This window comes from Nelumbo lutea, chromosome 5 (assembly GCF_056320005.1).
Source record: "Nelumbo lutea isolate HS-2025 chromosome 5, American lotus-T2T, whole genome shotgun sequence".
NCBI classification, from domain to species: domain Eukaryota; kingdom Viridiplantae; phylum Streptophyta; class Magnoliopsida; order Proteales; family Nelumbonaceae; genus Nelumbo; species Nelumbo lutea.
The window spans coordinates 40498152-40567188 of record NC_142688.1 but is presented as its reverse complement, the minus strand read 5'-3'; the positions used below and the strand labels follow the sequence as shown (position 1 = coordinate 40567188).

Below are 69037 nucleotides of genomic sequence, written 5' to 3'. Positions count from 1 at the left end.
TATTGGACAGAAATAATACATCATCTTATGGAGATTCTTGATCTTTCCTATGGTTAGGACAAATGGTAAGCTTCCATAAAGCAGCTATCTATTTTAGTAACAATACCCATAGAAGACTATAGTTGAGAGTGACCTCATTTCTAGGGGTGAGACAGATGAACAAAAATGAACACTATTTAGGTGGGCCGCTATTTTTCAGCAATTCTAAAGTTAAACATTGGAACCTTATTGTGGAGAAAATCCAAAAGAAATTGAGTGGGTGGAAAAGTAAAACAATTTCCCAAGTTGGTTGTACAGTGCTTACAAAATCAACCATAGAAGTCGTTCCAAATTATCATATGCAAACTCTTTCATTACCAAAAACTATCTGCTCATCAATCAATAGTCTTTGCAGAGACTTTTGGTGGGGTTCAGCTGAAAGGAAAAACAAAGTTCACTAAAAGAGTGGAGATTGTTGTTGAAACCCAAGGATGAGGGTGGAATTGGTATTCATGATATTGAAATGAGGAATGAGGCATTAAGATTGAAATTATGTTGGAGACTCCTAAAGGAAAAAAATGCACTTTGGGTAAAAATTCTCAAGGCCAAATATTTAGAAAATCAAAATTTTTGGTTAGCAAAATCAAAAGCCAGCACTTCTACCACTTGACAGAGCTTAATGACTTGAAAATATTTCTTACATTAAGGAAGCAAATGGTTAATAGGGTCAGGATGGGTTGTAAATGCTTTTGTGGATAACTGAATTCCAGGCATCCAAGTTGATTAGACCAAAGTAAGTGAAGACCTCTCCAAGATCAAAGTAGCTGAATTCATCAATCATGAGAGGGAAACATGGGATCACGACAAATTGGCCCATTACTTTGACCACAATACATTCCAATCAATTCTCTCAATTCAGTTGCCTGCTCCGGAAGCTCATTTTGATGATAAATTAATTTGGCTCCCTACACCAAAAGGTAATTAATTAGTGCACCTTATCTAGCTTGAAATCCTTACTAAATGAACTTCCTTCATCTTCTAACAGTGACTTGTTGTCTCAAAACATAAGTTGGAATTCATTTTGGAGGACCAAGTTACTGTCACCAAATATTCTACTCTTCATTTGGAAGAGTGTTTCTAATCTCCTATCATCTAAAGTTAATATCTTTAGGCTCCACAGAATATCAGATAAATTATGTCCCATATGCAATGCACAAGAGATAGTTCAACACTTATTTTTTGGTTGTGAGATGGTCCACTGTATCTAGTTTGATTCCAGCTTGAATATTTGTATGAATAATGAAGTCGGCCACCTTATTAATTGGATAGAACAATGGATAGAGTTGGACAAGGAACAAAATGGTGAAAATTATATTTTCTTGAGAAGTGCAAGCTTGTTATGGTTCATCTGGACAACACATAATGATTTGGTTTTCAAGGGTTCAATTTTCCACCCACCTTCAATTATCAACCAGGCTCAGATATTTGCAAATATGATTATCCAAAATACACTCAATGAATCCAATGTTCACAACTTTCCTCTCTCCCCTTTGATTGCCAACTCAAAGGTGGTCAAAACCACTAGCAAGAGTGGTGAAACTCAACATGGATTGTGCTTTAAGAACCATTTCTTCTGGTTGCGGTATGATTCTTCAAAATAGTGCTGGAGAACTTCTTGCTAGAGCAACTCCCTTTCAAAAAGAAAGCCCATTGGTCATTGAAACACTGGCTTTGATGGAGGGTTTGAAACTGGCTTTAGAGGTGGGTATTTCTCGCATTCTGGTTAAGAGCAATGCTCTCACTTTAATTACATGTTTGTTAGTGGATTTGTTGGATCCACCATGGTTTATTAGCATCTTAGTTGTTGACTGCAAACAACTTCTGCGTTTTACTCAGTTTATCACATTCCTAGAAGAGCTAACATGGTTGTACATAAATTGGCTAAATTTGCTATTACTTGTGCAAGAGTTAAAACTTGGTCTCAAGTTCCTGAATTCCTCTTCAAGACTATTGTACAAGAGATGTAAACCAAGTATGTTGATGAATAAATTTGCCCTAAGGGGCCTTCTAAAAAAAAATCAAGCCAAGTTGAAAATAACTGTTTTGGCTCAAACGCAGCCTACTATGATGATTTTTTATATAGAGAAGTGCTTTTTATCCACCATTGACCTGACTGGTTCGTCATCATCTTCTAATTCATCTTTCTGAAAATACCGTTGTTGCTCGGGTCAATAATTTATAGAAATAAATGATCAATTTGCTGATTCACTAGATTTTTTTTTTGAAGGCTTAAATCATATTTCATTCATTCAAGAGATTGATACAAAGAGATGCCAACAAAGCCAATTATTTTTTCACATTACTATAAGATGTTACGATTGTTTAGACTATTTTATTTTTTTCATTACTGTAGAAAAGACAATTAATCAAAGCATAATGTATTGAAGAAATTATTACATGTTTTTCAAGTTAAAGACCTAGCTTTAAATCTCCCTACTTATATTTATTCATCTCGCAAATTAATCAGATAGTTGGATTGATTGACCTATCTCCACGACAAATTTCTAAATCTATTTCAACCCAAGTTACTTTGTTACAGAAAAATATGTCGATTTTCTTTTTTCTTGATATTTTGTGTTGTATATCCATTAGCAATAAAACTAGTTCTTATTTATAACACGTATTTTCACTTTATATAAAAACTAGTAAGTGTGCATTTACATTGTGCACGGTAATTTCAAATAACATTAATAATTTCAATATCCTTAATAGAAACATTTAAAAATGATAAGTAATAAAGATATGGTGTGATGGTGTATTTATATTTTATATTTCATTTTCATTGTTAACAAGAATACTTTGTACCTATCATATTTATTTTTGTTTCATATGATAAATATATGATATTAGAGATGTGCACAAATTTTATAGGCAAATTTTTATACTTTTCTCTATTTTTTATTTCTATCTATTTTTTGAATTTTTATTTTATAATTATGACATCATGTGCTGACCTATTTGACATGAAAAAAAGCAATCTCATTTTTGGGCAAATTAATTTTTTTTATTCCATTTATATAATTAATTGTAAAAATGATTCTTGTTTATCACACTTATTTTTGTTTGATATAATAAGTATAATATCTTAGATATCTTTTGTTTGTGTTATTTATATCAAGTTTTAAAATTTTTAATTTGTTTTAATTGTGACATCATATTTTCACCCGTTTGAGTTAGACAAATCGGGTCACTTCCATGTTACCCTTTTTACTCACTTCCATGCCTCTACCAGTTCGGGCATCATTACCTCTGCCAGATCGGGTCACTTCCTCTACCAGATCGGGTCACTTCCTCTGCCAGATCGGGTGTCATAACCTCCACTGCCAGTTGCCAGGGCTGCCTCTGTCCGTCTGGGATGGCGGTGGCAGGTGGCCGTTGGATGGCGACTGTCATGTGTCGGTCCCTTAATTAGTCAAGTGCACTGCCTCCGTGTACGGTTTCCTGGGTGTTAGGTACGGTTGTTTAGTCGAGAGACTTGGAGCCGAAGTGGTGTACGAGGTGAAGTCTTGAGTTCGGATAGAAGTATGGCCTGAACTGCCCCTGGGTGGGCAGTTCGGGTTTTTTGCCTTTGGTGCTCCTTGAAAGGCTCAGGACCTCAAAGGGAGAGCTCGGCACTCTTTAGTTTGGAGCTCGGTTTGTAGGTTCCTTCGAGGGAGCTCGGCTCTCTTTAGTTCGGAGCTCGGGTTGCAAGTTCCTTCGGGGGAGCTCGACTCTTTAGTTCAAAGCTCGGGTTGTGGGCCTGCTGCCATGCCGAGTTGGCGTTTCTACCAGGTCACTCTCGGTTGCTTCCACGTGTCGCATGGCCAAGGGGTCGGGTCAAATTTTCCTCAATCAATTGCCCCCCACTCCCCATGCTCGGGGTCTTGACCCGGCATGGGGAGTTCAAGGGATGACAGGTGGATTTGCCTCGGGATACTTTGGCCTTGATCAATAACTTTTCTGGTCTGGTCTGCTTGTGTTCTCGGCTCAACCGGGTTGGCTTGGCTCGACCAGGGGTCAGTCCCAGGCTGCGTGTGGCTCACGCGCGCCAATGATTTTTCAAATTTTCAAATTTTTGAACGTGTGCGCCAAAGTGTCTTTTTTTCGGGGAGTGCACAGCTGACTTTGCGGGGAGCCGTTGGATGGTTTCGATCTTGGCCGTTGATGCGCAGGTACAGTGGCTTTAAATAGTGGGGGGATGCCCAGTCACTTTCCTCTATTATCCTTCAGCGTTTGTTCCTTGAGCTCGCGTCCAAGTCTGCCAGCTCGCGCCCAAGTCTGCCAGCTCGCGCCACTCGTCCGTAGTTCGGTAGCTTTTCCTGGTGAGTCCTCAGCCTTCTTTGTTTTTGATGTCTAGTTTTAGTAGCACGGATAGTCCTCTGGGGGGGTCAGACGCCGGTTCTACGAACCGAGCTGCTGCCCCCAACATCCTTAGTGAGTCCGAGGCGGGGCCCGAGGTAGAGCTCGAGTTTGAGCCCGTATGCCGAGTCACCTCGGGTAGTTTGGCATCCACCTCTCGTCGAGGTCGGGTGCCAGATAAGTTTGGACCCTCTATTATGACGTCCAAAAGTCTTTGGTCCCTTATTGCTCAGTACAACTTACCCGGGGAGTATACTTACTTTTTACCCTCGGACGACTTTCCTTGGGAGCACAGTCCGGATGAGATCGTTACATTCCGGGAGCAGCTTGTTGCTAGGCTGTGCCTTCCCTTCCATCCCCTAATCGTCGAGGTTATGAACCACTTCAGCGTCACTATAGGTCGGCTTCACCCGAACTCGATCCGTAACCTTGTCGGGACCATCTCCCTTTGCTGTGAGCATTGCCTTCCTTCGGACTTAGAAATTTTTTTCCGCTATTCTCATGCTTAAGAAACAAGCCGGTCCCCTGCCCGGGCATACTACTTGTCACCTCGCCCGAGCTTCAAGCTCTTACACGATCTCCCAAACAAGGTCCCGGCGTGGAAGCAGGACTACTTCGTGGTCCAAAGTGCTACGGGGTGGCCGTTTCCTACTGAGTGGGATTGGCCGCTCCTGACCCCGGTGTTGTTTTAGATGAAGATATAGTGAAGGGCCTCCGGGACTGGGCCCGACTTGGGCTAAAATGCGAAGCCTATCTGAGAAAGATTGACCTTCGGGTGTTGTTGAAGACGAAGACGAAGCGGGTCCTTCGGGTGTTGTCGAAATCCCTTTTGAGAAAGATTGACCTCTGGGCTTGCGAGCCCGTTTGTGTTTTTTGTTTGTTTTTGCTCTCTCTTTTTTTTTTTGTTTTAAACACTGTAAAGCAAACATTTAGCAATGAAGTACTTTTTCTGTTCAAAAGTGTTGTGCAAATATTCTCCTCTTGCCGAAGTGAGTATATACCCGAGCTGCTAGACTTAAGCCCCGAGGCAAGTTAACTGTAAGGCTATGTGCCCGATCTGTTCTCCGCCCGGGTTAGTTAACATAGGCTGAATTGGGCCCTGGGCTATGTGCCCGGGTTAGTTAACATAGGTGCCGAGATCATCTTTAGCTCGGTATTCTGCCCCTTTTGGTGCCAAGGTCTTTGTTAGCTCGGTAGTGGCTCATGGCCTGCTTAGTTTGATAACTTATAAGTAAAATCGTCTTAAGTTGACGATGTTCCATGCCCGGGGTATCTGCTTACCTTTCAGGGTCTCGAGCTCGTATGCTCTCCCAAGTACTCTCTTCACTCAGTAGGGTCGTTCCCAGTTCGGCTCGAGTTTGCCAACGCTGGGCTCAGGTACCATGATTTTGCAGAGGACCAGGTCGTCGATGCAAAAGTTTCGTTTCTTAACTCTGGCGTTGTAGTACCGAGCTACCCTTTGCTGGGCATGGGGACTACAAGGAGTTTTGATGAGAGGGGGGAAGGGACTAAGAGGGCCTGGTATTGGCGCTGCTGGCTTTGGTAGTGCCAAGCTCGATGGGCCCGGACTGTTGGTAGTCTGCCGACTTGAGCGGTAGCTCAAACTTGGAGTGCCGAGGTGCTGACTTGGCTGGCAAGGAGGTTCCCGATCCACCGATGAGCTGCGAGGCAGGGGTGATTGGTCTTTCCCTCCTGCCCGGGGATGAGGCTTGGCTCTTGGAGGGGTTCTGAAGTTAGGAGGCTTCTCCTCGGTGGAGGCATCCGCCCTGAGGGGAGGGCTTGACCAGCTTCGGAGCGGGGTGCCAAGGTGGAAGCTGTGGTTGGTTCAGAGGAAGTTGGGGGAACTGCTGTTGATAGTGATACTGAGAGATGTGGTGTAGTACTTGATGCTAATGGAGCTAATGCTGCTAGAACTACTGCATTTGGGCTTGCATTGCCCGCATGCACTACATCAAGTTATCAAACTGGTTTTGGCTAGTCGCCAGGGGGACAGTAGTTGGTTCGGCAAAGGTTGTCTCGACAGGGAGATGAAGGGGAACATTCATAGGTGCCACCATGTTTGGTGCGTTGAGGCTAGGGATTTTGTCCATCGATAGGGGAACGGTGAACTGTCCTATGCACACAGTGGTGGGCTGGGGGTGTTCCCCAACAGCATTCAAGTCGGCGTTGTGCCTGCTGTTGCTGGGAGAAGCCATGGAAGCTAAGGTTTCTTTGAGAGAGAGAAAGAGAGAGAGTGTTAAAGGTTAGGGGAGGCTTTTTGAAGTCTTCCCACAGACGGCACCAAATGATGATGCATAATCCGGTTTGTCCTAGCTGCCGGTTACCTCGCTTTTGACGAGATTGGAGGGGCTTGAAACAAGGAAGAAAATGGAGACTTCCGGGGAGGAACCTGGTTGGAACACTCCGAAGCTCAAGTTAGTGTTCTTCAGAAGGCAAGGGAAATGATGAATTCTAAGACCAAAAAATGCAAGAATCACCTACCCTCTTCTTTGTGAGATGGGGGCCTTTTATAATTACCCTGTTTACTCACTTCCATGCCTCTGCCAGTTCGGGCATCATTACCTCTACCAGGTCGGGTCACTTCCTCTACCAGATCGGGTGTCATAACCTCCACTGCCAATTGCCAGGGTCACCTCTGTTCGTCTGGGATGGCGATGGCAGGTGGTTGTTGGATGGCAGCTGTCATGTGTCGGTCCCTTAATCAGTCAGGTGCGCCGCCTCCTTGTATGGTCTCCTGGGATGGTGGTGGCAGGTGGCTATTGGAGCCGAAGTGGTGTGCGAGGTGAAGTCTTGAGTTCGGATAGAAGTATGGCCCGAACTGCCCCTGGGTGGGCAGTTTAGGTTTTTTGCCTTTGGTGCTCCTTGTAAGGCTCGGGACCTCGAAGGGAGAGCTCGAGACTCTTTAGTTCGGAGCTCAGTTTGTAGGTTCCTTCGAGGGAGCTCGGCTCTCTTTAGTTTGGAGCTCGGGTTGCAGGTTCCTACGGGGGAGCTCGGCTCTTTAGATCGGAGCTCGGGTTGTGGACCTACTGCTGTTCGAGCTAGCATTTCTGCCAGGTCACTCTCGGTTGCTTCCATGTGTCGCATGGCCAAGGGGTCGGGTCAAATCTTCCTCTATCAGGATTTATGTCTTCACTTCATGTGTGAATGATGACATTTGGCCTTTTGCCTCTTGTCGTTCTGTTTGTCAGTGGTTGGACCATTATTTGCATATCAAATGGTTAGCATTAGGATATAGGTTAATCCTAATTCATTTATATAGAGATTCGAATTGAACTTTCATTCGATTTATATAGAAGAATCTGGATCTCTTGCCAACAAAATGCATTTCAAACCTCTATGGTCCTACCAAGTATAATCCATGCAATATTATGCTGGTAGAGTTTTAGATTAATGGATTGACCCGATGATCATCGAGAAAAAACACCGAAAATGAATCAATATAATGAACCTAAGAGCATTTCCTGATCCAATACAAATTATTACGTTAATAGAGACAATTGAAAAAAAAAAGGGAGAAAAAGCAACTTCATTTAATCATCTAATTGTTCCTTGATGAAAAGAGAGAGGTTGAAAAAATTCATTATTTCCATCAATTCAAATTCATGATTTGGGCAAACCATCTGATACTTCACATGTGTTGGCTTTAATCAATGAAGAGGTTTGTTAAGTAGGTCCTTCAGGACAAGATTAAATAAATTTGAGAAAATAACAAAACATAACAAAGGGTAAAAGTGGAAAGTGAAAATTAATCTTTAAAATAAAAATGATAAAGGGTAAAAATGGAAAATGAAAATTAGGCTTTTTCAACACGTGTTAGCTCTAATCAATGAAGAGGTTCATTAAGTAGGTGTTTCGGGAGAAGATTAGATAAGGCAAGGAATAGGTTCCACAGTAGTCTTATTGTTATTTTATTTGTTTTATCGAATTACAAGTGTTAACTGTTAACTAAATAAAATTGAAAAAAAATAAAAAACATAACAAAGGGTAAAAATGGAAAGTGAAAATCAAGCTTTAAAATAAAAAACACGATAAAGGGTAAAAATGGAACATGAAAATTAGGCTTTTTGATGAAACATTGTCACCATCCTCATTTTTATAAATGAAAATGATGAGATACAGAGATTATCCAATTAGAAGTGGTAATTGTTAACTAAATAAAATTGGAAAAATAGACAACATAATAAAGGGTAAAAATGGAAAGTATCATTTTTATAAATGGTACAAATATAAATATATTATATCATATCATATATATATATATATGATTGATGGAATATGATTCGAAATATAAAATCTAGGAGGGATAGGATTAGAAATATAAAATCAGCATTTTAAGAGGGGATAGGATTGGAAATATGAAATTAGGGAGGGGGTAGTATTGGACATATAAATCAGGGTGTTGGACAATGGATGCTCATCCATTTCTCTTTTCTATAAATGGGTAAGACTTTACTTTATCTTTTTCAAAAAAAAAACAGCTAAACCATTTGACTTTAGTAAGTTCTTGTTTGTGTATTTTTAGCTATTTTTGTCATCAACATCAATAATTCTCATTTATTATATTTATTTTTGTTTAATACAATAAATATATAATAATTAATACATGTCCAAGTTTTCTACAAATTTTCAGTTTTTTCTAATTTTCAATTTTTTATAAAATCACAGATTGACTCATTTGACTGGAGCAGTGAAACAGCGGATCCTCTATCTGAAGGGAAAAAATAAAGAAAAACAGTTTTTGTTTTGTGACCAATCCTAAAAACAATGTTATAAAGTAGCTAGTAACCATTAATATTACAAATTAAGATATATTTATCGTTGAAAGCGTCTTCGGTCTCCCTACTAGTAATAGTTCTGTATGTGGGTTTCAGTGTGACATGTTTCAACTTTCAAAAGCTGAAATAGGGGTAGTGCCTCGAGGGTTGAGCAATGCAACAAGACACTAAAGGGGGACTCAGAGTCTAGAGTTTTAAGAAATTATGGCAAAATTTGGGAATGATTAAAAATAAATGTTATTCGAACAAGTACTTATTTTCAGTTTTTCTACGTGTTTGTTTTATTTCACTTTTAATAAGTACATTTTTTATAAGTACTTGACAAAAGTGTTGAGACTACACACTAAGTCGAAAATAAGCACTTGTGGGTGTTTGATAAAAAAGTATAAAAAAGTACATATTTGATACAGAAGTATTTATTAAAAAAGCCACTTGAGAGTTGTTTTCTTTTTAAGTACTTGTTAATAAGTGGACATGTGAAAATTTTGGGACTAAAATGTCCCTATTTATTTTTTTAAATACCCAAAATACCCTCATCTCTCCTTAAACCCCCTTCTTTCTCAATTGAACAGGGTCGAGCATGCTAGCGGCAGCAGCTTCCTTGGGAGCATCATTGAACGAGCTACAAACTCGTTGGCGACTAGGTCGGTTTCACGTTCGAACTTGTTTTCTACATATATTTTTGAATATTTTGGGTTTCTTTTTTGAGAATTTAAATGCCTAAAACCCTCTTTACTAGATATGGTTTTTTGTGGTGATTACAAGCATTCTCATTGTGCTCTCGCCAGCAACACTCAGGTCAGCCATCCTCATCCCTCGTCTTTGTTTTGAAACTATTTTAGTGTAATATTTTGATTAAAACCAATGTATGAGTGAGGACTAAAGTTGTTATTTGTGTCAATATAAAAATTATGAGGAAAGTAGTTTACCAAACATCCCCATCCCAATAAGTACTTAAAAATATAATAAGTGATTTGGCAAGTGGATCACCAAACAACATTAAGTGATTGTTAAAATAAGTACTTCTAAAAAGTACTTATGCAATAAGTATTTCTTTTAACAACTACTTAATCATAAAACAGGGCCTAATTACTTAAACAATAAACACTTATTTTATTTTTTTCCACCAAAAACTGTCTCCAATAATTTTTTTATAATTCTATTAATGCCCTTCAAATATAAAAAACCTAGGGTTTGGCTCATCCATTATTTCTTCTCCGTTACCCTCTACAACCAGCGACAACTACGGATTAGAGCAGTATCAGTTGATAATCATTCTCAAACCGTTATAGACTTTCAAGAAAACCTCAGACGACTCTCCAACTCCCCAAAGCCAAAGGACATCCTAGACCATCACAATCCCTCTGAAGATAGTAGCGCCTCTGCAATCACCGTCTCTCTGGGAATTAACCACTTATGTGGCGCCTCTACAAGTGCCTATCATTACTCAGCATGCACGCAAGGCACACTTGCTTGCCTCTACACTGGTTCGTAGGATGATTTACCCACAAGGCCACAAGTAGTGTTCTTTTGATTCCTCAATGCAATGCTCCTCTCTCTTTCTTTCTTTTTCTTAGTTTTGTTTCGAGATGAGTTTGAGTCTACAATTTTATTTTCATTCCTAGAATCCTAGAGATCCGGATGCTTCAGCTCGTCCTAGAGAATATTACAGTGGAGAATTTTTTTATTCCTTTCTTTCGTTCTGTTAAGTCTGCAAATTACACTTGGCCAAGCAATACTTTTTTTACTCTTTTTTATTTTGAATTTACATTTCCATTATTGTAGTCTCTGTGTTCTTTGAACCACATAATTTTCAAAAAAACATGATATATTTTGAAATTTGAAAGAAAATAAAGACCAAAAGAGTTATAAGTACTTATTAAAGTGTTGAGAAAAAGACCACTAAACGTCCATTTTAAAATAAACATTTTAAAAAGATGAATATTAAATGCAAATAAGTGTTTATTTGGATAACTATTTGTTTTTAAGCACTTATTTTTAACATAAGCACTTTCAAACATGTCCTAAATCATCATTTGAATCAGCTGCCAAAAATGAATAGAATTTCATCCTCATAAATTTGGGGCCCGTTTAGTAAGTCTTTTTGCGAAAATGTCCTGGTAACTCTAACCGTCAAAAGACGCATTGAGCTTTTACATGAAGATCTGAGCAGCCCGAAGCTAAGTTGGTAGGCGCACGTCTTTCCGTGTCTTTTTGCATAAGAATAAAACGTGAAAAATGTGAAAAGCTTCATTTGAAACTTCCCAAAATCAGCCCAAATTGGGCTTCTCGCATCTTTTTGGTGCTCTATTTTTGACAGCTAATCTTCCGCGAACAAAACAGACATGCCAAATAGGCTTTTCCATTATCCTCACAACACCTGCATTGGAAACATCTCCCTATTTTTATATTTTCATTCATCATAAGATATTATCTTCCCTATATATGGCTGAAAAGGTTGTAAAGATGATGTGAGAAAGAAATCGGATTCACTCAAAGTTCATTCATCAGAAGATATTATCTTCCCTACGTGGAGCTTCTTGACCTCCTCATCATTTATCCTCCACCTCTCCTGGGCAAAGTTCATTTTCCTTTGTTTGACTGGTCTAACTAGGGGTTTACATTTAGCCTATGGATTATTATAGAGGAGTCTATGTTACGCATATCAACAGTTGACTAGGAAAAAACATTAATATTTAATTTTAAAAAAATTATTAGTTCGAAGCATAGGGGTTCTTTGAGTTTTGAGCTGATTTAGACCATCTTCTCAGGGTTGGTATCAGAGACCAACACTAGGACGGTTTCCTTTACTAGGCAAACTCTCTTGTCACTGTTTTCTAGGAGCAGCTCTAGGTCTACCTCCTCCAGATTTGCTTTTCCCTTCAATTCCTCCATGTGGCATTTTCGCGACTTGAGTTGGTCACTGTGCATTACTCCTACTCCATGGTCGGTGGGGAACTTTATTGCGAGGTGGTATGTGGAAACCACCACTTTGAGGGCATGCAGAACTGGGCAGCCTAGGATTGTGTTGTAAGGTGGCGTTGTTGCCACCACTAGGAAGTTGTGGAGAAACGTCATCCTGTTTGGCATGCTCCTCGCTATCACAAACCACCTCTCTATTGAAACTAACTAGAGGTACGTCCTCTTAGACTAGGTCTTTCTTCTATAGTTCCATTTGCCTAAAGGCTCTAAGGAATATGATATTTGTCAAGCTACCAGAGCTGACCAAGATCCTTATCACATCATAGTCATGGATGATGAGCTTAACTATTTGGGCAAGGTTTTAAAAACCAACCGGGAAATGGAATCGTTGTAGCTATCAGTTTTTGGGTCAATAGTTCAACCGTCTGGGTTAAACGGTTTCGACGGTTTGTATATTAGGGTTAGGGAAAATATTTTATATGAGATTTGAGGAAGGAGAACTGAGAAATAAAAAAAGAAAGAAGAAAAGAAAGAAAGAAATAAAGAAAGAAAGGAGAAAGGAAAAAAAGAAAAGAGAAAGGAAAGGAAGATGGGAAGACGTAGGAGGGAAAAAGAAAAAAGAGGAGGATGGTTCGACATCACCTACGACGATAATGGCTATGGCGAAGTGGTAGCAACACACATATCTGAGTTCTTAGATCTGAGACTTGAGACTAGAGACCTGAGTTCTCGGATCTCAGATCTGAGATTCTCTACAACCTCTTCTTCTTCTTCTTCTTCTTCTTCTTCTTCTTCTTCTTCTCTCTCTCTCTCTCTCTCTCTCTCTCTCTCTTCTTCTTCTTCTTCTTCTTCCACAGATATAAGACATAAAACTCAGATCTAGCGTGTGTTTCTCTGCATCTTTATATAGTGAACCAGTGTCTGGGTCAAACGAGTCGACAATTCAGCTGCCCAAGTCAGTGGTTTTCTAACTAGTTGCTTGGACGGTTTTCGGGCTGAACGATCTAACCACCCGATGACAGTTCAAAAACATTGTACGAGGGCATCATTATGGAGGTAGTAGAAACCCATTGTGTTGTCTTCAGTGAGGTAATCACCTCTTCAACTCTTTGTCGCTTTAGTGGGTTCTCCTCATGGTCCAACCCTCTGGGTCAATGACACTTCAAAAACATTGTACGAGGGCATCATTGTGTGGGTAGTAGACCCTGAGTGTGTCATCTTTGGTGAAGTAGATTGCCTCTTCAACTCTCTGTTGCTTTAGTGGGTTCTCCTCATGGTTCAACTCACAAACTAGGATTCAACTAGTTGAAGTATTGCAGCCTACTTCTATTGACTTTCCGGTGATCATATTGACCATTCTGTGAACTACTAGCTTTAGGTCGATGCCACAAATGTATTGCACTAGCTCTGGGAACTACTGGCCATCAACTCCCACGGAAGCCATGGAGGCCTTGACTTACAATAGCGGCTCTATAGTCTGTTGGCCATCAACTCCCATAGTAACCATGGAGGGCTCGACCTGTGGGGGCGGTCTGACAATCTGTTGACCATCAACTCATATAGAAAGCATGAAGGACTCAACCTGTGGGGGAGGCCTCATAGTCGGGGATGGGAGATTCTGTCCAAGCAAGACCACTAGAACTTGTCTGTGCTGGTCATTTTTATTCTGCCCCCTTACGGGGGTTCCTTCAATCTAGGCATTGTTGTTGGTAGAGAAAGCCATTAGTTATTTCATAGAAAGACAGTGAGGAATTACTTTTTCGTAGTGATTCCCGTAGATGACGCTAATTAATGTTGTACAAGAGAATAGTATCAGAGTACCTGAGTTGCTTTACTTAGGGTGGACACTCCGATGCATAAGTTGGCAAAGAGTTGTTGTAGCAGGAATGCTAAAGTGCTTGAGAACTAAATCGCCTGTACCTGTTCTAATTGAAGGGGATGCCTTTATATAGGTGGAGGTAGCTATGACCTTCATGTAACGTGTCTGAGGTCTCTAGAGGATGTGGCTGTAGCATGTACGAGATCCTTAGGAATTTGTCCACCATGCTCAAGAGAAATTTCACAGTCGGAAATGGAATCCGTGTAGATTAACTCTGAAGTGGGCGACGCAAATGTAGGTCGCCAACTGGTTCTCCGTCAGGCCGGTGGAGATAGGTTGCCTCTTTTGCCGTCAAGTTGGAAAAGGTGTAGGTAGGTCGATCATCACGTCATGTAGGTTGCTACGTGAACCTCAGTCAGGTAGGTGACACCTCAATGAGAGGTTGCCCTTCATACCGAGGTCTCTAACTCAGCCCTAAGGTGGCCGCCCGATCCTGATGAGGTGTCTACAAGTCGGCCATAGTGAAGTGGTGATGAAGTGCCCTCAGGGCGTGCGAGGTGCATTCGATATGGTTCCGAGATGGTCTCCATCATTTTGGCTGAGACAAATCATCGTCTACATGGTTCCAAGGTATCATGTGACAATTCTGGGATTCCAAGTGGCATGAACCAAATTTCCCTTCATCAATGCTTATCGAAAGATTTTGATAAAATAAATCATGGGAGTTAATGAGTTCAATTTCAAGTTAGTAAAGCAATGCTTATTGCAGGAATCTTATAGAATATCCCAATTGGATGGCTCTTCTAATGCGTTGGCTCATTGAACTGCAAAGTAATTTTTTACAACCCATGATTGACAGGTTGGAGCTCAAACTTTTCATTTCCAAAAAAAAAAATATCGACTATGTCAGCAATTTAGTGATTCAGTCAGTTGAACAGCTGAACCGTTGACTTGGTCAGCGAGTCATAGGTTAGATATCAAATTTGTTTCTATTTCTTATGTATTTTTAGCTACTTCTAATCTATCATCAATAGCAATAATTCTCATTTATTATTTTGTTTAATACAATAAATACATGTTAAAGTTTTCTGCAATTTTTTTTTTCAATTTTTAATTTTTAATTTTATTATTTAATTTATGAAATCACGGATTGACTCATTTGACTGGCACAGTGAAACAGCTGATCTTCTATCAGACATAAAGAAAAAAAGTTTTTGTTTCATGATCAATCCTGAAAACAATGTTATAAAGTAGCTAGTAACCATTAATATTACAAATTAAGATATATTTATCGTTGGAAGCACAGTATGGGTGGACATACAAGGCTGATCAATTAAAATCAAATATGAACAAAGACATGGATATATAAATAGAACTTAACACTGAATCTTAATAGAAAAGAAAAAAAGTTTTTGTTTCATGATCAATCCTGAAAACAATGTTATAAAGTAGCTAGTAACCATTAATATTACAAATTAAAATATATTTATCGTTGGAAGCACAGTATGGGTGGACATACAGGGCTGATCAATTAAAATCAAATATGAACAAAGACATGGATATATAAATAGAACTTAACACTGATTCTTAATAGAAAAGAAAAGAAAAAAAAAAACACAAGGTAACATAATTAACTTGATCCTATTTAACAGTCCAGAGCTTAAACTAATGCAGAGGCGGAGCCCATTTCGGTCTAGCCGCAAAAAGATGTGGCATTGAAAAGATGCGAGAAATTTATTTTGGGTTAATTTTGGGAAGCTTTCAATGAAGTTTCTTCGTCTTTAGTATTTTAATCTCGCATGAAAAGATCCGAAAAGGCACATGGAAAGATGTGTACTTGTCAAACGATCTTCGAACTGCTCAGATCTTATGTCAAAAACTCAATGCATCTATTGACTGTCAGAACTACAAGATCTTCTCAAAAAAACTTGTCAAATAGATAATAAGTCTTTAGACCATCAAACCATTGACCTGAAATATAAATCCTTAAGCCATTAAATTAATTGAATCAAATTAAAATGGAATTAACCAAATTTGATGCTTATCTAGCATATCAATTACAATGATTCAATGATTTTATTGTGAATAAAAGACTATTTATTATTAATGCTGGTATATGTGTTATTGAACTTTCTAATTGTATTATTTTAACGCGATAGAATTTCCAAACTGCACAAAACTGAAATGAAAAATATCCTCTGAGAAAGTTCATGTAGTTTGTATGACTTTGACTTTGTTTGGAACGTGAAATACGGTCTGAGAAATTTCAATGTAAATTGGACTTGTTTCAAGGAAATTACTGGAGCCAAGTATTGTATCACTTGTCACTAAGGCCCACCACGAGAACTTGCCGGGTCCATTGACTAGTTATTGGCCCATCGTTAGGACGATCAACTACATTATAATTATAGCGATTTTGGCCCTTCTTGTGAAAATTCAAGATTTGTTATCTGCGGAATCCACTGTAGTCCACACGTTTTTCTTTAGAAAAAATGATACTTTTGTCTTACGTGGCCAAAGCCCAACTTATGGGGTACAAAACTGCAGCATGCATAACACACGTAAAAACAAAAGGAAAAAAAAAAAAAGAAAAATAGGAGACTTTAATTTTCTATGTGGTATAGAAAAGTGGAAAGCTTTTTAATAAAAATTGCATATTAGTATGCTATCATATACTTTGCTTAGTCTCGCTTTAGTCCTCCAACTTCAAAATATGTTAATACAATACTTCGGGTAAATTACAGAGATACCCCCAACTAGTATCTTGGGGGGTGACACTTAATCCCCTGAACAATTTCTACCACATTTAGCCCTCTGAGATACTACTTTGATGCCCCTGATTTTGGGCTGATTTGGTACATTAGTTGGATAGTTTACAATGGTATAAATTGATTAGGATGGTCTAGAACTTATTTTGATTTTGAATGATCTTAGCCATCCAAGCAATGTACCAAGACTTGAACCAATCTTGGATAATCAATTAAAGTATCAAGATTTCTAAGAAGTCCATGTCAAAGAATATGATGTACAAAATATGCCAAAGATCTAAACGACCATTCAAAATCATATATTGATAAGTCGATTAATCTCAACCACTCAAAATCATATATTGATATTTCAACTAATTTAGCCCAATATTATGGAGAGTGATATTAGATGATCCAGACTTGGATTAAAATATTAAAATTTTATTATTAATAACTAAAATAAATAAATTATAATTACAACAATTTAGTATAAAAATTAGCTGGAGAGCCCCTCCATTTACACGGTACAAAACTGCAGCATGCATGATACAAACACAAAAACAAAAGGAAAAAAAAAGAGCAATAATAGATTTCTAGGTCGTATAGAAAAGTAGGACAATTCTTATTTTTATTATTATTTTTTTGGGAGGAGGGGCAAGAGAGGAAAAACTTGACTTTTACTATTGTGTTAATGGTCCAACCGTCCAACTCATTCATGCCTGAATGGTCGGACCGATGAGTCGGTGACCCATCACCCGAAAGAAAATTGGGTTGGTCTTCAATTCAGTCTAATTATAATTTAAAAATTGGCATCGACCAATGAAACCTAGCTAGAGCTAATCCATCACCATCGCAGGTGGCGTTTAGCAATGCTTGACATTATTTGTGGGGTTCGAGGAGCAGAAAAATCAAAATAATGGGCTCCACAAAGTTACAAAATGCCACATTTTATTTGAATGCAAGATTTAACAGATACTCCCCTATGTGACTTCAGGTTTGAAAGCGTCTCTCTATCGAGACCACGTCTACCCCCCCCCCCACCCCCCCACCCACACCACAATGCCCCACAGTATATTCCCGTAGTGTATTGAAAACATTTTCCGATATTGGCATCATCAAAACTGGTATTATCATTGATAGATGTTTCTAATATACGACCGGAATGTATTATGGGGTGTGGTGGGGCAGATTCTTGTGGGGCAGAGATGTGAACTCCTCCATACCAACTATTGCATCAAAGTGTGAACCTGCATATTCAATGTGACATATTTCAAAAGTTGAAATATGATTTTGTTTTCAATTGACCAAGAATCCCATATTCTTTTTTCATATTTATGTGGGGATTAGGGAAAGTTTATTTTCCTGGTTTTTTAGGTGGGTAAATAACTTTCCCACCTAAGGGGAAAGTTGCCAACACTTGAATGGGACAAAAATACCCTTTTTAATAATAAATTTTTATGGCTAAAATGGTCTTGCCTTATTTATATAAGAAATAAAGGAACATGGGTAAATGCACTTATCCAGGTAAGTGTTTCTAAGGAAATATTTACCTAAGTAACTGAATTTACCTGGGTAAATAACTTACCAAAAAGCGAACGGGGCCTTAGTATCCCATATTGGCCAAACAATCTGCAGCAAAATTTGCTTAGCTGAGAACATGTACGTACCAGATGTTGAGGTTGAACTGAGAGCAAATATCATGACATTCTTGGATAAAATTGCTAAGGTTCTAAGGTTGTTCCATAAGTTTCTTTAGGCTGTCTATAATTAACTTTGAATAATTACCTTCAACTATGAACCCCAGATGAGGGAATTTTCAAGATACATTGTGAACTTCCACCTCAGCCCATGCTTCAGCTTCATTGATTGAGCATTCATCTATATCCCTACAATGGATCCACATAATCCTATCATCTTCTTTTTCTTAGAATAACTCCAGTTGACATGCACACCTACCATCCACTCTTCTTGAAGCATCAAAGTTGATTTTAAATATTCCATCGTCCGGTTTTTTCCACCCTATAAAATTTATCTAATTTTCCATTTGGTTGTTTAAGGGGGATGGAGCAAGGATTTTAATATAACCCCCACACTCTTTTCAAAATTTCAACACTAATTGGTGAGGAGGAATGTTTTTGTTATTATAGAATTTTTCATTTCTTTTTTTTTTTTTTTTCTATATGTTCTTGTTCATTTGCATCTTTGTCAGTTACCCGGGTAAGTGCACTTACCTAAGTGTACTTACCCATGATCTTTTGATTTCTAGGATTCCTAATAAGTAACAGAATTACATTTTAACCCATAAAAAGTTAATATAAAAATGGGTAAAGTTATCCCATTATGCTTTATAAAATTTTCCTTCATGTAAGAAAGTTACTTATCCACCTATGAGATGATGCATAAGTTTTATTTAGAGAAGTAGAGCTTATTTTACCATAGGGCCCATTTGTAAATGCAAAAAGAACATTATAAAGTTGGTCAATCCATTGACCAACTTTGCCGAGCTTATTAACCAGTAAACGAATGGAGCCTATGTTCTATAGAGTAAAACTAATGATCTCTAGAATGAAATAGCATTTATCATTATGATCGATGCGAGTTATTTGATCCCACCAATCCAAGATAAAATCTTGGGGGTTAGGTGTGGAGGAAGAGGTGATTTGTATCTTCCTCCAAACCATGTGGGCAATCTGCACCCATTCTAATCCCCCAATTTCTAAGTCTATTTCGAGTTAAAATTTTGCCTAATAGGACTAGGTACATTGAGAGTATGATTTTAGGAGGGCAAAATGGTTTCCATATCCCTTTGATCCTCGTTTTCCTGCTTTGTGGATGTTAATGTGGTAGTTCTATCAAAAATAAAACCATACACATTGACAAATACTTCATAAACTACCATAAATATTTGGAGTATGTTTAATTCATGATCAGATCCGAATCAGAGTTGGAATGGGAATCCTTTGAAATCAGAATCGGAATGGTATATTCCACTTACCTCTTTGGTTCAGATAGGAATCGAAATCAGATTTCAATTGATGCTGTTTGGTTGATTAAGAGGCTAGAATGCGTTTGTGTGTCATATACAATGCATACACATTAGGTTGTGAGCAATCTTGATTTTTGAGGAATTTATAGGTGGGACCCCCCCAATAAAAGAACCAAAACCGCATTGACCTAAGCAAAAATAGCAGCAAAAATAGCAATCACAGTCCCAATTCCATGGCATCATCATCACATTCCCAAAAATAGCATTGTGGTTTCCGTCAACTGCATTCGAACTTCCCAAACCTACCCTAGAATCACATTCCCAAACCGTGTTGACATAAGTTCGAACTTCAAACTCCTGGGATCTTAGCCTCTACTATGTAATCACAGGAATGTGATTCCCATTCTGAGGGAGGGGGTTGAGAATGGCCATTCCTCCATATGGGGGAATGGCATTTCGCCTATTCATTCCCATTCTGGTTGGCCAAACATCTAAAATTGGAATGACCCATTCCGGTTCCGATTCTAGGGTTCTATTCTCTCGAACCAAATATATACTTAGATCTTGAGGTTTTTTGATATTTTTTAAATGTCGAATCTCTACAAAACATCTATTTTTTAATTATACACCTTAGAATATAATTAATATATTAATTTTATTGTATCGTATAATACTAGTGCAAAAGTAGATGCATATGCTATACACATGTGCAAGATAAAAGGGAAAAAAAGTAATTAATTAATACTGTCGAATAGACATGAAATTGGAAGAGAAAAATTCTGTACTCCAATTAATCGAAGGAAAATAAAACTGGGCAAATACTTCCTAAATTGTTAGAAATAACTATAGATCTTGAGGTTGTTCAATATTTTAAATGTCAAATATCTACAATATGTCTATTTTTTTATCACACACCTTACAATATAGTTACTATATTAATGTCATTATATCATATAATACTAGTGCAAAAGTAGGTGCATAAGCTATACACGTGCAAGATAAAAGGCTAAAGAGATAAGTATGATTTTTATATAGGAAAAATTAATACTGTTAGAAATACAATAAATTAGAAGAGAATTGATCAATCAATTGTTAGGCAATGTATGCTCTCATCTCCAATAGGTTGATGTATAATGACATTTATGAATGAAAAAAATTATTTTACATATTATTTCATGTGTCATGTTCTTTAAATTACTCTTTAATTGTACATTTATGAGGTTCATGTAATGATGTAAGCTTAAATATTCTCAGGCATTGGATAAATTTGGAAAGCTTATCATGCTAAGGTTAATACTCCTGTATTGCCGAATTTGTGGAATAGTTTGTCTCAATTGTTTGGGTTGGAACTAATGTACAATGAGTGGTTGTTTGAGAAACACTAAGCAATACTAATTATAGTTTAATTCTAGACCATGGATACTGATGGATTAGTTGGGATTGTTGTAATTAATCTCCAAACATGGTAATGATATTTCATTAAGTATCAAATCGGTCTCCTTTTGATATGCCAATCAGTAAGATCCTTATGTGATCAAATAATTGGGATGCTAGAACAGATTGAGATGTTATTGAGTGGACGATCATTGTGATAGGATCAACCATTTTATCAGACAAATATAATATCTAAGTTTACACTCTCAGATGGAAATGCAGGGAATTTGGGGTGAAATTTGGTAGATGTGTCTTAAGAGTTTTTGAGTCTTGTGATAATATTTGATGCACCCAAGGTTAGGCCAAAGGTGAAGAATTGAAGATTTAGATTCACAAGGTTTTGCCCCATGAGATTGGTTGAAACAGAAGATGAATTCGAAGTGAAATTTGGGGGATGAATACTTAAAGATAATTGGGACTTAACAAAGAAGATGGACCTTAAATCGGGTATGTGAGATGGGACATTGAATTGCTCAAAGGATTCTAAAGTTGAGAGGTTGACCAATATATAAGTTGCTTTAAAATGGAATCAAGGTTGGTTTAGGGGTCAAATGAAGGAGTTTTTGTGTGAAATTTATCATGATGAAAAGGATTGAGTTTAGGTCATTGGTAGGTCTTCATTGGGTTTCTAATGTATAAACATGTACTTTTCAGTTTTGGGGGATTAGTTAATTAGGGAGGTCAAAAAGGAATTAATCTTTCGTTGATGGGCAATGGAATCTTGGAATTTAAGTATGAAAATTCAACAAGGTTGGGCATTTTAGGGGTCTGAACTTGATGGTTGGATCTGGTTAAGTGGTAAAGGTGGAAATGCGGGCTGATTGAGGCCATTGAATCGAAATCTTAAAAGATTAACGGTGAGCCTAGAGGATTTGGAGTTGAGGTGTAGTGTCCTAGAGTTTTAGGTGTTCTGAAGTGATCTAAGTGGTTTGATTGGGAACTTGGGGTGTAAAAGGCAGTGTCTAGGTGCATTTTTTCGTTGGGAAGATCAGGCTCAACCCTAAATTTTATGCTTAAGGCTCGAGTCTGATCTTCCCAACCCGCATTGTAATTTGATGCACTCGAATTAGGCTCAGGCACGGGTTAGGCTTGGGTTGGTCAATGACCCCACTCTAAAATTATATATATTTTTATGTATATATGCAAAATATGTATGTATATTGGTAAATATGTATACAAATGTATATTTATACAAATATATACATATATATATATATAGGCCCAGGCCCAACCTAAAAAGTAAAAAACCCAACTTCTTTGGATCAAGCCTATCCCAAGGACTAAAAATCCAAGCTTAACCCGTGTAAAACATTGGGCTGGGCAAGTTCATGCAAAGGCTAGGCCCACCCAAGTTGCACACCTAGTTTCATAGTTTTTTGGGTTTTTGGTGAGGTGTGGGAGACATGGCTGAGCAAAAAATCAGATGTTGACAATAACTATATGGATTTGAATTGTGGAATGTTTTTGATAAATTGTTATCTAAGACCAAGGACAAATCTTCTAAAGGGGAAGAATAAAAAACAAAACATTATTATTTTCTTAAGGATTAAGTTCCATTGGTAGACTCTTTAGCCAACCTTGAAATTGATCTTTCTAGGGTATATATTTGTATTTATATACATTTGTATACATGTTTACCTATATAAATACATATTTTGCATATATAGATAAATATATTATTAATTTTAGAGTGGGTTCATTGACCAACCCAAGCCCAGCCCAAGTCCAATCCGAGTGCATCAAATTGAAGTGCAAGCTAGGCTTGAGTTTGGAAGATTGGGCTTGACTCGGGCTTGAGCCTTAAGCCCAAATTTTAGGGTCAAGTCAAATGACCATAAACCCGGCCCAACCCACCCAACTTGCACCCCTATATGAAGCATGCTAAATTCCCCAAAATAGTTGAGATTCAACACAAAAATGCAATTGGGCACTGCCTTTTTCACCCCAAGCTCCAAATCAGACCACTTAGATAACTTCAGAGCACCTAAAACCCTAGGACAATACACCTTATCTACAAACCTTCAGGCTCACCATTAATCTTTTAGGATTTTGATTCAATGTTCCCAATCATCCCTCGTTTCCACCTTTACCACTTAACCAGACCCAACCATCAAGTTCAAACCCCTAATAGGCCCAACCATGTTGAATTTTCATGCTTAGATTCCATTGCCCATCAACCGCAGATTAATTCCATTTATACATTAGAAACCAAATCAAGACCTACATTGACATAAACTCAATCTCTTTTATCTTGCTAAATTTCACACAAAAACTCCTTCATTTGAGCCCAAAACCATTCTTGATTCTATTTTTAAGCAACTTATAATTGGTCAACCTGTCAACATTAGAGTCCTTTGAGCAATTTGATGTTACATCTCACATACTCGATTTAAGGGCCATCTTCTTTCTTAAGTCCCAATTATCATTAAGTATTCATCCCCCAAATTTCACTTTGAATCCCCACTGTTCAACCCTTTATCACATGTAGGTTTTATTTCAACCAGTCTCATAGGACAAAACCTTGCAACTCTAAATCTTCATCTTTGGCCTGCCTTTGGGCCCATTAAATATTATCACAAGACTCAAAAGCTCCTAAGACACATCTATCAAATTTCACCCCAAAATCTTTCCATTTTCATGGAGAATGTAAACCTAGATATTATGTTTGGTTGATACAATGGTTGATCCTATCATGATGATCATCCACTCAAGTAACATCCCAATCTGTTCTAACATCACAAGTATTTGATCCCATAAGGATCTCATTGATTGGCATATCAAAAGCAGACCCGTTTGATATTTAATGTAGTATTATTGTCATGTTTGGAGATCAAGCACAACAATCTTGACTAATCCATCAGTCTCCGTGGTCCATAATTAAACTATAATTAGTATTGTGTAGTGTTTCTCAAACAGCCACTCATTGTACTTTGGGTCCAATTCAAGAAATTAAACAAACTATTCCACGAATTTGGCAATACAGGAATATTAACCCTAACATGATAAACTTTCCAAATTCATCCGGTGATGCCTGAGAATATTGAAGCTTACATCGTTACATGAACCTCATAAATGTACAATTAAAGAGTAATTTAAAGAACCATTGCAAATATGAAATAATATGTAAACTGATTTTATTTATTAATAAATGTCATTATACATCAACCTATTAGAGCTGAGAGCATATATTGTCTAACAATTAAATTCTCTTCTGATTTAATGTATTTCTGACAATATTAATATAGTAATTATATTGTAAGGTGTGTGATTAGAAAAAAAAGACATTTTGTAGATATTCAACATTTAAAATTTCAAACAACCTCAACGTTGTTTTCATAGTTTATAGTTTTGAGAGCAGAACTGCCACATTAGCTTCCATTGGGGAAACCCCCCATTGGAGCAGAGAATTATTCTCTTCTTTTTTATAGTTTATATTTACTAGCGCAATGCCAACTTTGCATTATTGTGATTCTATTTTATATGTTGTGTATGGTTTGACAAAGAAGTACAACGTACGTAGATTCATCGGTGCACAAGATCCGAAGTTTTTCCAAGTGTTCCCAAGATAGACGTGGGGCTTACATATTTTAATTTTTAATAATATAAATATAAATTATGAAAAGAAGGATAAGAAAGAATCTCACATGTTTTCAACCAAAGATGTTTCTCTTTCATCGGTCCAATTGGTCTTTCTTAATTATATTATGGGTAAATTTCTGAAACTTTCCATAAAGTGTTCAAAATACACAAACAGTTACTGTTGACGCTAGTTTCTACTGGTTTTCTTGAATACACAAACTTTCCATAATCTTCTAAAAACACCATGTGCAAACTAAGAAAGAAACAGAAAGTTGATATAAACTAATAAGTGTTACGCAATAGCGGTCGGTCATCCAATGGTTTAGCCTTCTTCTCTAAGTTTTTGTATCCAATTGAAGCTGAACCAGAATCCTGTAGACATGTTGGTCGATTTATAAGGCAATAATCCATCTCTTGATGGTTTTCTTCAACTGTAACTTCTTTCATCGTGGGTCTGTTTTTTCCATTCAAATCCAAGCACCTCTTTGCATGGTTAGCAACCACCTCAATTTCTGCCATTTCACCGTTCTTTACCACTTGTGCATCAAGAATTTCAAAGAGTCGGTTCTCCTCCATGGAAGAAAGAAAATAAGTGGCCAAGCTTTTAATCTCTCCTGGTCTAAATGAAGAAATTGGCTTCTCTCCCGTTAAAAGCTCTACGAGAACTACTCCAAAGCTATAAACATCACTCTTCTCTGTAAATTGACTTGATTGGAAGTGCTGAGGATCCAAGTATCCTAATGTCCCTTGTACTGCTGTGGTTAGATGAGTTTTGTCAACTGCAATTGGCCTTGAAGTCCCGAAGTCTGACACTTTGGCTCTATATTTATCATCCAAGAGTATGTTTGAAGATTTAACATCTCTATGATATATTGGGATAGAAGCTGCTGAGTGTAAATATTCAGTAGCAATTCTTAGTCGATTATCCCATGTAAATGGCATGTCGTCATCACTTCGATCATGGATGTGATTGAAAAGGGTTCCACTAGAGATGAACTCATAAACCAGCAGAGGAACTTCTGTTTCCAAACAACAACCTAACAAGCTCATTGATGAATTGTTTGATTTGATCTTCATCCACCATTTCCACCTTTTTGGACTTCTTAATCGCCACAATTCTTCCATCTGTTAACATACCTTTATATACTGTACCTTGGCCACCTTGACCAAGTATTCGATTCACGTTATAGCGATCTGTTGCCTTCTCCAACTCCTCAGCATGGAATATCTTGGTGTTATCGAAATTACCTTCCTCTAAAGATATTTGTTGTTCTAGTAACAAACCGCCATTTTGTTTAAAGAACTTCTCTTTTATTTTCTTACTTCTTATTCTCTTATAGAGTTGGTATAACCAGAAGCTAGCAAAGAATGATAACAATAGAACTAAACTTGAGCCAATTCCTGCATAACCATTAGAAACCAAGTAGTTGAATAATAATTCAAGATAAATGAGATAATTCAACAAGAAATTAGAGTTAATTAATATAGACTAATTGTACTTAACAGATTTTCTTCCCCTTAAATGGAGTTTATGATTTTAAATCTGTACTTGGATTAGGTTTCTTAGCTTAATGCGTTAAGATCAAGACACTCTACCCCATACTCAATGTCGGGCGAGTTCAGGGGCAAGACACCCTCCTCATCAGGGATGGAGAATCCTTCAATTTCCATACCCTTCCCCAATATTGGGCGGGTTCAAGTAGAGATGTAAATTGGGTCATGCTGGGTTAGCACAACACGACCCGCATGTGGCCCGCACAAAATGTGAGTCGTGTTGTGTTGGCCCACGAGTCATCTCGGGCTGTGCCTCCCTCATCTAGGATAATTTGGGGGGTTGGTTTGGCATGGCCCACACGCGGCTCGAGACCGCACGGGCCTGTGCCATGCCCTAGGTCGGCCTGGTCCATGGGCCGGGCCTTCGGTTAGGCCATTCCACACACCAACCCAAGCCCAAGGCAAGGCACCTACTCCCTATCCAAGGTTTTTAAAATTGAACCAGATAGGGAACCGTTCTGGGGTTGAACGGTCCACTTGTTCAGTCCGAATGGATGACTCGCTCTAATAAAAAAAATAAAAAAAAAAAAAAAAAGTAAAAGGCCAAAAATTGTTGTCTGTGTTGACGGTTTGACTGCCCAGGTCAGCGGTTTGCTAAACAAATAAATGGTTTTTGGACAAAAAGCAGTTTTGAGGTGAAACGGTGTCGGTTCCCAATTTTTCCAGTCTAACCATATGGTTTGATCCAGTTTTGAAAACACTACCCCCATCAACCCAATATTCAATTTGATGATAGAAATGACCAAAAGAATATATTGAGTATCAACCACTTGGTATGTTTCTAAAAGTACACTAAATTGTCTTTAATATTCAAAAATGTAATTTTATGAAAAAATTGGAAAATTTATTGTACTTGTGTAGTTTCGAAAATTTATTCAAATTTATTTAAATTTTTATTAAATAATTTATTTTCTTTTTAAATGGTTTACTTACAGAATTATACCAATTTATCTTATAGTTTCTAATATAAACTAACCAATAATTTCCTTTTTCTAATATTATACTAATTTATCTTAATAATTTGTTCAAATTATAGTTTTCCATTTCCCATAGTCATTTATCTTTAATAATTTTCAATAATTTGCAATGAAAATTACATAATTTTTCAATGGTTTCCAAAATATATCAAATGTAATAAATTTTCATAAAAATTCCAAAATATTCTAATAATTTTCAATAATTATTTTATGCATTTTAAATAAACATTCAAATACTTTATATCTTTTAATTTTAAAAATTTTATTTTACAAAATGTATTTTTATGAGATTTTTTGAAAATTTTATTACATTTGTGTAACTATAGGGATTTATTGAAATTTTTTAATATTTTTATAAAATATATATTTTTATTTGGTAGTTTACTAACAAAATTACACTAATTTAGCTTTTATTTTTCAATATAAATTAATTAATAATTTTATTTTCTAACATTATAATATTTTGTTCCCCCATTTATATTGTTAAATATAATTCTCAATTTTATAGAAATTAGTTAAGGAGTTTGCAATTTCTATAAAGTGTTGTTAATGAGTTAATTAATAACAAGATTTATTAATTTTTGGTAAGTTACTAACTCTACTAATAAGATATTTAATTTTTAGTAACTTACTAACCGTATTTATTAACTTTAGGTAATAACCCTATTTAATACTCATTGGATATGGGTGGGATTAAATATTAACTATATTTAATTATTTATTAATTAATATGAATATTTTAAATGAGTGAGAGTGGATATAGATGGGGGATGCATTTTAGAAATTGATTAGGGAGTGGGGAAACATGATACTTTCCTATTGGTTTAAATAAGATACTTTAGGAGAGAGATTATATGAATTTTTTTAGGTAGTTGGGCGACATGGCTTAATGGGAGTGGTGGGAAGGGGAGAGAGAAAGTCAAAGAGAATGCAGAGTGGGGATAATGGAGCGAGGCATGGGGATGGGGACCCATGCAATGCAGGGTATTTGTTAAGCTAAAGTTAAACAATAAAAATATATAAGAGTATATAGCTATTTTTATATTTTAACATTTTAATAAACAATCTGACCAAACTCAATTAGAGTGTCGGTTTTTTAGTATTTCAGATTGGTTTTGGTTTAATAAATATATATTAATATTTTATATTTTAAGTTTAATTTCTAAATACTGGAAAGTATGAAAATTCCCATATTTCTTAGTCTAAAATATTTTATATCATAGATTTAATTTTGTAATTTATTTTTTAATAATATCATTGTAACTTATGAAATTTAAAGTTAATTTTTAAGTTTAAATCTTTTGAACAAACAAATTAAACCGAAAATAGACCCAAATTGATACAACCCGAGTTGGTGGGTTTTTAGTAATGATCAATCGATTTCGGATGACAAACTGCGGACTTGACCAGATCGATTTGGTTAGCGAAACAGCTTGCAATTCAACTAAACCAATCATTGAGCACTCCTAATTTCAACTAAATTTATAGTCTAATCTCTAATAAACAACAATAATTTCATGATGAATTTTGTAAAAACATTGAATTATTAATAATATGAATATTATTAAATATATTAATTTTTTGTGTTTTGAATAAATATTTTAAATTTAGATATAATTTCGTTATAACATTTAAATAGTTCTAAATTTTTTTAATTGAAACTTTGTTTAGATAGATATAGATAAAAAGTGGGGGAGAGGGTAAATAGGAATTAGAGATAGTTTAGGATCGAATCTCTCTATTAAATTAGAGATAATTCAGGAGGTAAATAGGAATTAGGGACAATTTAGGAGGAAGTGGGGGAAAGTGATGCCACTTAACTAAACATTAGAAAAGCTTTGTGGTTGTTAGAAATAGTTAGGTATATGTGATTTCCTTATTTGTTTAATGGTTAATTATGTGGAATTAAAAAATAAAAAATTCAAAAAAAAAACAGAAAATTAGGATGGGGGGTTTATTGTAAAGAGAGCTATGCTGACATTAAAACAAAGCGGTCATGAAATTTTCTCCTTTTTTTGAATTTTTTGTTTTTTTATTCCATGTGAAATTTGAAACAACCAATTAGATGGACTTTCCCAATAACCTAAATAATCTCTTCTCCGAAAATTTATCCTAATTTAGTAATTAGGAATTAGAGATAAATAGGAATTATCTCTAGTTCCTATTTATCTCCACAATTATCTCTAATTTAGTAGAGAGTTTCTCTACTAAATTATCTCTAATTCTTATTTATCCTCTCTCCTACCTTTTATCTATATCTATCTAAAGAAAGTGTTTATTAAAAAATTTAAGAATTATTTAAATATTGTAACAAAATTATATAATAACATTAAAATATTTATTAACACAAAAATAATTTTATATTTTTAAAAAATATATCAGAAAACTATGTAATAACAATTTAAATTAAGTTTTTTCGGATTATCAATTTAAATGCTTTTCAAATATTTAATAATATGTAATAGCTTTAAAAAAATAAAATTCAAATAACAAAAAATTTCAATGTTTTATAGATTATTTAAATATGTAAGTAACTAAATATTTTTCATAACTATATTTTAAATAGTTAAAATATTGAAGTCATCTAATAAATAATTTTATTTTACGAAGTATATCATGAAATTAGGTACTAACAATTTAAATTATGTTTTTTTCTGGATCATCAATTTAAATATTTTTTCAAAAATTTAATAGTATGTAATACTTTTAAATAAATAAAATTCAAATAAAAAAATTTAAGTATTTTATAGATTATTTAAATATTTAAATAACTAGATATTTATCATAACTAGATTTTAAATAGTCAAAATAACGAAATTATGTAATAAATTTAAAAAAATTCTTCAAAGCAAAAAAATAATTATAACATAATATTGAAAATAATAATAATTTAATATATTACAAAATTAATAATGAAATTATGTAATAATAGTATAAATTATGATTTCATGGATACTTACTTTCCATCAATAACTATTACTTTAAAATTTAAATATATTACATATTATGTAAGTTTTTAAATAATTGGATATTTTAAATAACAAAATATTAATCATTATTTAATATTTTTACATAATATTGTATATAACTAATTTCACTTATATCAAGTAATAATTCGAGAAAATAACTTTCAAAAAAATTAATATTTATTAATAATAATTTTAAACTCTTAATTTTTATTTATTATATAATTATATATTATAAAATTAATATTTATTGTATTTCAGTAATTATAAATTATTTTTGTCATAAATGTATTTTCAATATATGTAGAAATTTTTTTTTTTTTTGTTATTTAATAGAAAACTTTCAATAATTATTGGTGATTAAACTTCTGTTAGTGAAATTTTTAAATTTAATTTATTGTATTTATTGTGTTTTTGTTATAACTTATTGATTAATATTTATTCAAGATTTTACTTTTTATTGAATAAGTTAATATATTTTTTGTACTTATTGCACTTTTGTAATTATTGTATTTTTTTATTGTCAATGTATTTTCATTAGTTGTGTATTTTTGCTATAAAGTTTCAATAATTATTCGACATTAAACTATTGTTATTTATCAGAGATGAGAATATTAATTTATCCAAAATTATGAGCGTTCATGAGTTGGTTTGGTTTGTTCGTAGGCTATTTGACCAACCAAATAAACCCAGTCAAGTTGGGGAGTTGGTCAGCTGAAACCAACTAACCTTTTGTGAAAACCAACGCACTTAAGTTGTATTTGTTTGGGTCGATTTTTTGGTTTGCCCAATTGATTCAAAAGATTTTAACTTTTAAATTTAAATTTAATTTTAAAAATTATAGTGTAATTATTAAAAATAAAGTTAAAAAATATATTTATAACATAAAACAATTTAGAAATGACCAAAGTGAAATTGATCCAACTTGGTCGAATTAGGAAATTTTTTAACCAAAGTTAAAAATTCATCAGTTTGATGAATAAATCTTTCATTAAGGAGTGTTTCTTTTGCCATTAAGCCCATGATTTTTTATTCCAAAAATACCCTTAACAATTTTTTTGTACAAAAAATAAAATTAACTAAATATAATCAATAGAGTAGTTGCCCATGTCTTATAAAGGGCAAAAATGGTATTTTTATTTTTATTTTCTTCTAATTAAATTTATTTAAATGAACATTAGGGACAACACTATCATTTTCCACTGCCACCTAATGAAAGATTGATTACATCCATTGCAAATTATAAGTGGTGTTTAGTAAATGATACTTTCTATTATTTAACTTTTAATAAATCCTATGCATTGTGTGGGTCCCTGATAGTAATATAAACCACTCAACTAAATAGAAAATGAGGCTCCATTGCAAGAAATCACTACTTGGTTCTAAGCTGGCACCATTTTTTCGATTAACAGCAATTAATGATACAAAACACCCCTAAAATAAGGCAAACAACCCTCATAGCCAACGGCGCACCTGCACAAAATTTATACATGCTCCAGTGCGCAGAAAACTCGGAACTTTTTACAAATCCAAAACTAATTAGTATTAAAAATCATACGGTACAATTAACTAATTATCCCCAGTTTCATTACGATCAGTTTTTGGGTAGGAAAAGTTTAAAATTGGAACTACAATATATTAATATTACATGTAACGATCGCAAACGTTCGACTTTGGTTTTTAATGCAACCAGTACCAGATCCTCCCTTGAAGTCGTCTCCGTGAGTCCTGATGTAACCGTTTTCGGCCACGTACCAATGTTTTGTGATGTAAAATTTTTTGGCTAAGTACCTCGTTATTTGATCCGGTGGTGGCGTGCCTTAGTGACGAGCTACTTGGTGGCGAACTCCCTGGGGGAGAACTGCTTGGTGACGAACTGCTTGGTGGCGAACTGCCCGGTGGTGAGCCCCTTGGTGGAGAGCTACTTGGTGACAAACTGTCGGGTGGCGAACTGCTTGGTGGTGCTCCCTGGTGGTGAATTGCCAGGGGACGAACTGCCTGGTGGCGAACTGCCTAATTGTGAACTGCCTGGTGGCAAACTGCCTAGTGGTGAACTGCCTGGTGGTGAACTGCCTGGTGGTGAACTCCCTGGTGGTGAACTGCCTGGTCGCAAACTGCCTGGCGAACTCCCTGGTGGCGAACTGCCTGATGGAGAACTACCTAGTGGCGAACTGCCTGGTGGTGAACTCCTTGGTGGTGAACTGCCTGGTGGTGCTCCCTGGTGGCGAACTGCTTGGGGGCGAATTGCCTGCTGGCGAACTGCCTGGTGGTGAACTCCTTGGTGGCGAACTGCCTGGGAGCGAATTGCCTGGTGGCGAACTGCCTGGTGGCAAACTGCCTGGTGGCGAACTGCCTGATGCTGAACTGCCTGGTGGCGAACTACCTGATGGTGAACTGCCTGGTGGTGAACTGCCTCATGGCGAACTGCCTGTTGGCGAATTGCCTGGTGGCGAGCTGCCTACTAGGCGGTCGATGCCTTAGAGAATGCTGGAGCTCTCTGGTATGGCGCAATCTGACTGCCCTTGGCATGAGGTGGTATTCTTTCCTTTGTAGGCTGCGGGAGATGAGGAACCTGCGAGAACTTCATCTTTTCCTCCTCTTTGTAGGTGGCGGGAGCTGAGAGACCTACGAGGACTCCATCTTTTCCTCCTCTTTGTAGGTGGCAGGAGCTGAGAGACCTGCGAGAACTCCATCTTTTCCTCCTCTTTGTAGGCGGCGGGAGCTGAAGGACCTGCGAGAACTGAATCAGAGGTCCTGGGGGTATTTTCCCGGTGGGGGATCTCCGACGCTTAAGTTAGCACTCTTATTGTAGAGAGCTTTGAAGATTATATGAGAAAGCTAGAGAGTAGGAGTTACTTCCCTTTTTTTCATCCCCCTTCCCTTTGGGGTAGAGGTCTTTATATACCGGAGTCCTCGCGGGTTAGGTGGGTGAAAAGCCTCCAAACGGTAAGACTCGTTGCATCCCGTCAGAACCGAGGTACGGTGGTGAACTCCTCGAGGTCATCAGGCTGGCGCTTGTGTCAGGCGGCCAGGTCGGTGCCTGAGCCAGGTTGTCAGAGGGGTGCCTGCGTCAATTGGCGGGTCAGTGTCTAGGCCAGGTCGTCAGGTTGGCGCCTGTGTCAGTCGGCGTGTCAATGTCTAGACCAGGTCATCAAGCTGGCGCCTGTGTCAGTCGGTGGGTCAGTGTCTAGGCCAGGTTCGTCGGTGGGCGACTTGGCCGGTTCATGCGCTAGGCTGGTCCAGGTCGGCCAGGTAGCGCAGGCTGCACGCCGCACGCAGCTCGTGCAGGCCGTGCGCTAGGCCGCGCGCGCGCCACGCAGGTCGCGTAGGTCGCGCAGGCCGGCCAGACCGGTGCCCGGGTCGGTCACCAACTTCGTAAGTTTGTTGGCTGGGTGTTTTCCTAGTTGTCACGAGGTGCCACGTGTCACAATTTCGTTGGAGGGCCAAATCTGCCCTCATCAATAGCCCCCCACTCCTGAGCTGATAGTAACTCAGCGAAGGGAGTAAATTTCTTTTGGCCCGTAAGTCGATGAGCTAGTAAGTGCTAATCCAATTACTAGTGTGGCCTGTAGGCTTTGGGAGCGACTCGTAGTCTACTCTTTTTTTACTTTTCCCGTGCCGGAGAGGCGATCGGGTCTTAAGCAGTAATGTGTTCTATAAGCTTTTGGGAGCGACTCGTAGTCTACTCTTTTTTTACTTTTGCCCCTGCCGGAGAGGCGATCGGGTCTTAAGCAGTAATGTGGCCGTAGGCTTTTGGGAGTGGCTCGTAGTCTACTCTTTTTTACTTTTGCCCGTGCCGGAGAGGCGACCAGGTCTTAAGCAGTAATGTGGCCCGTAGGCTTTTGGGAGCGACTCGTAGTCTACTATTTTTTGACTTTTTCCCGTGCCGGAGAGGCGACCGGGTCTTAAGTAGTAATGTGGCCCGTAGGCTTTTGGGAGTGACTCGTAGTCTACTCTTTTTTACTTTTGCCCGTGCTAGAGAGGCGACCAGGTCTTAAGTAGTAATGTGGCCCGTAGGATTTTGGGAGCGACTCTAGTCTACTCTTTTTTGACTTTTGCCCATGCCGGAGAGGCGACCGGGTCTTAAGCAGTTATGTGGGCCGTAGGCTTTTGGGAGCGACTCTAGTCTACTCTTTTTTGACTTTTGCCAATGCCGGAGAGGCGACCGGGTCTTAAGCAATAATGTGACCCGTAGGCTTTTGGGAGTGACTCGTAGTCTACTCTTTTTTGACTTTGCCCGTGCCGGAGAGGCGATCGGGTCTTAAGCAGTAATGTGGCCCGTAGGCTTTTGGGAGTGACTCGTAGTCTGCTCTTTTTTGACTTTTGCCCGTGCTGGAGAGGCGACCGGGTCTTAAGTAGTAATGTGGCCCGTAGTTTTGGCCTGCATCAGCTTTGTAATGCCGGTCACCTACTTCTACAAGAAGCTACTAGGGACTCGACCTTCGGGGGCAGCACTACTAACTTTAGGTTGCCAGTTCACACGGGAGCCTTGGAAGGCTCGACCAGTAAGGGCGCCTATGTAGTCAGTTGGCCACCAACTCCCGCGGAAGCCACGAAGAGCTCATCTTGGTAGGGGGACCTTGCGGAGAGGACTGATGTGGCATTATCTGAATTGAATGTAAGGTTGGTAGAGCTACTTAGTCCGTTAGCTCCCTGCATAGTCTCTCAGTTCATAAAAAATGTAAATTATAAAGCGATAGCTTAAATTTATAAAAATTGAGGACTTAGTTTTGGCAAGATGAGAACTTAGCTTTTGTAGGATGAGAACTTAGCTTTTTGTAGCGTGTTCCCACAGACGACGCCAATTGATGTAACCGTTTTCGGCCACGTGATGTAAAATTTTTTGGCTAAGTACCTCGTTATTTGACCCGGTGGTGGCGTGCCTTAGTGACAAGCTGCTTGGTGGCGAACTCCTTGGGGGAGAACTGCTTGGTGACGAACTGCTTGGTGGCGAACTGCCCGGTGGCGAGCCCCCTGGTGGAGAGCTACTTGGTGACAAATTGTCGGGTGGCGAACTGCCTGGGGGCGAACTGCCTGGTGGTGAACTGCTTGGTGGCGAATTGCTTGGGGGCGAACTGCCTGGTGAACCCCCTGGTGGCGAACTGCTTGATGGCGAACTGCCTGATGGTGAACTGCCTGGTGGCGAACTACCTAGTGGTGAACTCCCTGGTGGCGAACGGCCTGGGGGTGAATTGCCTAGTGGCGAACTGCCTGGGGCGAACTGCCTGATGGCGAACTGCCTGGTGGCGAGCTGCCTACTAGGCGGCCGATGCCTTAGAGAATGCTGGAGCTCTCTGGTACGGCGCAATCTGACTGCCCTCGGCATGAGGTGGTCTTCTTTCCTTTGTAGGCTGCGGGAGATGAGGGACCTGCGAGAACTTCATCTATTCCTCCTCTTTGTAGGTGGCGGGAGCTGAGAGACCTGCGAGGACTCCATTTTTTCCTTCTCTTTGTAGGTGGCGGGAGCTGAGAGACCTGCGAGAACTCCATCTTTTCCTCCTCTTTGTAGGTGGAGGGAGCTGAAGGGCCTGCGAGAACTGAATCAAAGGTCCCGGGGGTATTTTCCCGGTGGGGGCTCTCCGACACTTAAGTTAGCACTCTTATTGTAAAGAGCTTTGAAGATTATATGAGAGAACTAGAGAGCAGGAGTTACTTCCCTTTTTTTCATCCCCTTCCCTTTGGGGGGTGAGGTCTTTATATACCGGAGTCCTCGCGGGTTAGGTGGGTGAAAAGCCTCCAAACGGTAAGACTCGTTGCATCCCGTCAGAACCGAGGTACGGTGGTGAACTCCTCGAGGTCATCAGGCTGGCGCTTGTGTCAGGCGGCCATGTCGGCGCCTGAGCCGGGTTGTCAAAGGGGTGCCTGCGTCAGTCAGCGGGTAAGTGTCTAGGCCAGGTCGTCAGGTCGGTGCCTGTGTCAGTCGGCGGGTCAGTGTCTAGACCAGGTCGTCTAGCTGGCGCCTGTGTCAGTCGGTGGGTCTGTGTCTAGGCCAGGTTCATCGGTGGGCGCTTTGGCCGGATCATGCGCTAGGCTGGTCCAAGTCGGCCAGGTTGCACAGGCCGCATGCCGCACGCAGCTCGCGTAGGCCGTGCGCAGTTTGCGCAAGCAGTGCGCAGTTCGCGCGTGCCGTGCGCAGTTCGTGCAGGCCGCGCGCGTGCCTCGCAAGTCGCGTGTGCCACGCGCAGGTTGCGCAGGCGCGCGTCAGGCCGTTCACATGTCGTGCTAGGCCAGATAGACCGGTGCCCAGGTGGGTCATCAACTTCGTAAATTTGTTGGTTGGGTGTTTTCCTATTTGTCACGAGGTGCCACATGTCACAATTTCACTGGAGGGCCAAATCTGCCTTCATCAAGTCCCCTTGGGGCACGAACAACTATAACTTCCCACTGTATTTGTACACACATGTGTGCAGTTATTGTCTTCTTTGCATTCATCAATGTTTACATTCAAGACCAGCCATGAATGAAAGTTATTAATTCTTAGTAGGGTGAAATGAACTGTGAAAACAAAAAATTATTGAGAGAGGTCGCCATCATCACCTTGGCATCCTTGGGGTAGATAAGGGTTCCCCCGGTAACCTTGCTTACAGTGACAATTATTGCCGCCGTTGGGGTTGGAGGAATCGGAGCAATCGGTGTTGTCTCCACATGCGTAGCTCGTCCGATTCTTTATTGCATAGGTGCAGTTGTCGTCGGGGATTACCCAGTCCAGCACCACTGGAGTTACATTTGTTTGTCGTCTAACCTATATATACTTAGGACAGTTTCGAGGATGACGATGAAGTTCACTTTTGCTTTGTTTAGCCATGAAACCATGAATGAATGGCCTTTCACAACTTCTTGTGGCCTCAGTTTGAGGTTAGTTCAGTCCTGTGTATATGAAACACTGGTATGTTTTCTCGCGATTGGATATCTACCCCAGTTGATGGCTTTGATGTGTTGCTGTGAAAAGCTATTCATTCACGGTTTCAAGGTTAAGGTTGCATTTGGCATTCCTTATTTTTTGGATATAAAAACTAAATGCTTATATAGACTGTAAGGAGATAAGCCTTTGAAATAAAGAAGACCATATACAGCCTAACACTGCATCATGGCAAAAGTGAACTTCATTATCATCTCTAAGCCTATGAATACCAGTTTACCATTCAGTTGTATTCAGGGGGTATTCATTTTTTGGATTTGGAGAGGGGGCAAAGTTGGTCAATCGGATTTTGGTTCCCATTGACCAAGAATCGAGTGTTCTTTTTCAGTTTTATGTGGGGACTAGGGAAAGTTTATTTTCCTAGGTACCACTTACCCAAGAAAGTGATACCTATCTCCCAGGTGGGTAAATAACTTTCCCATATAGGGAGAAAGTTGCCAACACTTGAATGGGACAAAAATGCCCATTTTAATAATGGATTTCTATGGATAAAATGGTCATTGCCTTATTTACCTGCAAAATAAAAAAACATGGGTAAATGCACTTCCTTGGGTAAATGTTTCCCAGGAAAAATTTACCCAGATAATTGTATTTACCCGAATAAGTAACTTACCGAAAAGAAAACGGGGCCTCAATGACAAGCAAAAGTGAATTAAAACCAAATATGAACAAAGTCATGGATATATAAATAGAACAAACATTTTATTGAGGGGTAGCCCTTCCCCTATACCCATTTAACACCGCAACTTGGTTACATCAGGATTTTATTGAGGGGCGTTTTGCTTTTCAGTAAATTACTTAGGTGGGTAAATGCACTTATCTAGAGAAACACTTGCTCGGTTAAGTGAATTTATCCATGTTCTTTTATTTCCCGAGTAAATAAGGCAATGAACATTTTAGTCATAAAATCTATTATTAAAAGGGACATTTTTGTCCCATTTAAGTGGGAAACTTTCCCCCAATGAAAAAGTTATTTATCCAAGTAAGTAATTCACATAAATTTGAAAAAGAATATGAATTTCTTAATAATAGGAACCAAAATCCCTAAATAAATTGATATGCTAATTTCAGTATAAGATAGATTATAAATCGAACTGGAACATAATGAATATTACCTAAAGCAATCTCAATAACATGGCTTTGGTTTTTAATGCAACCAGATCCTCCCTTGAAGCCGTCGCCGTGAGTACCCTTGGGGCACGAACAATTTATTGCCATTCTTCATCTTGCATTGTTTAAGTGAATTATCATAAGAAAGATGACAACAAGATGTATATATAAATTTCAGTAGGATGAAATGAATTGGAAAAAATAAAAAATAAAATGAGAGAGCTCATCATCCTCACCTTGGCATCCTTTGGGTAGATAAGGGTTCCCCTGATAACCTTGCTTATAGTGACAATTATAGCCGCCGGCGGGTTGGAGGAATCGGAGCAATCGGTGTTGTCTCCACATGCGTAGCTCGTCCGGTCCTTTATTGCATGCGAGCAGTTGTCGTTGGGGATTACCTAGTCCAGCACCACTGGAGTTACAGTAGCTCCGTGATAACGGACTGGAAGTCTACTGCGGAGATCTCTGACGTCGGATGAAGAGAAATTAAACCAATCTTAGTCAGCCAGGAAGGCGTAGCTGCACGGATTGAAGCCCAACGAGTAGGTGTGGTTGTAAAAGCTGGAGAGGCTGACGTTAAAGGTATGCAGACCATTTGGAATGGAAGTCTGGCAGCATCCAATCCGGAACAGGAGACACTAATCAGGCTTTCGTAGCTCGCAGAAAGAGAGATGCAGCCGCTCGCAAAATAATCACCTGATGAACTCGACATGTAGGCGCTGGTGTCGCAACCGATAGCCGTGAATTTGTTCCGGGTGCTTGAGAAGCTGAATATCTTCCCCAGTGTGTAAACTATTTTTGAGAATCCGTCAGGGATTCTACCACATTTATCGTAACAGTCGATAGCAACCAGGATGTGGACAGTGGTTTGGCCTTCTAACGATATATTCCGGAAGGGTATATTTCCTCCATGGAATCAAGAAGCACTGGATCGTCAGATGAACTATTGTTGTTACAGAGCAATTGGAAATATGGGTCTCTGAAACAGTTAGAACCATCATCTCCAACTCCAAAGGGATACGGGATGATCACTTCCCCACATTTTTCCTGGCAGCCAGGCTTCGCCAAACTCCGAGAACCATCATCCAAACAGTCCGAATGGATGACTCGCTCTAATAAAATTTAAGTAGAGATGTAAATTGGGTCATGTTGGGTTAGCACAACATGACCCGCATGTGGCTCGCACAAAATGTGAGTCGTGTTGTGTTGGCCCACGAGTCATCTCGGGCTGTGCCTCCCTCATCTAGGATAATTTGGGGGGTTGGTTTGGCATGGCCCACACGCGGCTCGAGACCGCACGGGCCTGTGCCATGCCCTAGGTCGGCCTGGTCCATGGGCCGGGCCTTCGGTTAGGCCATTCCACACACCAACCCAAGCCCAAGGCAAGGCACCTACTCCCTATCCAAGGTTTTTAAAATTGAACCAGATAGGGAACCGTTCTGGGGTTGAACGGTCCACTTGTTCAGTCCGAATGGATGACTCGCTCTAATAAAAAAAATTAAAAAAAAAAAAAAGTAAAAGGCCAAAAATTGTTGTCTGTGTTGACGGTTTGACTGCCCAGGTCAGCGGTTTGCTAAACAAATAAATGGTTTTTGGACAAAAAGCAGTTTTGAGGTGAAACGGTGTCAATTCCCAATTTTTCCAGTCTAACCATATGGTTTGATCCAGTTTTGAAAACACTACCCCCATCAACCCAATATTCAATTTGATGATAGAAATGACCAAAAGAATATATTGAGTATCAACCACTTGGTATGTTTCTAAAAGTACACTAAATTGTCTTTAATATTCAAAAATGTAATTTTATGAAAAATTTGGAAAATTTATTGTACTTGTGTAGTTTCAAAAATTTATTCAAATTTATTTAAATTTTTATTAAATAATTTATTTTCTTTTTAAATGGTTTACTTACAGAATTATACCAATTTATCTTATAGTTTCTAATATAAACTAACCAATAATTTCCGTTTTCTAATATTATACTAATTTATCTTAATAATTTGTTCAAATTATAGTTTTCCATTTCCCATAGTCATTTATCTTTAATAATTTTCAATAATTTGCAATGAAAATTACATAATTTTTCAATGGTTTCCAAAATATATCAAATGTAATAAATTTTCATAAAAATTCCAAAATATTCTAATAATTTTCAATAATTATTTTATGCATTTTAAATAAACATTCAAATACTTTATATCTTTTAATTTTAAAAATTTTATTTTACAAAATGTATTTTTATGAGATTTTTTGAAAATTTTATTACATTTGTGTAACTATAGGGATTTATTGAAATTTTTTAATATTTTTATAAAATATATATTTTTATTTGGTAGTTTACTAACAAAATTACACTAATTTAGCTTTTATTTTTCAATATAAATTAATTAATAATTTTATTTTCTAACATTATAATATTTTGTTCCCCCATTTATATTGTTAAATATAATTCTCAATTTTATAGAAATTAGTTAAGGAGTTTGCAATTTCTATAAAGTGTTGTTAATGAGTTAATTAATAACAAGATTTATTAATTTTTGGTAATTTACTAACTCTACTAATAAGATATTTAATTTTTGGTAACTTACTAACCGTATTTATTAACTTTTGGTAATAACCCTATTTAATACTCATTGGATATGGGTGAGATTAAATATTAACTATATTTAATTATTTATTAATTAATATGAATATTTTAAATGAGTGAGAGTGGATATAGATGGGGGATGCATTTTAGAAATTGATTAGGGAGTGGGAAAACATGATACTTTCCTATTGGTTTAAATAAGATACTTTAGGAGAGAGATTATATGAATTTTTTTAGGTAGTTGGGCGACATGGCTTAATGGGAGTGGTGGGAAGGGGAGAGGAGAGAAAGTCAAAGAGAATGCAAGTGGGGATAATGGGGCGAGGCATGGGGATGGGGACCCATGCAATGCAGGGTATTTGTTAAGCTAAAGTTAAACAATAAAAATATATAAGAGTATATAGCTATTTTTATATTTTAACATTTTAATAAACAATCTGACCAAACTCAATTAGAGTGTCGGTTTTTTAGTATTTCAGATTGGTTTTGGTTTAATAAATATATATTAATATTTTATATTTTAAGTTTAATTTCTTAATACTGGAAAGTATGAAAATTCCCATATTTCTTAGTCTAAAATATTTTATATCATAGATTTAATTTTGTAATTTATTTTTTAATAATATCATTGTAACTTATGAAATTTAAAGTTAATTTTTAAGTTTAAATCTTTTGAACAAACAAATTAAACCGAAAATAGACCCAAATTGATACAACCCGAGTTGGTGGGTTTTTAGTAATGATCAATCGATTTCGGATGACAAACTACGGACTTGACCAGATCGATTTGGTTAGCGAAACAGCCTGCAATTCAACTAAACCAATCATTGAGCACTCCTAATTTCAACTAAATTTATAGTCTAATCTCTAATAAACAACAATAATTTCATGATGAATTTTGTAAAAACATTGAATTATAAATAATATGAATATTATTAAATATATTAATTTTTTGTGTTTTGAATAAATATTTTAAATTTAGATATAATTTCGTTATAACATTTAAATAGTTCTAAGTTTTTTTAATTGAAACTTTCTTTAGATAGATATAGATAAAAAGTGGGGGAGAGGGTAAATAGGAATTAGAGATAGTTTAGGATCGAATCTCTCTATTAAATTAGAGATAATTCAGGAGGTAAATAGGAATTAGGGACAATTTAGGAGGAAATGGGGGAAAGTGATGCCACTTAACTAAACATTAGAAAAGCTTTGTGGTTGTTAGAAATAGTTAGGTATATGTGATTTCCTTATTTGTTTAATGGTTAATTATGTGGAATTAAAAAATAAAAAATTCAAAAAAAAAAACAGAAAATTAGGATGGGGGGTCTATTGTAAAGAGATCTATGCTAACATTAAAACAAAGCGGTCATGAAATTTTCTCCTTTTTCTGAACTTTGTTTTTTTATTCCATGTGAAATTTGAAACAACCAATCAGATGGACTTTCCCAATAACCTAAATAATCTCTTCTCCTAAAATTCATCCTAATTTAGTAATTAGGAATTAGAGAAAAATAGGAATTATCTCTAGTTCCTATTTATCTCCACAATTATCTCTAATTTAGTAGAGAGTTTCTCTACTAAATTATCTCTAATTCTTATTTATCCTCTCTCCTACCTTTTATATATATCTATCTAAAGAAAGTGTTTATTAAAAAAATTAAGAATTATTTAAATATTGTAACAAAATTATATAATAACATTAAAATATTTATTAACACAAAAATAATTTTATATTTTTACAAAATATATCAGAAAACTATGTAATAACAATTTAAATTAAGTTTTTTCGGAATATCAATTTAAATGTTTTCAAATATTTAATAATATGTAATAGCTTTAAAAAAATAAAATTCAAATAACAAAAAATTTCAATGTTTTATAGATTATTTAAATATGTAAGTAACTAAATATTTTTCATAACTATATTTTAAATAGTTAAAATATCGAAGTCTTCTAATAAATAATTTTATTTTACAAAGTATATCATGAAATTAGGTACTAACAATTTAAATTATGTTTTTTTCTGGATCATCAATTTAAATATTTTTTCAAAAATTTAATAGTATGTAATACTTTTAAATAAATAAAATTCAAATAAAAAAATTTAAGTATTTTATAGATTATTTAAATATTTAAATAACTAGATATTTATCATAACTAGATTTTAAATAGTTAAAATAACGAAATTATGTAATAAATTTAAAAAAATTCATCAAAGCAAAAAAATAATTATAGCATAATATTGAAAATAATAATAATTTAATATATTACAAAATTAATAATGAAATTATGTAATAATAGTATAAATTATGATTTCATGGATAATTAAATTCCATCAATAACTAATACTTTAAAATTTAAATATATTACATATTATGTAAGTTTTTAAATAATTGGATATTTTAAATAACAAAATACTAATCATAATTTAATATTTTTACATAATATTGTATATAACTAATTTCACTTATATCAAGTAATAATTCGAGAAAATAACTTTCAAAAAAATTAATATTTATTAATAATAATTTTAAACTCTTAATTTTTATTTATTATATAATTATATATTCTAAAATTAAATTAAATTTATTGTATTTATTGTGTTTTTGTTATAACTAATTGATTAATATTTATTCGAGATTTTACTTTTTATTGAATAAGTTAATATATTTTTTGTACTTATTGCACTTTTGTAATTATTTATTTTTTTATTGTCAATGTATTTTCATTAGTTGTGTAATTTTGCTATAAAGTTTCAATAATTATTGGACATTAAACTATTGTTATTTATCAGAGATGAGAATATTAATTTATCCAAAATTATGAGCGTTCATGAGCTGGTTTGGTTTGTTCGTAGGCTATTTGACCAACCAAATAAACCCAATCAAGTTGGGGAGTTGGTCAGCTGAAACCAACTAACCTTTTGTGAAAACCAACGCACTTAAGTTGTATTTGTTTGGGTCAATTTTTTGGTTTGCCCAATTGATTCAAAAGATTTTAACTTTTAAATTTAATTTTAATTTTAAAAATTATAGTGTAATTATTAAAAATAAAGTTAAAAATTATATTTATAATATAAAACAATTTAGAAATGACCAAAGTGAAATTGATCCAACTTGGTCAAATTAGGAAATTTTTTAACCAAAGTTAAAAATTCATCAGTTTGATGAATAAATCTTTCATTAAGGAGTGTTTGTTTTGCCATTAGGCCCATGATTTTTTATTCCAAAAATACCCTTAACAATTTTTTTGTACAAAAAATAAAATTAACTAAATATAATCAATAGAGTAGTTGCCCATGTCTTATAAAGGGCAAAAATGATATTTTTACTTTTATTTTCTTCTAATTAAATTTATTTAAATGAACATTAGGGACAACACTATCATTTTCCACTGCCACCTAATGAAAGATTGATTACATCCATTGCAAATTATAAGTGGTGTTTAGTAAATGATACTTTCTATTATTTAGCTTTTAATAAATCCTATGCATTGTGTGGGTCCCTGATAGTAATATAAACCACTCAACTAAACAGAAAATGAGGCTCCATTGCAAGAAATCACTACTTGGTTCTAAGCTGGCACCATTTTTCTGATTAACAACAATTAATGATACAAAACACCCCTAAAATAAGGCAAACAACCCTCATAGCCAACGGCACACCTGCACAAAATTTATACATGCTCCAGTGCGCAGAAAACTCGGAACTTTTTACAAATCCAAAACTAATTAGTATTAAAAATCATAAGGTACAATTAACTAATTATCCCCAGTTTCATTACGATCAGTTTTTGGGTAGGAAAAGTTTAAAATTGGAACTACAATATATTAATATTACATGTAACGATCGCAAACGTTCGACTTTGGTTTTTAATGCAACCAGTACCAGATCCTCCCTTGAAGTCGTCTCCGTGAGTCCTGATGTAACCGTTTTCGGCCACGTACCAATGTTTTGTGATGTAAAATTTTTTGGCTAAGTACCTCGTTATTTGACCCGGTGGTGGTGTGCCTTAGTGACGAGCTACTTGGTGGCGAACTCCCTGGGGGAGAACTGCTTGGTGACGAACTGCTTGGAGGCGAACTGCCCGGTGGTGAGCCCCTTGGTGGAGAGCTACTTGGTGACAAACTGTCGGGTGGCGAACTGCCTGGTGGTGCTCCCTGGTGGCGAACTGCCTGGGGATGAACTGCCTGGTGGCGAACTGCTTGGTGGAGAACTGCCTGGTGGCAAACTGCTTGGCGAACTCCCTGGTGGCGAACTTCCTAATGGCGAACTGCCTGGTGGTGAACTACCTGGTGGTGAACTCCTTGGTGGTGAACTCCTTGGTGGTGAACTGCCTGGGGGCGAACTGCCTGATGGTGCTCCCTGGTGGTGAACAGCTTGGGGACGAATTGCCTGCTGGCGAACTACCTGGTGGTGAACTCCCTGGTGGCGAACTGCCTGGGAGCGAATTGCCTGGTGGCAAACTGCCTGGTGGCAAACTGCCTGATGGCGAACTGCTTGATGGCAAACTGCTTGATGGTGAACTGCCTGGTGGCGAACTGCCTCATGGCGAACTGCCTGTTGGTGAATTGCCTGGTGGCGAGCTGCCTACTAGGCGGCCGATGCCTTAGAGAATGCTGGAGCTCTCTGCTATGGCGCAATCCGACTGCCCTTGGCATGAGGTGGTCTTCTTTCCTTTGTAGGCTGCGGGAGATGAGGGACCTGCGAGAACTTCATCTTTTCCTCCTCTTTGTAGGTGGCGGGAGCTGAGAGACCTGCGAGGACTCCATCTTTTCCTTCTCTTTGTAGGTGGCAGGAGCTGAGAGACCTGCGAGAACTCCATCTTTTCCTCCTCTTTGTAGGCGGCGGGAGCTGAAGGACCTACGAGAACTGAATCAGAGGTCCCGGGGGTATTTTCTCGGTGGGGGATCTCCGACTCTTAAGTTAGCACTCTTATTGTAGAGAGCTTTGAAGATTATATGAGAGAGCTAGAGAGTTAGAGTTACTTCCCTTTTTTTCATCGCCCTTCCCTTTGGGGGGTGAGGTCTTTATATACCGGAGTCCTCGCGGGTTAGGTGGGTGAAAAGCCTCCAAACGGTAAGACTCGTTGCATCCCATCAGAACCGAGGTACGGTGGTGAACTCCTCGAGGTCATCAGGCTGGCGCTTGTGTCAGGCGGCCAGGTCGGTGCCTGAGCCAGGTTGTCAGAGGGGTGCCTGCGTCAATCGGCGGGTCAGTGTCTAGGCCAGGTCGTCAGGTCGGCGCCTGTGTCAGTCGACGGGTCAATGTCTAGACCAGGTCATCAAGCTTGCGCCTGTGTTAGTCGGTGGGTCAGTGTCTAGGCTAGGTTTGTCGGTGGGCGCCTTGGCCGGTTCATTCGCTAGGCTGGTCCAGGTCGGCCAGGTCGCGCAGGCCGTGCACTAGGCCGCGCGCGCGCCGCGCAGTTCGCGCAAGCCGCGCGCGCGCAACGCAGATCGCGTAGGTCGCGCAGGCGCGCGACAGGCCGCGCACATGTCGCGTTAGGCCGGCCAGACCGGTGCCCGGGTGGGTCACCAACTTCGTAATTTTGTTGGCTGGGTGTTTTCCTAGTTGTCACGAGGTGCCACGTGTCACAATTTCACTAGAGGGCCAAATCTGCCCTCATCAATAGCCCCCCACTCCTGAGCTAATAGTAACTCAGCGAAGGGAGTAAATTTCTTTTGGCCCGTAAGTCGATGAGCTAGTAAGTGCTAATCCAATTACTAGTGTGGCCTGTAGGCTTTGGGAGCGACTCGTAGTCTACTCTTTTTTGACTTTCCCCGTGCCAGAGAGGCGACCGGGTCTTAAGCAGTAATGTGTTCCATAAGCTTTTGGGAGCGACTCGTAGTCTACTCTTTTTTTACTTTTGCCCGTGCCGGAGAGGCGATCGGGTCTTAAGCAGTAATGTGGCCGTAGGCTTTTGGGAGTGGCTCGTAGTCTACTCTTTTTTACTTTTGCCCGTGCCGGAGAGGCGACCGGGTCTTAAGCAGTAATGTGGCCCGTAGGCTTTTGGGAGCGACTCGTAGTCTACTCTTTTTTTACTTTTTCCCGTGCCGGAGAGGCGACCGGGTCTTAAGTAGTAATGTGGCCCGTAGGCTTTTGGGAGTGACTCGTAGTCTACTCTTTTTGACTTTTGCCCGTGCTGGAGAGGCGACCAGGTCTTAAGTAGTAATGTGGCCCGTAGGCTTTTGGGAGCGACTCTAGTCTACTCTTTTTTGACTTTTGCCCATGCCGGAGAGGCGACCGGGTCTTAAGCAGTTATGTGGCCCGTAGGCTTTTGGGAGCGACTCTAGTCTATTCTTTTTTTACTTTTGCCAATGCCGGAGAGGTGACCGGGTCTTAAGCAGTAATGTGGCCCGTAGGCTTTTGGGAGTGACTCGTAGTCTACTCTTTTTTGACTTTGCCCGTGCCGGAGATGCGATCGTGTCTTAAGCAGTAATGTGGCCCGTAGGATTTTGGGAGTGACTCGTAGTCTGCTCTTTTTTGACTTTTGCCCGTGATGGAGAGGCGACCGGGTCTTAAGTAGTAATGTGGCCCGTAGTTTTGGCCTGCATCAGCTTTGTAATGCCGGTCACCTACTTCTACAAGAAGCTACTAGGGACTCGACCTTCGAGGGCAGCACTACTAACTTTAGGTTGCCAGTTCACACGGGAGCCTTGGAAGGCTCGACTAGTAAGGGTGCTTATTTAGTCAGTTGGCCGCCAACTCCCGCGGAAGCCACGAAGAGCTCATCTTGGTAGGGGGACCTTGTGGAGAGGACTGATGTGGCATTATCTGAATTGAAAGTAAGGTTGGTAGAGCTACTTAGTCCGTTAGCTCCCTGCATAGTCTCTCAGTTCATAAAAAATGTAAATTATAAAGCGATAGCTTAAATTTCTAAAAAGTGAGGACTTAGTTTTGGCAAGATGAGAACTTAGCTTTTGTAGGATGAGAACTTAGCTTTTTGTAGCGTGTTCCCATAGACGACGCCAATTGATGTAACCGTTTTCGGCCACGTACCAATGCTTTGTGATGTAAAATTTTTTGGCTAAGTACCTCGTTATTTGACCCGGTGGTGGCGTGCCTTAGTGCCGCGCAGGTCGCGTGTGCCACGCGCAGGTCACGCAGGCGCGCGTCAGGCCGTGCACATGTCGTGCCAGGCCGGCTAGACCGGTGCCCAGGTGGGTCACCAACTTCGTAAGTTTGTTGGTTGGGTGTTTTCCTAGTTGTCACGAGGTGCCACGTGTCACAATGTCACTGGAGGGTCAAACCTGCCCTCATCAAGTCCCCTTGGGGCACGAACAACTATAACTTCCCACTGTATTTGTACACACATGTGTGCAGTTATTGTCTTCTTTGCATTCATCAATGTTTACATTCAAGACCAGCCATGAATGAAAGTTATTAATTCTTAGTAGGGTGAAATGAATTGTGAAAACAAAAAATTATTGAGAGAGGTCGCCATCATCACCTTGGCATCCTTGGGGTAGATAAGGGTTCCCCCGGTAACCTTGCTTACAGTGACAATTATTGCCGCCGTTGGGGTTGGAGGAATCGGAGCAATCGGTGTTGTCTCCACATGCGTAGCTCGTCCGATTCTTTATTGCATAGGTGCAGTTGTCGTCGGGGATTACCCAGTCCAGCACCACTGGAGTTACATTTGTTTGTCGTCTAACCTATATATACTTAGGACAGTTTCGAGGATGACGATGAAGTTCACTTTTGCTTTGTTTAGCCATGAAACCATGAATGAATGGCCTTTCACAACTTCTTGTGGCCTAAGTTTGAGGTAAGTTCAGCCCTGTGTATATGAAACACTGGTATGTTTTCTCGCGATTGGATATCTACCCCAATTGATGGCTTTGATGTGTTGCTGTGAAAAGCTATTCATTCACGGTTTCAAGGTTAAGGTTGCATTTGGCATTCCTTATTTTATGGATATAAAAACTAAATGCTTATATAGACTGTAAGGAGATAAGCCTTTAAAATAAAGAAGACCATATACAGCCTAACACTGCATCATGGCAAAAGTGAACTTCATTATCATCTCTAAGCCTATGAATACCAGTTTACCATTCAGTTGTATTCAGGGGGTATTCATTTTTTGGATTTGGAGAGGGGGCAAAGTTGGTCAATCGGATTTTGGTTCCCATTGACCAAGAATCAAGTGTTCTTTTTCAGTTTTATGTGGGGACTAGGGAAAGTTTATTTTCCTAGGTACCACTTACCCAATAAAGTGATACCTATCTCCCAGGTGGGTAAATAACTTTCCCATATAGGGAGAAAGTTGCCAACACTTGAATGGGACAAAAATGCCCATTTTAATAATGGATTTCTATGGATAAAATGGTCATTGCCTTATTTACCTGCAAAATAAAAAAACATGGGTAAATGCACTTCCTTGGGTAAATGTTTCCCTGAATTAAAACCAAATATGAACAAAGTCATGGATATATAAATAGAACAAACATTTTATTGAGGGGTAGCCCTTCCCCTATACCCATTTAACACCGCAACTTGGTTACATCAGGATTTTATTGAGGCGCGTTTTGCTTTTCAGTAAATTACTTAGGTGGGTAAATGCACTTATCTAGAGAAACACTTGCTCGGTTAAGTGAATTTATCCATGTTCTTTTATTTCCCGAGTAAATAAGGCAATGAACATTTTAGTCATAAAATCTATTATTAAAAGGGACATTTTTGTCCCATTTAAGTGTTGGAAACTTCCCCCCAATGAAAAAGTTATTTATCCAAGTAAGTAATTCACATAAATTTGAAAAAGAATATGAATTTCTTAATAATAGGAACCAAAATCCCTAAATAAATTGATATGCTAATTTCAGTATAAGATAGATTATAAATCGAACTGGAACATAATGAATATTACCTAAAGCAATCTCAATAATATGGCTTTGGTTTTTAATGCAACCAGATCCTCCCTTGAAGCCGTCGCCGTGAGTACCCTTGGGGCACGAACAATTTATTGCCATTCTTCATCTTGCACTGTTTAAGGGAATTATCATAAGAAAGATGACAACAAGATGTATATATAAATTTCAGTAGGATGAAATGAATTGGAAAAAATAAAAAATAAAATGAGAGAGCTCATCATCCTCACCTTGGCATCCTTTGGGTAGATAAGGGTTCCCCTGATAACCTTGCTTATAGTGACAATTATAGCCGCCGGCGGGTTGGAGGAATCGGAGCAATCGGTGTTGTCTCCACATGCGTAGCTCGTCCGGTCCTTTATTGCATGCGAGCAGTTGTCGTTGGGGATTACCTAGTCCAGCACCACTGGAGTTACAGTAGCTCCGTGATAACGGACTGGAAGTCTACTGCGGAGATCTCTGACGTCGGATGAAGAGAAATTAAACCAATCTTAATCAGCCAGGAAGGCGTAGCTGCACGGATTGAAGCCCAACGAGTAGGTGTGGTTGTAAAAGCTGGAGAGGCTGACGTTAAAGGTATGCAGACCATTTGGAATGGAAGTCTGGCAGCATCCAATCCGGAACAGGAGACACTAATCAGGCTTTCGTAGCTCGCAGAAAGAGAGATGCAGCCGCTCGCAAAATAATCACCTGATGAACTCGACATGTAGGCGCTGGTGTCGCAACCGATAGCCGTGAATTTGTTCCGGGTGCTTGAGAAGCTGAATATCTTCCCCAGTGTGTAAACTATTTTTGAGAATCCGTCAGGGATTCTACCACATTTATCGTAACAGTCGATAGCAACCAGGATGTGGACAGTGGTTTGGCCTTCTAACGATATATTCCGGAAGGGTATATTTCCTCCATGGAATCAAGAAGCACTGGATCGTCAGATGAACTATTGTTGTTACAGAGCAATTGGAAATATGGGTCTCTGAAACAGTTAGAACCATCATCTCCAACTCCAAAGGGATACGGGATGATCACTTCCCCACATTTTTCCTGGCAGCCAGGCTTCGCCAAACTCTGAGAACCATCATCTCCAACCCATCTCTCTCTCTGCAGACCTTATTTTCTGTATCTGGTTTCAGGTAGATATGCTCGTAGTGGTATATATATATATATATGCGATTTTTCAGAACTCTGGGTAATTACAGAGGAGCTGGGGTGACAATCTATTGCTCTAGGATACCTCTTTGAGTTTTGGTTTGATTTGATGAATTCACATCTGCTCTCCACAAGGGGGCGCCCCACAACGTCTTACAGCATATTCCTATTCCTGCTGTGTATTGTAAACATTTTCCGTTCATAGTATCAGAACTGATGATATCATTATTGAGAGATGTTATTAATACACGGTGGGAATGTGCTGTGGGACGTTGTGAGACACCCCTTGAGATCTGAACTCACAGATGCATTGGTTGGACAATTTATATTGGGAAAATTCATGTAGTTTGTTTAACATTGACTTTGTTTGGAACGTGAAATACGTTCTGAGAAATTTCAATGTAAATTGGGCTTGTTTCAAGGAAATAACTGGAGCAGAGTTTCCAAGTATCGTATCACTTATCACTAAGGCCCACCACGAGAACTTGCCGGATCCATTGACTAGCTATTGAACCATCGTTAGGACGATCAACTACACTATAATTATTAATTATAGCGATTTTGGCCCTTTTTGTGAAAATTAAAGATTTGTTATATGCGGAACCCAATGCAGTCCACACATTTTTCTTTAAAAAAATGACACTTTTGTCTTACGTGGCCAAAGCCCAACTTATGGGGCATGATCAATAATTCAACATGAATGCATGATGAATAAAAAAAAAAAAACACTTATAATCGAGGTTCAGTTCAGCTACATGATCAATAATTATTAATAATAAAATAATATAATTTTATTATTAATAACTAAAATAAATAAATTATAGTTACAACACTTTAGTATATAAATTAGCAGGAGAGCCCCTCCATTTACAAGGTACAAAACTGCAGCATGCATAATACAAACACAAAAACAAAAGGAAAAAAGAAATTAAAAAAAGAAAAATAAGAGACTTCAATTTTCTATGTGGTATAGAAAAGTGTGTGGTATAGAAAAGTGGAAAGCTTTTTACGAAAAATCGCATATTAGTATCCTATTATCCTATACTTTGGGCTTATTCCCACTTTAGTCCCCAAACATCAAAATATGCTAATTCAATACTTAAATTTCCAACATATATCAATATATAATACAAAACCATTAACCACCATTAAGTGGCATGTGAAAAGGATGGTTTTCAAAATCGGATCGGACTGGACGGTCAGACTGGAAAAACTGGGAAGCGGTCACCTGACCGATTCTATTTTTCCCCAAAATCGTTGATTTTGGTCAGTAAACCGCTGAACTGGCCGGTTAATCATTTGAACTGTTGGAACGGTTTTGACCATTTTTCAATTTTTTATATTTTTTGTTAGAACGGGCTGATCGTTCGGGTCAAACAGTCGGACCGTTCGAACCAATAACTGGACCCTTGACCGGTTCGGTCATCGGGTAGGTTTTAAAAACCATGTGTGAAAGGATGCAAATTCTCTTCTGGTGTTATCTGATTTTCTTTATTAGCTATCCAAATGCCCAAATCTTTTAGAAGCCAATAGAGAAAAGCAATTTGTCAAAAACTGATATGTTGCTTTGGTTCAATATTAATTCTTGAGGACAAAGATGATGAACAGTGTTGAAGAATAATTTTGACATTTTCAAAAGTTTTAAATTGCACATGTCATTACGTGTTGGAGATAACTGACTGACTGTTAAAGGTAGGGACTAAACTGACACATTTTAAAAGTTTAGATACTGAATTGGCACATTTTAAAGTTCAAGAACCAAAATGAAACTAGACCCAAAGTAGAAAGTACTAGTATGCAATTTTTTTATTTAATTTTAAATGGTTGGACCAATGACTGATCACCCTGAAACAAAAATTGGGTTTATCTTCAATTCAGCCATCCCCGCAGAGTAGCGTTCAACAATGCTTCTGGTTATTTGAGGGGGTTCAAGGAACAGAAAAATCAAAATAATCTGCTCCACAAAGTTACAAAATGCCAATTTTTATTTTAATGCATGATTTATCTAATATTCCGGCTTCAGCTTTGAAATCTTTGCACCATTGTGTGAATTAAAAAAAAAAAAAGCGCATATTCACCAAGAGGAGATTCTGACAAAATCAAGGGTGAAAAGGTCAAGGGTACAAGAATGTAAGGCCATGTTTGGTTCATCGTTGTAGGCTTCATGTTTTTTAGGGCTGTTCATAAGAAGACCCAACCCGGACCGACTCAACCCGAGTCAGCCGGGTTTTCTTTAGCACCGGTCGGTTTTGGGTTGTAAAAAATTCATAAGAAGACCCAACCCGGACCGACTCAACCCGAGTCAGCCGGGTTTTTTTTTAGCACCGGTCGGTTTTGGGTTGTAAAAAATCATAAACTGATGGTTCGGGTCGGTTTCAATTTTTATATGTGAAAATCGAAACCAAATCGACTTAGTAGTTAGTAGTTAATTCCTAGTTAGTAGTTACAACTTACTTAGTTCCTACTTAACTAAGTTGTCTCTATCATAGTTACAACCTAACTTAATTTCTATTCTTCTAGTTAGAAATGACATTAATGGCAAGTATTGTAAGACAATTAGACAAGGAAATTTTTTGGAAAAGTTTAAAGAAAAGAATCAAAGGATCCTAGTTTTTATGGTCTTTTACACCTATTTGGCAACCAATTACAATTAGAATTAGGTGTCCTTTTTTACATAAATTAGAAGGTTTCTTGAAATATATAAATTTCAGTCTTCTTTCTCTAATACAGTTTGACTTTCTATTTTCTTGATAACTTCTATTCTAACTTGGTCCGCCCCCTACCAATTTCAGTCTTCTTTCTCTAATAGAATTAGGTGTCATTTTTTACAACAAATTTCAGTATTTTTTCTCCAATCTACTAATTTATTACCATGGTTGAATTTAGAGCCTAAACCGACCCAAACCAACCCAACCCGACTCAAACCAACCAGTTCAGTTTTGCTTAACACAGGGTCGGTTTCAGTTTCAATTTTAGGTAACCCAACTAGGTCGGGTCGGTTGAAAAAATCTCAATAAATCGACCCAACCCGACCCGTGAACAACCCTAATGTTTTTTATTCTTGCTCATTTTGGATAAGAATGTATAATATTAGAGTGTTTGGTTTAAAATCCTTGCCATTGGCCTCATTTCTTTTTGGAGTGAAAAATGAGTCTATAGCATAAAAATTAAGGTTGACTGCAACATGAAAAATACTCATGAAAAATACTCATGACCTAGGTTGGTGGTTTATTTAAAGAAACTCTATGCTAGTGGTCATAAACCACCAACCTAGGTCTACAAAATCACCACCATAAATGTTTGTTGGTGGATTTCTGTGGAAACTTATACCAATGGGCATTGATCACTAGCCATCCACCAGTAAACATCTATGCCAGCGATTTTGGGGACTTGGGTTGGTGGTTTATGACCGTTAATACATTTTTTTCCTTTTTCTTTTTTAAGAATGAAAATGAGCAACATAGGGCACTTTTTAGTTTGGAAGGAATTCATTTTCTAGGAAAAAAAATGTTTGGTTACTATTCATTTTTACCCATTCTTGTCCATTTTAGAATTTCATCTTAGATAAGAATGAGAAAGAATGAGGCTAATGGCAAGAATTTTGTAACCAAACACTCTAATGTTATTCATTCTTACTCATTCTGGGTAAGAATAAGCAAGAATTAAAAAAATGAAGCCTTGAGCAGTGGACCAAACATGGCCTAATTATTGTTCATACTGGTATATACGATATTTTAGTATTTTGAATAAATTACATAGACACCCCCACTGGTATCTTGTGGGTAACACCTAGGTCATGTTTGGTACATTGCTTTGGACCTCATTCTTATAATTATTGTTCATACTAGGTAAGAACAAGCAAGAATGAATAACATTTGAGTGTTTGGTTACAAAATTATTGTCATGGGCCACATTCCTTTTAGAATGAAAAATCAGCCCATAGCATAAAAATTGAGGTAGCCTGCAGCATGAAAAATAATCATGCCCCCATCTTGCTTATTTTCAATCTTTGAGGAAAATATGCCTACAAAACTGCTTCCATAGATGTTTACTAATGCACTACTGTGGAAGTACTTTTATGAAGACAATTTTATAAAAGTACTTTTAAACAAAAGCACTTTAAAAAAGTACTTTTACATAGGACACTTATTAGTCTGAAAAGAATTCATTTTTAGGAAAAAAAAAGTGTTTACTTCATAGCAATATTTTCTCATTCTTCGTATTTTTACCCATTCTTATTTATTTTAGAATTTCATCCTAGTTAAGAATGAAAAAGAATGAGAATTAAACCAAACATAAGCTTAATCCCCTGAACAATTTTTTCCACATTTAGCCCTCTGAGATACTACTTTGATGCCCCTAATTTTGGGCTGATTTGGTATATTAGTTGGATAGTTTATAATGGTTTAAATTGACTAGGATGGCTTAGAACCTATTTTCATTTTGAATGATCTTAGCCATCCAAGCAATGTACCAACACTTGAACCAATCTTGCATAATCAATTAAAATATCGAGATAACGACCATTCAAAATTATATATTGATAAGTCGATTAGTCTCAACTATTCAAAATCATATATTGATATTTCAACTAATTTAGCCCATTCAAATGAGATACCAACCAAATCAGCAAACCTATGCCATTAACTAAAGTCATTCACTAGGATCAATGGATTAAACAAAATATGGATGGAATTGGTTGTTTGGTACCCCACTAAAGAGAGGACCCCTTCGATGATCTAGATCTATAGATTGATTGGACACATTATTTCCACGGATTAGAGAGGATGAAAATACCCTATCCAATAATATGAAATGGGTAAAAGTAAAATTATCATTTCATAACTCCCCTTCCCTAAGCGAAAGCCAGGTTCTTGGGCCAGGGCCCACGAGACCTTTAGGCTGTTTTGGGCCGTATCTTCCAAATGGACAATCATGAGCGTCGACAAATAACATTTGGATCTGAGGTAAAGAACAAAATAGTATTTTTTATTTCCTCATTGGTTGTTTCCCAGATATTACATGTTTTCATGGTCATACCATTCCCTTTGCCATCCTCTAATAAAAAATCAAACGGTTAAAAAAGATTTCAGACGAAATTGACCAAAAACTTATCAAATTTATGTCATGTCAACTAACAAGAGTTGGTTTTAAGCAATTTCTCACCGGAGGTCCACCTGTCAAAGACATCGCCATACTAGGACAAATCAAATATTCAAATGCATTGACCCGAAATTGACCAAAAACGAATCAAATATTCAAGCTGACAATGGACAGAGCAAATTATGTGCTTTGGGTTAATTTGTTATTTATGTAAGCATATTTGTTATTTGGGCTTTCTAATGGGTTAAGTAAGCCCAATATGGGTGGACGTACAAACTGATCACTTATTTGTTGAAATGGAGAATATGCACGAATCATACAAACACTGAAAAGGAGAACGGTACATAAAAATTAAAACAGAACTGAAAAGAAGAAAACACAACATAAATAAAAAGATAAATATGCAAAAGGAAAAACACACAACACTAACAAGAAGAAAACACAACATAAATAAAAAGGATAAATATGCACAAGGAAAAATACACAACACTAACCCTACACTTCCCCAATGCTTTATTTGTTGAAATGGAGATGTGGGCATTAATAACCCAGATTTCCTATACCTTTTTTCCATACACTATTCTTCTGCACTTCCATTATTTACTGTGTGACAAATGTCCCATCACATGTGAAGTTTCAAATGGATGAATACATCACTAAATGGAAGTGGAGGAGGAAGTTTAGGAAAACGGTGTAGGAGATGGAAACTCCTACACAATTATCTCCCATCATCTTGAGATAATATAACATGATTCTCTAAGCTGTCATTCCCCATGGAGGTTTCGACTTGAAGGTCTGAGGAAGATTCAGCCAACAAGTGCATGGTTTCTTCAGGGTTCTCTCTCATCCATGGGTGATTACCATCTCCTCGTCCTCTTAAGTAGTTTAAAGCTACAACAACTTCTCTCATTGTTGGTTTTTCTTGCCCGTTCAATCGTAGGCATTGCTCTGCAATCTCCGCAACTCCTTGAAGCTGCGTACGATTTACTCCATGCATCACTTCATCCTTTAGAATATTAAAGAGACGGTTCTGTTTCATTGATAAAACAAAATACTTTGCTATATTTTTCGTTCTTCAGGCCTGTCATTAGAATAAATCTTCTTTCCCGTTAATAGCTCCACAAAGACTGCACCAAAGCTATAAACATCACTCTTGTCAGTTAACTGCCTTGTTTGCATATATTCTGGATCTATGTACCCAAAAGTTCCTTGTACAAATGTAGATGACTGCATTTGATTCACGGGGACCAATCTTGAAGCACCAAAATCTGATACTTTTGCAGTGAATTTATCATCTAAGAGTATGTTCATAGACTTGACATCTCCATGAACGATTGGCGGATCTCCTGCTGAATGCAGATATGCAAGTGCTCCTGCAGTTTCTGCCACTATTCTTAATCGATCCTCCCATGAAAACACAAACTTTTGTCTCCCATTGCCATGGATTCGGTGAAACAAGGTCCCCCTTGTAATAAACTCATAAACTAAAATTGGAACTGGGGTTGCTAAACAATAGCCTAATAGCTTCACCACATTTTCGTGATTGAGACGAGCAAGAATGACAATCTCATTTATGAATTCTTTAACTTGGATCTTGTTTGTCTCTTTGGATATTTTAATGGCAATATCTCTCTCTTCTGGTAATGTCCCTTTGTAAACTGTGCCATAACCTCCTTTACCAACGATTTGGCTCTCATTGTAATTGTTAGTTGCCTTTCTAAGTTCCTCTGAGGTAAATATCTTTAATTTTCTTTCTATATCGTCTTCATGCAAAGCAAGTAATTGTTTTAAAAATACACCTCCATTTTCTTGGAAGAATTTCTGTTTGAGTTTACGTTTTTGTAAAACCCAACAGCTCCATGTTACACCAATGATAACGAACAACAACACGCATGATCCTCCAACTACATATAAACAAACCAATTTACAGATAAGATAAAATTATATATGCATATGAATTAGGCCAGATCACATCTCCTCCCCCCAAGGGGCTGCCCCATAGCACATCCCACTGTGTATTGGAAACATCTCCCAATGATACATGGTGGGGATGTGTTGTAGGGCGTTGTGGGGCGGCCCCTTGTAAGGTGTGGAGATGTGAACTCGAATTAGAATGCCTAATCAAGGTCAAACGTGGAGCTTTTCTACATGACAATCCAGACCATCAAAAACAGGCGTGCCTATTGATTGGCCATGGCCCATGTGTTTCAACCAATGCATAAAAACAATTCTAAAATAGAACCATTTTTCTTCCAATCGGTGGATCAACAGGTTAATCATCCACATCAAATAGGTGAATCTAGACAACACAATCAAGTAATAAAAATATAAAAATGGATAAAACACATAAAAAATGAGAAACGCATTGACTGACAATACAAGGATAATAATAATAATAATAATAATAATAATAATATTATTATTATTATTATTATTAGTTTTTTTTTTAATAATAAAACATTATTGCTTAATTTAAAATATTATGTCAGTAATTATTTTCAGTATTTAGTAAAAATTACAATAATTCTGATTTTTCAAATTTTCACATTTTTAGAGATTAATGTAATTACTATAAAAAGTAATTATTATGCTATTAACTATTGTATATTTTTTAGGGAAAGGGTAAAAACAGAAAGATGAGCACTAATTATTTTGAGACCTAAATTTTCAAAATAATTATTGAAATTTTCTAAAAATTTTTAATAGTTATTGAAATTGCTTATTTTAATTATTGTCAGTAATTATTATTTTCTAATTTTATAATTTTTAAGAAATCCATGTAATTAATTTATTACTAATTAATAAAACTGGACTAGGCCAGTTTTAAATATTGTTTTGAAATCTGAAATTATTGAAAATAAAAAATAATAATATCTAAACTCAAAAATTTAAAATAATTATTGTGAAAATTAGTTAGAATAATTCAGCTAATTGGTGAAATTATATATATATATATATATATATAAGGAAAATAAAATTAAAATAAGGGTAAATTGCTGAAACCCCCCCTCAAGTTTGATGAGTGCAATCACCTCCCCTGAACTTTATAACATAGTTGCAAGTAGACCCCCTTTATTAGAATTCTCTAAAAAGAGGCATTAAATTGTCCAACATACCCATATTTGTATTCATACTCCTTCCAAACTGAGCCTTCAGCGAAAAGTTGTTGAATTTCAAGATTGCTTCTTAAAACATTCCTTTAAATATATATTAAAAATTGAGTTATATATATCAAATTGAATGGAAGTATAGGAGAAAATTGAGGAAAACGGTGGTGTAGTAGATCCAAAGTACTATAGCAAATTATCTCGCACCATCTAGGGATAATATAACTTGATTCTTTAAGCTGTCAACTCCCCTAGTAGAACTTTCAATTTGAGAGTCCAAAGAAGATTCAACCAACAAGTGCACAGATTCTTCATCATAGTTCTCTTTCACCCATGAGTGCTTACCAACTCCACGTCCTCGTAAGTAGTCTAACTCCACAGCAACTTCTTTCATTGTTGGTCTCTCTTCCCCGTTCAATCGTAGGCATTGTTCTGCAAGATCAGCAACTCCTTGAAGTTGTGTATGATTTCCTCCATGCATCACTTCATCTTCTAGGACATCAAAGAGACGGTTTTGTTTCATTGACAAAACAAAATACTTCGCCATATTTTTTTGTTCTTCAGGCCTGTCATCAGAATAAATCTTCTTTCCTGTTAATAGCTCCACAAGAACTGCACCAAAGCTATAAACATCACTCTTGTCAATTAACTGCCTTGTTTGCATATATTCTGGATCTATGTACCCAAAAGTTCCTTGTACAAGGGTAGATAACTGCATTTGATTCAAGGGGACCAATCTTGAAACACCAAAATCTGATACTTTTGCAGTGAATTTATCATCTAATAGTATGTTCATAGACTTGACATCTCCATGAATGATTGGCGGATCACCTGCTGAATGTAGATATGCAAGTGCTCCTGCAGTTTCTGCCACTATTCTTAATCGATCCTCCCATGAGAGCACAAACTTTTGTCTCCCATCGCCATGGATTCGGTGAAACAAGGTCCCCCTTGTAATAAACTCATAAACTAAAATTGGAACAGGGGTTTCTAAACAACAGCGTAATAGCTTCACCACATTTTCGTGATTGAGACGAGCAAGAATGACAATCTCATTTATGAATTCTTTAACTTGGATCTTGTTTGTCTCTTTGGATATTTTAATGGAAATATCTCTCCCGTCTGGTAATGTCCCTTTGTAAACCGTGCCATAACCTCCTTTACCAACGATTCGGCTCTCATTGTAATTGTTAGTTGCTTTCATAAGTTCCTCTGAAGTAAATATCCTTAACTTTCTCTCTCTATCGTCTCCATGCAAAGCAAGTAATTGATTTAAAAATACACCTCCATTTTCTTGGAAGAATTTCTGTTTGAGTTTACGTTTTTGAAAAACCCAGCAGCTCCATGTAACACCAATGATAACGAACAACAACACGCAGGATCCTCCAACTGCATATAAACAAACCAATTTATAGATAAGTAAAAATTATAATATTATTTAATTTATGTATAGGAATTCAGGTCAAGCGTGGAGCTTTTTAAATGACAATCTAGACCAACAAAGAGGGGCCTATTGATTGGCCATGTGTAGGGCCGCATATTGATCCAATCCAATTTGGTCCACTATGAATCTATTACAAATGGATCAATCTAATCCAATTTGATGAATACTTTGGATCGTTATGGACTGGCCCAATTCAATGTTTGGACTGTTGAATCTGTTTAAACTGGGTGTATTTTAGATTGGGTCTAACCCAAACCCAAATTTGGTCCTTTGACACCCGTACTCCAATTATATATCTTTTGTCAGTGGACTAGATATTGCTGGTTCAATTTGACCAAATTCAATATAAATCCATTACAGATGGACTAGATCCAATCCAATCCAATAAACACTTTGGACCATTAAGTCAGCACTGGTCCAATTCAATATGCCTTATTGGATTGTCATTCAAATTGATTTTGATTCGGACTGGGTCAAAACCAAATCTGGTCCCATTGATACCCCTAACCATGTGTTTCAATTAAAAAACAAACAATTTCAAAATAGAAACATTTTCCCTCCAAAGTGGTAAGTCAACAACTCATTTTATTTTTCCAACAGATCAAATAGTTGAACCTATGACATCACAATCAAATAATAAAAATACAAACATGGATGAAAATCTATACTACCTATAATGAGCGAATTCCCCTTTTTTCTAGAATATTCTTGGATGTTTTCTACCCTTTTTGTCTAAGCACACAACTGGCATAAAGAGGGCATATATGGCTTTTATTCTCACATCAGAAACTACCCGCTCATAACTGTTCAGAAACTACCCACTTATAAGTTATAACCGTTTAGAAACTGTCCATGAATTATAAATAGTTGTCTTAAAGATACTGCCACGTGCAAATGCACATACACATTAATTAATATTACCTAAAGCAATCTCAATCACTCGGCTTTGGTTTTTAATGCAAGCAGTACCAGATCCTCCCTTGAAGCCGTCTCCGTGAGTCCCCTTGGGGCACGAACATTTGTAACTTTCATTTGTGCACACGTGTGCAGTTATTGTCTTCCTTGCATTCATCAATGTCTACATGCAAAACCAGCCATGAATGGAAGTTATTAATTCTCAGTAGGGTGAAATGAATTGTGAAAACAACAAATTATTAAGAGAGGTCGCCATCATCACCTTGGCATCCTTGGGGTAGATAAGGGTTCCCCCGGTAACCTTGCTTACAGTGACAATTATAGCCGCCGGTGGGGTTGGAGGAATCGGAGCAATAGGTGTTGTCTCCACATGCGTAGCTCGTCCGATTCTTTATTGCATAGGTGCAGTTGTCGTCGGGGATTACCCAGTCCAGCACCACTGGAGTTACAGTAGCTCCGTCGTAACGGATTGGGAGTTTCTCAGGGAGATCTCTGAGGTAGGATGAGGAGAAATTGAAGTTATTCAACCAGTCTTGGTCAGCCAGGAAGGCGTAGCTGCAGGGATTGAAGCCCAACGAGTAGTTGTGGTCGTAAAAGCTGGAGAGGCTGACGTCAAAGGTATGAAGACCATTTGGAATGGAAGTCTGGCAGCATCCAATGCCAGAACAGGAGCCATTAATCAGAGTTTCGACGCTTGTACAAAATGAGATGCAACCGCTCCCAAAAGAATAACCTGATGATGACGAACTCGACATGTAGGCCCCGGTGTCACAACCGATCGCCGTGAATTTGTTTCGGGTGCTCGAGAGGCTGGATATTTTTGCCAGTGTGATCGGTACTTTTGGTGGTCTGTCAGAGATTCTCCCAGACTCATTGTAACAGTCGATAGCAATCCGGATATAGACAGTGGATTGGCCTTCTAACGAGATATTCACGTAGGGTATGTTTCCTCCACCAGAATCAAGAAGCACTGGATCGCCAGATGAATGGTCACAATCTAAGTGGAAATTTGAGTCTCTGAAACAGTCTGAATCATTATTTCCAACTCCAAAGGGATATGGGATGTTCACTTCTCCACATTTTTCTTGGCAACCAGGCTTCGCCAAACTCTGAGAAGAAGTTGATGCCGCATTCAGAAGTAGGATTACTGACACGACGACAATCTTCCAACCCATCTCTCTCCCTTTGCAATTGTGCAGACCTGATTTTGTGTATCTGGTTTTTGGTAGATGAAGAACAGTGATTTGCTCGTAGCGGTATATATACACGATATTTTAGAACACTGGGTAAGTCTGCTTTTCCTTCTTCACTTGATGACTTGAAAGATTTTTGAAGGATTAACAGGGGTAGCTGAAATTGTTTTTTCTTGCTCTTTAACTTGAATTGAATCAAATTCGAACTGGATATCCATTAGCCTTATTGAATCAATTTTGAATAGGGCAACTAGAATATCTAACAATTCAAATACAGTGAATTTCTTGTCGAATCAAATTTGGATATACCCCTATCCAATTTCGACCTGATCACTTTGCATCCCTATTGGCTGAGCCCCTGTACCTGGATCCCTCACTGGCCCACTCCCAAGGCATTCCTTCCTGCTCCTTCCTTGGCAAGGGATTCAGCAAGGTCATAGTCCATCTGACTGAGACATTCGGCCTGGCCACAAATAACTTTGCTTCTCATATGCAGTTTAGAAGTGCCCATGGACAATCAACTCTTTGACATTATCTGGCCAATGACCACTCTGAAATAACTTTAGAGTAGCATTTTTTTATCAGCAACAAAAAAAAAATCAATTTATTAATAATAGTAAACAGGAATTATACATCTAAGAGTAGCATTTTCCCGCTCATATCTGAACACTCCACCCATGCCAGATGACACTGGATTTCCAAAAGATATGGCATTGCTACATTCTTTTAGGCAGATTTTGGGGCATGAAATAGTTATAACCATCTTCTTAGAGTAAGCACCTAGTAGTCCTGTCCATGTTATCTATTTGCAATGCCAGACTCAACCTTACCTTCTTTTATAAATAAAACAGATAACCCTCTTCTACATTTCTTGCATCCTTCTCTCCTCTTCCTTTCTTAATTGACACCTATACTTGGTATGCAGTTTTTCATAAAGAAATTCAAGAGATTTTAACAGATTCAAAGTGATTCTATGACTAAAATAATAGGATCTTAATAAGAAAATAAAATATACAAGAAAGAAATACTGTCCCAGATTAAAATCTCTTAAAAACAATGAGTCTCTGTAAGGAAGTTTGCTAATATTGGAATCCATCTGAAATGAGATGTTCATTCTTGAAGACAACATTCTGGACTCCCCGGTAAAGTAATGGAGAGTACGTGTTAGATTCTCTTGATATTCTCAGAAGTCAGGACCAATAAAAGTCTAGAAGAGCTAGTACAGAGAGGTGTGGGTAAGCTGATGTCTTGGGTGTCTGTTACTCAGGACTTTAAGCACCTGAATTTGCCTCATTTGTTTAATTCTCAGTTTTGGTGGAGTCTGTAACTTGATTTGCTTCTAGACCTTTATTTTGGTCTGGGAGTTGCTGTAATTTCTCTTTCTTGAATAAAATTACTTTACCTTTTTCCAAGAAAAAAATATTCTCATGAACAATAGGTGACAGGGATTGGGGACTCACTTTTCTCACTTGAAGTGGAACGTGTAACCCTAATGCAAGATTTGAAAGTGGGCTTTGCCTCAGGGATGAAGAGAACTCAGATTCAAGAAGAATCTAAAATGGTGATTCGCTAGATGCATGAGTGGAAAATACTTTTTTGGCTCCTTTTTAAGACCTTGCACAACTTTATTAGTGTTAATCCCTTTCCCGTCAAAGCTCCTTGGTTTGGTCCTGTCACACCTAAGGTGAAGTTTCTCTCCCCTCATGTCTGTGTCCTATACTTCAGGAATGGGGATAAAACTAACCACCTCTTCTTACATTGCCATTTTGCTACTAAGTTATGGAATTACTTCTTGGGTGCTCTGAATACAGTTGGGTTGCTCCAACAGAAGTTATAGGACTCTTCAACACTGACTTGATGGCATGTAAAACTTGAAGAAAAATATGGCAATGCATATGGACAGTAGTGTTGTGGGGTGTGAAAGAAACACAATTTTTTTATGATAAAGCCTCAAACATAGAGGAAATCAAAGATGCGACAATGGTGTTGCCAAATAAGCTATAGTAAGTAAAGATTCAAAGGGGTCACTCTCAATGATAAGAGGATGGCACAAGGTAGCCCAATACCAAATTGTGAAGCAACGTAGGTTGGTTTGTTGGACTGTTCCAGTCATGAGAAAATTAAAATTTAATTTTGATGGTTGTAGCTTTCGTTATTTGGGGATTTCAGGAGTATGGAGAGTAATTAGTGATCATAACAGCACCATTTTACTTAGATTTGCAGGCCCTACAGGACCCAAGGTTTAGGTTAATGTGTATGCATGGGATGAAGATGTTGAAGTAGAGGTAGACTGTCAGACAGTTATACATCAGCTACAGAATCAGGCCCTTGATTAGACAAGTGCAATTTCTAAGTAACAGATTGAACGGTTCATTCAATTGTGTGCTTAGAAGTGCAAATTCTATAGATGACTCTTTGGCTAGGGCAGGGGCTGTTAGGGATCATTTGGTATGGGGATGCCCGGGGCCAGGCATTGATCTGTAAAGATATCTTAGTGGGCTGGTTTTATCTGTAAAGTAATGTTCACATGCTAAATGTTCCCAGCACAAGATGCTACAGCATCAACTTCCCTCACCTCAACGCCTACGAGAGTGAGGCACCTGCTACACATCCAACTATTGGTTTATCAAACATAAAATATACAGAATAGGGTCCCCTTTGCACTATATACTTAGATGTGATAGTCAAAGGAAGAGCTTGATGAAAGGAAGAGCTTGACTATATGAAGCTAGTTATCAAAATCCCTCTGAAGATGCACTGAGCCACGCATCCAACTATTGGTTTATCAAACATAAATATACAGAATATAAACTAGAGATTATATAATGTAAATCAAATAAAAGGAGTTAATATTGCAAGTATTAGTGACAGAGAAAAGAAAATAACAATAGAAATACGGAACTTGCAGAAATAATAACCTACCAGGGACATAAGAGGATTGCTGGCAGAAGCGAATGGTAGTCTGCTTTCTGAATCAAGGTTTGCAATAGAATGCCCTGGAAAAAAAAAAAGCTTATAATTAACAAAAGGGAAATACATGATCCTAACTCTGCAGAAAACATATAGTTACTTATAACTATGAAAATAATGGAACCAAAAGTGCAAAAATATCCTGAGAATCACCATTAGAATTTGCATACTGTCTTTCACCATCAGCTATGTTTGGCACATTAGCTGAAACAGATTTGCTCGGAACTTCAATATTCTCCAACAGACCATCCTCCATGGGCAGACGAACAAAATGGAGGATACACTGTGCTTTTGACTTGGTGCCAACGTGTTCTGCAATTTCATTCCAGTTATCATTGTAGATTTCCAATGCCTCCAACAGTAGAAGTGTTTCCTGGTCAGTCCAACTATCCCCATCGATATCACATAATTCTCTCATGGAATCCACCCTTATGAAATCCATGCTTGAGTGACCAATAACAAATCTCCCTTCATGGAAGCAATCCAAACAAAGTAGCACATCAACCTGCTTGGCAAGGTGTTGATTACTCACACAAGTGGAAACCAAAGAAACATCACAGCAACTTAAGATTTCATACTATATTAGAATTCATTTCAGATTTCACATCAAGATTCAAGCAGTAAGCATGATTTAAAATTTTATTTACCAAAGAAAAATTGCCTCCAGAAACTTCTTAGAGAGACAGGGCTACACTAACCATCTTTTCAGTGTTCACATCAAAAAGGTTTTAGGTGCAATTCTTGGATATTGCACTGACTATGATCCTCTAATTAAGCATGTCTCTCAAACATGTCAAGCCTGGATGCCATAGAAAACAGCTATCATCATTATCCAGTATCCCCCATAAAAAATGGAGGGTGTACAAATGGTGTAATAAAATGTCCAACGCATCATACACCAGGTCAAACAAGATATCTAATGAGCTTAGGTTGTGTTTGGTACCATTGCCATTTCTTCCAGAATTGGGTTGATCAACACAAATTGATGAGAGATATGTTAAATTTTCAGCTAGAATAATTACACTTCCCCTTGCGGGTACTTCATTTACCAATAACTAACACGGAAAGAAGCTTACTTGATCATATTATGTTGTTCATTATGTGAGGTTTCTTCATAGGTTAGCCTTTGGTTGATATATAGAATAGTAACTGAGTTTATTAAGATTTGTTCTACAACCCCCATCTAGAGAGAGAGAGAGAGAGAGAGAGAGAGATTTCTTTTTGCCAAGTTATAGAATTTAGTTAGACACATGGGCTCAAATATTTCAATCATATCTGACAGCTTTGCAAAATAACCACACTCACCATCATTGCATCTACGTTCATATGACTAAAACCATGAAATCCAAAAGGTTAACGATGAACACGAACGAAAAGAGGAAGATGAGAAACCAGAAAGAAGAAAACGTTCAGGAGGAGGGCGACGAAGTTACCTCCTTCTGTGACTGATAGTACACACGAGGCAAGGGCCGAGAACAGCAATAGCAGTGGTTCTCGGATAAGAGCTCCCGAATTCTGCGGTCCAAATCAGAGAATTCATCACCAGGACAAGATGGTGATGAAGAAACATCTGAAGGCTTTAACCGACTCTTGGGTTTGTCAAAGTGGATCAAACTGTCAATAGACCTCAATGCAGGCGACGGGACATGCAGCTCCCCATTGGGTTCCTCTCTCAGGTACTGCCCACTAATCCTAGGCTCATGATTCGTCGTTGCCGCACTGTAATTAATGATTCCCCAGTGGTCCAGAAACCGAACAATCCGGTTCAAGTCATGCATTTCAATGCTAACACCCAGCCCTTGGCAATCATTCAAAGATAACCTTTTCTCCGGATTCCCCATGTATTTAGCAACAATACGGTTCCGGCATTCCATGTACTTTTCCGGTGTGTGCTCCACAGACTTTCCGGAGAAAAAATGCGGCACCACCTGTCTCTCCAACCTGTGCACGGAATTCGGCGAAAACCAATCTGCAAAAGAGAATTTCAAGACCCAACTAAGCAAAACTGAGGCCGCAAACAGAGAAAAATCAGGTTAGAAATCGAATCACATACCCGCATGCATCGGAACAATGAGTACCCGATTGTTCCCGAACCGCTTGACGACGCCCCGACCTTCCATTATTTGCGGGGGAGTACAGACATAGGCCGATGAAGAGCCATCTCTGTCCTGATCCGACTGGGCTAGAGACGGGCTGTCAGAAAGAGCGGCCGATAACGCCTGAAGCTGTCCATGAGATATATTCTCGAAAAAGTAAGAGTTTTGCTGAGCTCGGTTGTCTGAAAATTGAAGGGCATGCTCGGCATCAACGATTGCAAGCACCGACGAATGTGGGCGGTTCACAGTGTGCTTGATCACGGCCGGGAAGTCCGAAATCCGGACTCCTCCGTCAGAAAGGACCTCGCTTTCCCGAGTGTCGTGGCCGGAATCGGGCGCCGCGGAAGCGGGGGCGCCGGTGGTGGGGCGGGCAGTGTTGATGGGGTGAAGATCTTCGTCTTCGTCAGCGTCGACATCGTCGTCTTCTTCTTCGTCGTCGTCTTCATCTTCGGGTCTCTGCCTCTTGCTGTTGCTTCCGAGAGTAGTATCTTTCTTCCTCTTCTTCCATTTGCTACGAGAATCTGCTCCAGATTTTCAAATAAAAAGATTAAAAAAAGAAATTTAACGAGTTTCTAGGGGAGATCTAGATATATAGAGGAGGGAGAGGTGGCTGGGTTAGGTTTGAGCTTACCTGGGAAAGAGAGAGAAGTTGACATTGTAAAAACGGGAGAGAGAGAGAGAGAAATTTGGAGCTCTGAGAGAAGTCGTCCTTCGTTGGAGTGGTAGTAGAAATTTCGGGAGAGGTCAGAGGTGAGAGAAAGGGCACGACGAGGGCATAGAGATTGAGGAGGAAGCTCTCTCCCCTTCTGTCTTTTCTCTTCTTTTCCTTTCTCCCCCTTTTCTTTGTTTGGCTCTGAACGGCGGAAATGAAAATCAGTCTTTCTAAGAGAGCGGCCGATTGTTGAAAATCCCAACCATCCCAGCGGACCCAGCCCATGTAAAATTGTGGGCTTGGGCCGGTCCGGACTCGGGTTGGGCCTGTTAAAATTACACCCATAATTGATCTCGACAATAGAGGCCTGGCGGACCGGTTTTGGGTCGAATTTGTCTTTGTGTTAATAGAATATACTCAGGCCCGATTATCAGGGTCTTGAGTTCAAGACCAGCCCTTATATAAAGCCCAAATCCTATGCCCAAGACCAAGTCCGACTAGGAAATTGGGATTTTTTTTTCTTTTTTATTCAATAAAAAACTGTTTTATTTAGATGAAAAGACCTCAAAACTTAAAGAACAATGAAAGGTCACACTATTAGTTGAAAAAAGAGAAGAATAATAAAGAAAAATTATTATATATATATATATATATATATATATATATTAAATAAAATATACTTTTATTATATAATACATTATCAAGTCGGATTTGAACTCGCTTTTTTGAAAAAGTCGGATCCTAGCATGAAAAAAGATCAGATCCAATGTTTTAGACCTGAGCCCGAGCCTAT

General features: G+C 37.8%; 4 protein-coding genes and 1 pseudogene across 6 annotated transcripts; all 5 read right to left on the bottom strand.

The window, feature by feature from the left end:
* Window positions 1-24921: 24921 nt before the first annotated feature.
* Window positions 24922-26310, bottom strand: LOC148851915 (wall-associated receptor kinase-like 10 pseudogene; annotated as a pseudogene).
* A 30275-nt stretch (window positions 26311-56585) lies between these two features.
* Window positions 56586-56906, bottom strand: LOC148851914 (putative wall-associated receptor kinase-like 16). Its single transcript, XM_088945719.1, has one exon. The coding sequence runs from the start codon at window positions 56904-56906 to the stop codon at window positions 56586-56588; it is 321 nt and encodes a 106-aa protein (XP_088801845.1).
* A 20-nt stretch (window positions 56907-56926) lies between these two features.
* LOC148851913 (wall-associated receptor kinase 17-like) lies at window positions 56927-58987 on the bottom strand. Its single transcript, XM_088945718.1, has 2 exons — window positions 58984-58987; window positions 56927-57771 (listed from the first exon to the last, which is right to left on the bottom strand). Exons 1-2 carry the CDS (start codon window positions 58985-58987, stop codon window positions 56927-56929), a joined length of 849 nt encoding a protein of 282 aa, XP_088801844.1.
* Window positions 58988-59005: 18 nt separating this feature from the next.
* Window positions 59006-68383, bottom strand: LOC148851911 (SWI/SNF complex subunit SWI3C-like). Of its 3 annotated transcripts, none has more exons than XM_088943156.1 (7): window positions 68224-68383; window positions 67550-68113; window positions 66930-67465; window positions 65650-66001; window positions 65449-65522; window positions 61596-63086; window positions 60954-61496 (listed from the first exon to the last, which is right to left on the bottom strand). In XM_088943156.1, exons 1-6 carry the CDS (start codon window positions 68246-68248, stop codon window positions 63024-63026), a joined length of 1614 nt encoding a protein of 537 aa, XP_088799282.1. In that variant the 5' UTR covers window positions 68249-68383; the 3' UTR covers window positions 60954-61496; window positions 61596-63023. The 3 variants fall into 3 exon arrangements, with proteins under 3 accessions (XP_088799284.1, XP_088799282.1, XP_088799283.1); XM_088943157.1 differs by having other exon boundaries at window positions 61596-63061; XM_088943158.1 differs by lacking the exons at window positions 65449-65522; window positions 65650-66001; window positions 66930-67465; window positions 67550-68113; window positions 68224-68383 and adding an exon at window positions 59006-60363 and having other exon boundaries at window positions 61340-61496; window positions 61596-63027.
* Window positions 61573-62508, bottom strand: LOC148851912 (wall-associated receptor kinase 2-like). The gene has a single exon (XM_088945717.1). It carries the CDS (start codon window positions 62506-62508, stop codon window positions 61573-61575), a length of 936 nt encoding a protein of 311 aa, XP_088801843.1.
* Window positions 68384-69037: the final 654 nt, after the last annotated feature.

Bases quoted from the DNA above. Each gene is read 5' to 3' on its own strand.
- LOC148851912 (XM_088945717.1), bottom strand. From the start codon at position 62,508: ATGGGTTGGAAGATTGTCGTCGTGTCAGTAATCCTACTTCTGAATGCG.
- LOC148851914 (XM_088945719.1), bottom strand. From the start codon at position 56,906: ATGAAACAGAACCGTCTCTTTAATATTCTAAAGGATGAAGTGATGCAT.
- LOC148851911 (XM_088943156.1), bottom strand. From the start codon at position 68,248: ATGTCAACTTCTCTCTCTTTCCCAG. The intron at 68,114-68,223 runs GTAAGCTCAAAC...AATCTGGAGCAG, and splicing joins AACTTCTCTCTCTTTCCCAG to ATTCTCGTAGCAAATGGAAG. The intron at 63,087-65,448 runs GTAGGTTATTAT...GCTACTCTAAAG, and splicing joins GCAATCCTCTTATGTCCCTG to TTATTTCAGAGTGGTCATTG.